General features: G+C 36.6%; 2 protein-coding genes, 1 long non-coding RNA gene and 1 pseudogene across 5 annotated transcripts; 2 read left to right on the top strand and 2 right to left on the bottom strand.

The window, feature by feature from the left end:
- Positions 1–5,720: 5,720 nt before the first annotated feature.
- Positions 5,721–6,974, bottom strand: LOC145001509 (ethylene-responsive transcription factor ERF014-like). Its single transcript, XM_078960884.1, has one exon. The coding sequence runs from the start codon at positions 6,910–6,912 to the stop codon at positions 6,325–6,327; it is 588 nt and encodes a 195-aa protein (XP_078817010.1). The 5' UTR covers positions 6,913–6,974; the 3' UTR covers positions 5,721–6,324.
- Positions 6,975–9,966: 2,992 nt separating this feature from the next.
- On the bottom strand, positions 9,967–12,560 carry LOC145002910 (uncharacterized; annotated as a pseudogene).
- Positions 12,561–17,340: 4,780 nt separating this feature from the next.
- On the top strand, positions 17,341–22,182 carry LOC145002053 (uncharacterized). Of its 3 annotated transcripts, none has more exons than XR_013661790.1 (3): positions 17,341–17,519; positions 17,582–17,723; positions 21,186–22,182. It is a non-coding gene; the product is annotated as an uncharacterized LOC145002053 (long non-coding RNA). The 3 variants fall into 3 exon arrangements; XR_013661789.1 differs by having other exon boundaries at positions 17,341–17,723; positions 21,186–21,255; positions 21,352–22,182; XR_013661788.1 differs by having other exon boundaries at positions 17,341–17,723.
- Positions 22,183–46,011: 23,829 nt separating this feature from the next.
- LOC145002909 (uncharacterized) lies at positions 46,012–56,109 on the top strand. The gene is given in 4 exon segments (XM_078962092.1): positions 46,012–46,108; positions 55,079–55,417; positions 55,509–55,978; positions 56,101–56,109. Coding segments are annotated over 4 exon segments (915 nt in total).
- The last annotated feature ends 15,980 nt before the right edge of the window (positions 56,110–72,089 follow it).

Genomic DNA, 72,089 nt, shown 5'->3' with positions numbered 1-72,089 from the left:
GGCTCACGCCCATAATCCTATGACTTAAGAGATATGGGCCCTCGCCCACACTTCTCTAACTGGTTACTAATGAAGTTGCGGCTATCCCGCAGTCTTACCACACTCTCCATACTGACTATACCACTATCTACTAATCCGAAAGCATCCTAAATTGCACTTACTCTCGCTCCCGACTTCTAGAATAGTTCTCCCCCACTTCGATTCTACTAAACGCCTACATTCCCCAACATAAGAAGGATTCCCAATCCTTTTCTCTATCAAAAGAGGTCAATCTGCTGACATCCAACCCTTACCACTGCTTAGCAACAACCAACACGATTACTAAACCACTCTAGAAAACTAATAAGGAACTTCCCGAACCCCACTCACACCTGCTACTACGATTGCATCTTAAAAACCGGCTAGAAAAGAGGGTACTACTATGAACTACCGACCGAAACCCATGGTATGCAGATGGCATATAATCCGAACACAACAAGAAAATCATTACATACATTCACTTAACATAATTATAGTACCATAACAATATATTCAAGAATAAAACTGACATGAAATCAAAAGATACTCACCTGCAACGCCCGGTGCTGCTCACGCCTCCACTGTAGACACCTGGAAAGCCCTGCTCCCCACCGCAGGCACCTCAGCTCGGCCCTGACGGCCATCCGTGATCCTCAAGGTTGCAGGGGAAGGTGCCATCACCTGTCCTGGCGAAAGAAAACTCGGGCATTGGGCCTTCTTGTGGCCCCTCTGACTGCAATGAAATCATATCAAGTATGATCCCTGAGTGGTGATAGCAGTACAATCCCTACTGAAATGACCAGTCCGACCGCACTTGAAGCAGCCAGAATCACCCCTACTGCCACCCCTGCACGTGCCCTCGTGCGTCCTGCCAGACTTGCCACAACGACTGCAGCCCTGATAATCCCTCGATCTCACATCCAACCCTTTGGGTATCTTGCCTGACCTACAGCTACCTACACCTCTTCCAGCTTCCTCTTCTTGATGTGCTCTAGATCGATCTCCCTTTCCATGGCCTGAGCAATCATATCTTCCAGCGTCTTGCAGCTGGACTTTGCTCACAAACTCCCTGATGTCACTCCTCAGCATCTAGTGATATCGGGCCTTCTTTATTTCCTCGTCCGCGACATATTACGGAACAAGAAGATCCCTCTCTCTGAACTTGGCGGCGATTTTCGCCACTATCTCAGTAGTCTGTTGGAGGTCTTGAAACTTCCTTGCTAACTGCTGCACCTCAATAACTGGTGCAAACTTGGCCCTGAACCTAGCCGATAAATCAGTCCATGACATTGCGTCCAACGCGGCATCATCTCCAATAGCATGACCAACCTCCTCTCACCAATCTTGTGCTTTGTCCTTCAGAATACACGAGGCAAGTCGTACCTTGTCCCCCTCGGGACACCGGCTCGTACGGAAAGCGTTGGCGACATCAGCCAACCGCCTGCTGCTAGCAATAGGGTCCCTGGCCCCATGGTAACCCGGAGCTCCACAAGCCCTGAACTCTCGGAATGTCAAGGTACGGGCCCCCACTAGAGCCATCATCTCAGCGCGAAAAGCCCCCAGTTTCTCATCCAGAAGCTCTAAAATACCCTCCTTGACCGAATCAAAGGTCACATGAGTCTGGTCTAGAATATCGCGCGTAATCTCAGCTAATATAAACTCCCTCATCCGCTCCTCGAGCTGCTCGACTCCTGATCCTGAGCCTAATCCCTCTTTGGGACCTGATCCGCCCACTGGTCTCTCACGCAACGCCACCATGCTTAAACATATCATAACAACCATCAGAATATTCCTTACTGACGAGGGACTCACTATAAGTTTCCTGGCCTCATCTTGGCCCTTCTTGAATCGAGTACGGATCCTCTGCTTTCAGTAGTATGGGTCTATACTACCTTCCACATCTATCCGTACTTTCCTCAAGAATTGCCTCAACTCCACTAAGTGCCTTCTACTCACACTGCTCCCAACACTAATCTCATCCTAGGCTTGCCCTAGGGTAACCTCCAACCCGCAGCCAGTCCTCAACTATTGAAGGTATCTTTATAATTCCAATTAGCCATTACCTGAATACCATCACATGTGACGAGGCTCAGATAATCCTTTAAGTAAAGGACTCATCCCTACACGGTTAGACTCAGACAAGAGCTGCGCAATATGGCCAAATCCAGCACTTTGAGATTATTCAACCCTGATCATATGTGACTTGACGTATTCACCTAATGGCTAACTCCCATCAGTCAGAGTCCCACAAAGCACAAAGCAAGTAGCATTCAGACAAAAGGGAAATCTAACCAGGACATAATCAAGCAATTCTACCCGCATAACAAGAATTTGTACTAGCATGCAATTCATAAAGCTCATACACATATAATAGGCACATAAGGCATCCTTCCTAGATCCTCAGTCCTAGTCTAGCATGCAGTTCTCATACTCATATCATAACATACACTTGTATGGGTAATTTGGGGTACTTACTTGAGCTCGATTGATTACATGCACCACACCCTTTCCTCTTTTCAAAGTTCTTCTTTTTATACTTTTCTAAAGTTGTTTTTCTTTGCTCAAAACCTTTTCACAAAATTGATTTTTCCTTTTTGAAAATGTCTATACGAATTCCTCAGTTTGATTCTAGACACACCCGAGGGTGTATCCGAATCCCTCAAACCAATGCTCTGATACTAACTTGTAACGACCCAAAAATCAATACCAAAAATTTCATTTTTAAACCACAAATTGTCAACCATTCATACAAAACATATCACGTCAGAGTATCATGACCAAAACATTATTTTATTTTATCAGAGTAAACATCCCAGGCTGAATAAACAATGGTGTGTGTCATGCGATCACCCCGAGCTCTTCCCTCCGCTACCGGAAATACCTAAAACCAAAACTGAAAACCATAAGCACGAAGCTTAGTGAGTTCCCCAACCTACCACATACCATGCATAATCACATACTGCAAGCACTGGGCCACGCTCGCTATTTCAGGCCCCGCCTGGCTTCGAGCCCCGCTCGGTATACAGATCTGTTTTACTTTAGGCCCCGCCTGTCTTTGGGCCCCACCCGCTAAATGCACGTAAACATATAACCATAGCACATAACACATATACTGAACATACCCTGCTGCATTACTGTCCTAAGGCCTCACCTGTCTTGGGCCTTGCCCCTGTCCTACTACTAGTGAGATATGGAACCCCGTCCACATTCTGCTAGTGGTGGGGTACGGGACCTCGCCCACACCCACCTCCATACCAGGTACATACAAATATCATACAAACAACAAGTATAAATTATCATGCAAACATTCCTCGGGCGCCCGCCCAACATCGGACCTTAATCCAGAATCACCTACTAGCATACAGTGCCTAGGGCTAACCCCCGGGTCTTAATTCATAAAGTCCTCTTCCATGTTTAAGTGCTTAATACTCCGATTTAAAGGCTACAAACTCAAATCCAAGTCCTCTTCCATGTCTTAATTCATAAAGTCACTAACTTGGTGACTTGCAATCCACCAAATAAGTCCAAACTCAAAATGTGACAACATACTTTCATTCCAAGGGCTAGATCTCAAGCATGAGCACAAATAAGTCCTAAAGGTTGGAACTTTACTGCTTATGGGACTCATATGACTCTAAGGGAGGCAACCCTGGTCTTAGAAACGTGCTTGAGTCCCAAAGATCCATTCTTGGGACCAAAAGGGTCCATAAACTTGCACTAAAAGAGATCTAAGAAATTAATCATCAGGTTCAAAACTTTATACCTTAAAAAGGTCCAAAATTAGGCAAATATCCCAGATCTATATCTCCTCCTTCAGTTCACCACCTTCCTTGATCTTCACTTGTTGAGAAAATGGCTTTACAACAATTGAATACTCTCCAAAAGCCTCCAAAGCTCCAAAAATACTCAAAGGAGGGTTAGGGTTTCGTAGCAGCTCTCTAGGGTGGAATGGAGGCTGAAACTTGAGGGTATAACATTCCTTATATAGTGGCATGCCCTGGAATTAGGGTTCCTAGACACTGAGCGTACGCTAGGCGTACGCCAAAAAGCTCCCGCGTCCACCACCTTTCATACGTTGGGCGTACCCACGCGCCTCCTACTTTCCATGCATGGCCCTTCTTTGCCAACTTTTCCATTGAGGGGCCATAAATAACAACAACTTCAAAATGTTATAACCCCTTCATCCTAAGTCTGTTTCCGATGAACTTTATATCCATGAAAAGGTGGCGAGAAGCCCTACGCTTCTAGCAACACACCCCAGCCCGAAACCTTCTCGAATAAAACTCAAAGCCCATAAACGACCAGAACGCCCCTAGCCTTGGCTTCTGAAATTCCTTAATGAATATTTTAGAACAGGACGTTACAACTCGCCTAGCCAGGTAAAATCACCGATTCTTCTAAAAATCATACCTCTCTCATACGGGCTCTATTTTTAAATTCTTTAAATCCATGTGTAGCTATCAACGATTAATACAACTATCATTTAGACTTCATCGGTTGATTCTCGTCCAATCTTAAATAATGCTAATAACCGTGCAAATTTCATAACTGCTTTATACGAATTCCATTCTTGATTGCCTTTATATCGACCGACTCCTATTTACGAGATCGTCAACTCTCGTTTAGATTATTTTAGCTAACAATCAAGCGATTTGAATTTCGAATTTTGTGTCTGCATTGCTACGCTGATACTTCAAAAAATTATAACTTCCTCTCACAAATTCATATTTGCAAGTTCTTTATATGCACGTTCTTAGGTTTACAAATACTATGACTTTCGTTTAAATTTCTTAGGCTAATAAACAACTTATCTAAAATTCACTTTTTTTTTGATACGTTGAGTCATGTCAGTTAAATCGTAAAACTTCGAATAAGCATAATTTCTTCATACGAAGTCGGATTTATGTGTTCTATAAATATATGGAAAAACTAGTATTGACGTTTTCTACATATTTATGATGATTATTTCGGCTCAAAAGTAATATATTTCTATTTCATATTTTATAATTATTACTTAATATTACAATCTACAGCTATAGTAAAAATGGAGTGTTACACCTGAGTCGTTACTTCTATTTGAATTTTTTATTTTGAGGTCGTTGCAAATGTCGTTGAATTCAATTATTTTTAACCTCATATCCCGTCATTTTGATGAAATCTCGTTGAGATGTCGATACATATTTTTGAATTTCGTTGTGGAAATGGTTTTGAATAGATTCCAATAAGTATTTCTTCATTAAAGGTCTACAGACACAGAAATCCAAGCATGAATATATAGTCATGGTTGTTGAATAGATTCCAATAAGTTATTTCTTATTTTTCCTCTCAAGGTTGTTGGGTTCGGAGATTTGGTTGTTGTGGAAATTGTTTCATAGGAGAGAGTAAGAAATTATTTATGAATGTATTGTCATGTGAATACTAGAGGAAGAAATAAATGATGTGAAAAAGTTGTAGTTAAATAATTAATATTTATAGGAAAAATAGAATGGTTTAATAGTTAATTTAAATTTCTAGCTGTTTTTCTTGCAAATCGCCTCCTTCAATGTGATTCTTCCGTTGCCTATCATCACAGAATTTTTTTTTGTTTGAACCACCAAAATTTTATTACCACTACCTAGCAAGATGCATGGACATGAAGAAAAAACAAACAAGCCAAGAAAGTTACAAACACAAGAAGAGATTACAACTCCATATAAGCCCAATTACATTTTTCTATTTTACCCTTATGTTTAACCCATCCACACCAAAGAAATGACATTGTTAGCTAGTAAACTTTGAATCAATTATTCTCCTTAAACAATCGACATAAAATACACCATCGGGGAAGTGATTAGACTTTAACTTATCAGACGTAAGGGGAAAAAGTCGGGTGTTTTATCATAGATACCACAAGAGACCACGAATATAACACTTCGGATGGTGTGCATGACCATGGCTACAAGCCACGTGGCCATTAAAGCCTCGCATGACAAACAAACCTCACGGCCTAAGGGCCAACATTAGTGTGACTACATCAACATGAATGTCACCAAATTTTAGAAGAAATAATAGTATTACAATAAATGTCAACTTTTTTTTTTGTGACAGGTCATCGACAAAAGTCAAAAGTTATGATAAAGATACAGAGAAATTTTTGAGAGAACAAGATACATAAATTTTCTTTGATTATTAAAAGCAGCAGAATTTGTCAAAATTAATTTAAATTAAACAGTGATCTTCAAGAAATTAATAGGAAGATCACCCAAAGAATAAAGAATTAATAATATTTAATAATTTGTTTCCACATGAAGCAGCAGCACCAAAAATTCAGCAGAAGCTCCAAAGAGGAATATCACCAACATCTTCATAAACATCTTCGATCAACAACGAACACATAGGATCCAACATTGACTCATCGAACATTACGTCATTATATATCGGTGCATCCAAGTTGCACCAAGACCATGGTTCATACACAGTCGTCTCAAAAAAATCACTTTCCAACATGATTTCATTACCAACGGGAGTCGTTGGTAAATGCAAAGACGATGAAGATGGGGAGGAGGGTAACGACGGCAATGATGAACTCGTGGTGGTGGGCTCAGCGGTCGCCGCCGCTACTGCTGCCACTTTTTGGATTGATTTGGGTGACATGGCGGTGGTTGAATGGTGGAGATGGTGGTAGTTATGGGGAGGGAAGTTGAGATTAGCCGATGGTCCTTTGAGACACAAAAGAGCAGCGTCGTAGGCTCTGGCTGCAGCCTCCGGTGTTGAATGTGAGCCTAACCATATTCTTGTTTTCTGATTAGGTGCTCGGATTTCAGAAACCCATGAACCCCAGCTTCTCATCCTCACTCCTCTATACTTCTTTTTGCTCAACGTGTCCAAATGGGTATCGTGGTCTTTTCTCTTCATCGGGTGCTTGAAACTTTTATGTTCGTTTTTAAGTTAGACTCGAACCTTGAAATAAGTGAAGGTGAAGAAGGTCGTATTGTGAATTTATAGTGTTTTGAGTGAGGAGAAGACAAGTGAAATGGATGACAGAAGATGTCTTTCTATTCAAATGTGGAAATGACTATTTTCTCCTTCCGTTCTAATGAGTGAAACTTTTTAAATGTAAACACCTTCAACTATTACTTATTTGTCATTTAAATCCATAAACTTGAGAATAACATGAAACCCATTTAAGCAATGCTACATTCTTCTTGAAAATAATCCGTATTGGATTTCAGAATTGTATAATTAAGTATATTAAAATTTTACTTAGTGTATTGAAAAACTAATAATATACTTAAATATAAGGGTATGCATCAAACAACATAAACTATACAAACCGCTTGCACCATACTAAACTTCATCACATTACGCGGTTTAGATTTTTTTAGTGCGGTTTGTGGCTCATAATTTTATTAAACTGTAATATGCAGTTTGGTTTGCGATTTTAAATACAAAATGATAGTTCAAACCGCACAACACTGTATGTATGTGTGTATATATATATATATATATATATATATATATATATATATATATATATATATATATATATATATATATATAAATTCGTATGACCCGTATCTATCGAATTTATTATGTATGAATATGAATATGTAAGTTAGAAGTTTTGTTGCATGATTTACACGTCATTATTGCATGCAATTCATTAATATTCATATTCATATGGATCTTGTTCATCATAATTTTGTTACAAGTAAAAAAGGCATAGCAACCATATGTTTAAAAAGCATGGTATATAAAAACTTTGTATAAGAGAAATTTGTTGCATGAGTTAAATATTATTAAAAAATTAAAAAGATAAAACATTTTAAATTTTGTAGTGCGGTTTGCGGTTTTGACTGTAAATTGCACAGAACCACATAAGGAACACCCTACATATGTGTATAAAAGTAGTGATACATTTCAGACCAAGAAATTAAAAAAAAAACATTTAAAAATTAAAACATTAAGTATTTATTAATTTTTAACATAATCACTATACCATCTTTATGTTCTTCATAATATAGCTAATATTCTCTTTCCCTCCAATGGAAAATATACAATTTTTAACTTGATGATGTATTAAAACCCTAATTTTGTAGAGAAAAGAACCAGAAAATATATATATATATATATATATATATATATATATATATATATATATATATATATATATATATATATATATATATATATATACATAACATAATAAAAATGATAGTTTGGACATGTGGGTATTCTACTATTCTTAACTCATAATATTTCATAAAATACAGATTATTCTTCGGAATATGCATGAGCATATATTGTGTGTTATGTAGGTCTGTTCGTGTTTTTATACAATACAAGCAAGAAATGGACTACTTAGAAGAAAAAAGAAGTTGGGGAAATTAATTGAAGTAAAATGTTACTTTAAAACATGAAGGTTACATATGCAAATACATTAAAAAAAGGGGTTGAAAAATAGTTATTCACAAAACAAAGAAGCAGGATTTGAGGAATCTTTGCAAAGAAAAAACGAAGCTATAGAGGATTTAGATATAACTCAGAAGTTTCCTAAGCCAGATAAGAGGGTAGCCTGAATAAATAACTATTCTTATAGGAGTGTGCTTCTAGTACATGTGAATCAAGGGCAAATCAGTAATTAACCATATTGACACATTGTTTGGTTTTTATTTTTAATAATAGAGATACAATAAATAAGATGATCGTTTAACATATTATGGATTTTAGTCCAAAAAAGAAAAAAAAGAATCGTGTGCTGTTGATGAATGTTGAATCTTTTTCGAAAAGATGAAATCTAATCTAAATGAGTCTGAAGGCATTATATGTATGTTTAATGCTACATCACCCTGACTGTTTGAATATAAGTCAAACTAAATGTTAAAATGTTGTATTTATACATTGTAACATTGGGCTTCGAGCAATTTATATTTATTAAAAAAAGTATACTACAGTTAGATAATTAGGATAATTAGATATTAAAAAATAAAGCAGGATCATTTTGATATATAGTTTTTTATCTTAATAAATAGATATTTTTAAAAAGATTATATAAAAAACACACATATATATTTCCATCTATCTCAAGTTTTAGGTTGTAAGTACTTCAAAACATTGTAGCCAATTACAACAAATTTACTTTAGAAAATATATTTCAGATATATTTTAACACCAAGGTTAGGTTTACGGCAATCTTTTAAATTACTAGTTTTATTTATCCGATTTCAATAAAACCACATTATGATATATTTTATATATATATATATATATATATATATATATATATATATATATATATATATATATATATATATATATATATATATATATATATATGACTAGTAATTATTGTGTAGTTTTAGGGATGTCCAGAGCCGCCTCAAGACGATTTGGGGCCTAGGATAGAAAAAAAAAATGGAACCCTTAGTGATAGATATATAAATATAATTTTTATTTTGGGTAAAGGAGGGTGTTACCTCTGAAAATTTTTATTAATTAAAAAAAGTTAATACAATTGCAGGCTGGGGCCTCCCCACCTATGGAAAGGAAAAAGCTTCGGGACAGGCCCCAAAAGCCAAACAATCTAATACTATGGGTATGTTTGGGTTAGCTTTTTTACGTCAAAAGTGATTTTTAAGAAAAGTGCTTATTAGCTTATAGCTTTTAGGAAAAGCTGGTTTTAAAAAGTGTTTGGATGCGAAAAGCTGCTTTTCCAGGAGTAAAATGGTTAAAAATCTAAAAAGCTAGGATTTTCCAGCTTTTTGAAAGCTTTAGTTTTTCTCATCCAAAAAGTTGTTTTAAAAAGCGCTTTTTAAATAGACAAACACTTTTTTAGCTTATTAGCTTTTTAAAAAGCTAATAAGCTTTTTTTAAAAGCTCTCTCAAACACCCACTATAAATACAAAGCAACAAAATAAAAAAGGCTATAACATGATTTGCACCTTATTACATAAACATAGCAAAGAAAAACTAAAAAAATTTACATTTACGAGCATTTTTGGAAGCAAAGTCATTATAAATAGTATCAAGGTCGATTTTATCCAACATATCTTTTTCGATACATAACATAGCCAAACCATTCAATCTTTCTTGTGACATAGATGATCTCAAATAACTTTTTAATAATTTTAATTTTGAGAAACTTCTTTCTGCTGATGCTACAGTAACAGGTATAGTTAATAATATTCGATATGCAATGAAAACATGTGGATAACAATCTTCATTTTTAACGAACTCTAGAATTTCAACAGCGAGCATAAAAACGTTTGGCAAAGTCATTTGTAACACTTGAAGTTCGGAAAACAAATAATTTGAATCTACATCACACAAGTTATTATGAGAAAATTGTTTTGTGAAATTAATACAACTTTTTTCAAGTTCAATGTCATCCAATGACTTTAACTTTTTTGAATTATATAAAAATCCAAAAATATTTTCAAAAATAGTTAATTGTTCGAATCTACTCTTTAATGAAACAATTGCCATATCAACAACAACCATAAAATATTCAATTCTAAACGATTCTTCGGCTGACTGTAATTCTTGTGCATTATCAATTTCATCAAATTGCCTTTTTCTAGTAACTTGACGTCTTATTCGAAATGTAGGTTCAACATCCATATCAATTGCTATGGATTTGGCATTATCTAAACTACGGGAAAATCCTTCATTTCTATATTTCTCAAAGAATGACATTATACTTTTTAATTGATTAATGGTGCCATCAATACACATAGATTTAGTTTGCAATTTTTTACTTACCATATTAATAGCAAATAAAATATCATACCAAATTACCATACCAAGTAAAAATTCATAACTTTCTATGGCACCAACTAAACTTTCTGCTTCACTTTTTGATTTAGCATCATTGCATGATTTACCTAATTCAATTAAAGCTTGCCTTATTTGAGGAGCTTGAAACCTAAAAGCTTTAACACTTTTAATTCTACTTTCCCAACGTGTATTAGATAAACATTTTACAGTTAAATTGTGAACATTTTCAAGTAGTATGTTCCATCTTTTAGTAGAACTCGAAAATAGTACAAATATGCGTTGCACAACTCCAAAAAAAGAAATAGCTTTTTCACATGAATGGGCCATATCACTAACTGTAAGATTAAGACTATGGCAAGCACATGGCATATACAACGCTCTTGGATTAATTTCAAGTAATCGTTTTTGAACCCCTTAGTGTTTCCCTTTCATGTTAGAACCATTATCATAACCTTGCCCTCTTATGTCATCAATATTAAGACCGATTGATTTAATTGCATATAATAATTCATTAAATAGTCCTAAACCAGACGTATCATCTACCTTCAAAAATTCTAAAAAGTATTCTTCAACTTTTATTTTGTTACTAGATATGTTCACACATCAAATAACTAGAGTCATTTGTTCTTGATGACTTACATCGGGGGTACAATCAAGAATCACAGAAAAATATTTTGCTTCTTTAATAATTTTAATTATAGAATTTCTAACATTGTGAGCTAAAATAGAAATTAGTTCATTTTGGATATTGTGCCCTAAATAATGATTATGGGTTTCATGATTTTCTATCCGTTTAACATGATCTTGCATTACACTGTCAAATTCTGTCATCATTTGAATTCCTCCTAAAAAATTACTGTTGTTATCTTGATTAAGCTTCTCGTTAGATCCTCGAAAAGCTAAATTATATTTGGATAAATATTTCACGGCAGCAATTATTCTTATTAAAACTTGTCTCCAACGTTCTTTTTCTTTTATATATATATTTGTTGTAAGTCCTTATCAATTATTTCATTCTTACCCAATCTTACTCTTAGCTCATTCCAAGATCGCACACATAAAATATGTTGAGCACTATTTTCATGTTCATCAAGTCTTTCATAAAGGTGTTTCCAATTATTAAATCCATTATTTGCCAAAGAAATTTGATTATTATTATTAATAGGTTTAAACAATTTACAACAAAAACAATAAATTTTATCTACTTGTTTAGAATAAATTAACCATTTTCGATCGCTTGTTTCACCATTACCTAGCTTTCTAGTATAAGCACCATAAGAAAAATGTCTAGATAAACTATCTTTAGGAAATACAAGATTTGATTCTCTAATTGGTTCCTTTTCAACTAAAATTTCTCTTAATTTATTGTCAATATTTTCCCAATTACTTGGATCATAAATGTTTAAAGGAGGAACAAATTGATGACCATTTTCATTCATATCATTTTTACTACTAACATTATTTTTATTACTAATTTCATTCTCATTAGTGTTATTTTCATCTTCATTAACGGCATTACTTTCATTGGGAATTTTATTCTCATTAATGTTATTTTCATCTTCATTAGCGGCATTACTTTCATTATTATTATTTTCATCTTTATTAGTAACGTTGTTTTCATTATCAAATTCATTCTCATTAGTGTTAATTTCATTCTCATTAGTGTTAATTTCATTCTCATTAGTGTTAATTTCATTATCATTGTGGCTATTTTCATTATCACTTCTTATATTTTCATGTTGAATTGAAGCATTGAGATTATCTATTTTTTTTATAAATTTATCCATGGATCCCTTTTGAGCCTGTTCATCTTGTTCTATTTTTTTGTTTCATTTTCCTTTTTTGACTTCCGGATAGATGTTTTCTAGGAATCATTATTATCTTATAGTTATTATATGAGGATTTTTATTTAAACAAATCAATGGAAGAAGATGATAATATAAGATTATTAGATAGAGCAATGGAAAAAGAACACCTGATTCATCAATTTGTAGGTTCACTAGGCTGTTGCTAAGTTGCTATTTGCTTCCAAAAAGATTTATATTTCTTATTCAATTATCTACACTCAATATATATGAGACAAAGTTAAATTCGTATATATAAAAAAATAGAAACATAAACTCAATATATATGAGACAAAGTTAAATTCGTATATATAAAAAAACAGAAACATAAAATTGAAAAGTTCAAGTTAATTAAATGGGACGGTGGGACTGATAACAGAACAGAAATCAGAATTCAGAAGTCAACAAAATTGATTTTGGGTATCATGTAAATCATGATTCAGAAATCGGCTCAAGAATTCTGAAAATTGAAAATTGATTTTGGGTATCATCTAAAACACGAAATCTAGAAAAATTGATAAATCTCTAATTCTCTATCACTCTAAGAAATCTGAAAATCTATAAAAAAAAAAAGTAAAAATCAATTGTTTATCTTACCTGATCAGATTTCAGATGTTATTGCTTCCTAAATCCTAATTGCTCAATTGATTATTGGATGTCTGGATGGAATCGATATCAGAAATCAGTTGTTCTCGTTAAGTCGTTTTCCTTCAATATCGGGAGCGGGAGTGCGACTGTGCGACTGCAAGAGCGAGACTGTGGAAGAGAGTCAAGAGACGAGGGGTCGAGGATAGGGACGAATCGACGATAGCAGTTGGCACTTGGCATTGAAAACTGAAGAGTCCCGCACTCCCGCTTTAGGCTTGACGCTTGAACGAATCAACGTGCGAAAGAGAAGCTCCTGAGAAATCAGGCACCCTTTTTTCTTTTTTTCTTTTTCTGATTACCTAATCTAACTTTATATCATCATATGGGCCTCAAAAATTCTGAAAACAAATACTTCTATTTGCTAGAACAGGCTTCTAAAAATGGGCCCTATACAAATTTTGGGGCCCTGGGCCATTGCCCAGCCTGCCCCCCTATTGGGCCGGGACTGGGGATGTCAAACAACCTCGTTGGACCCCGTTTCCGGTACAATGGCTATTTTTACAATGTTTTCAGGTTCAAGGGCAGTAGCGGGGGAGGGTTTTACCCCGTTTAATTTTCGGGGGCAGGAGCGAGGGTAGGGAGTTTCGTCCTAAATACCCCATGAGTTCTCCGCAATAATTGTCCTATATTTAATTATTTTATTTATAATAATAAATATTGAACTTAAAGTATCCATTATGTAATGTATGTTTTGTATTTGAATAACTAGTATAATAAGTAAGGTTAAAAAAAAATAAACAAGTGAAAAAATAAGGTAAATAAGGTTAAACAGAAGATTTCGTACCAAATGAGATTAACGGGGGATTCGGGGTAAACGAGGGCGATCTTAAAATTTTGGGACGAAATCGGTACCAAGGAAACCAAGGAATTCAGGGTTAGGAAAAACAGACGAAATCATGGGTGGGGGCGGGGGATGCTATTTCCACCCCATGTTTGGTTTTGTTGACATCTCTATGTGCTTATAGGAACCAATGAGAATTCAGGAAAAAATCAATTATTAATTTATTAAATAGGGGTAGATTTGGAATTATGAATATGATTAGTTTTATAAATAAATTAAAATTTGATATGTTATAAACATCATTTAAATCAAGCATCAGTTACACGGATCTCCCATTCATCAACACAACACAACCCTAACCTATGTTGCCACCATCTTCATTACCATCCACCTTCTACCATGTCAAACTCATCATATCTTCACGTCACATCTTACACCACCATTATCATAATCTCTAAACCTTAACATGTGAACCGAGCTTAAATAAAGAAGAAATTCAAGTTCGAGACGTTGAAAGAAAAAAAAAAGCAACGATAGATCATCATCATCTCCACACCATCGTCCTCATCATTCGATTTTTATTGAATGCACCAACAATTCGAGTTAAAGTAAAGCAGCTATATCCTTTAAATTGTTTTTACACAAACATATTCTTCATTGTTCAAATCTATGTGAAAGAAAGAAGCATATCCTCTGAACCAATGAATTCAAAATAAAGGAAAGCAACCATAAACCAAAGTATTTTTCTTTCATACTCTTTGTTTTTCATACCCTATCCTTGTGGTCTTCAAGTCACATTCTTTCAAATTTATAGAAAAATACTAATATTCATACTCACAAAATGTATAAAAACAACAATGCTCTTTCAGAATTTCATGACTCACCATACAAAAATAGCAACATTCTTTTAAAATTTTAGGAAAGAATCAGTAGAATGCATTCTTAATTTTGATATTGGTTGTATACTTCATTATGATATAATGTACTTTGTAATTTAAGTTTTTTTTTTTTTTTTTTTTTTTTTTTTTTTTTTTTTTTTTAGTTTTAGTAAAAAAAAAAAAACACAAACATTCTTAAAGGAATGTCATTCTCATTTCTTCTACATTTTACATGATTCCCAAGAGAATATATCAATGTTGTAATAAAAATTAATATTGAGTTGATAAAAATGTTATTCATGATAATATGCAATAATATTCTTTAAAAAGGAAATCCATTTTCATATAAATTCTTGATTCTCAAAGCATAAGATCACTTTATGTAACATTGTTTAAAAGAAATATAATTAAAGAAGAATCGGGGATTAATAACTGAAATTGAAATGTATTAATTGTTTTATTTTAATTAATTTAATAAATTGCATAAATTAATGGTTTTAATTATGCATTTTCCTAAAATATGACCATGCCTTAAATAAATTATATGTAATTTGACTCTGATACTTTTGCAAAAAAGATTAATATGATTATATAGTACATGTTATTTTATTAACATATACTTTAATATCATAATTATTCATTCTTTTTTCATCCAATGGTCCATATTAATCCATACGGTCACACAAAATGTTAACCATGATAATTGATCATTTATATTATTAAACTGTGAATATTGTATGGGCTAGAAATATAATATTAAATAACATACATATAGTTTAGACAATTTGATGTGGTTAACTAAGTCTGTAAAAGATAAGGTATTCAAATGATGATCATGTAGTTTTCAAACACTCCAAAATAAACATGTGTGTAGATTCAAATCCCACATTATTCAAAAAAAAGAAATGGACTGTAGTATTTTACCTTCTTTTTGTTATGTTATGGAATTTGGTGTTTATATAAACCCCACTGGCAACTACTTTCAGAGACGTCATGAATGTTTTAAGGTGTTCAAAATGGTTGGAATATATGATATACATGGATCATTCACAATTTGAAGGCAATTCAATCCATATCTTTCCGATGATGTATCACACACCTCAAAATTCCTTATAGATCAAAAGTTACACTCGTTTTAAGTTTAGATTCTATTGGCCTCATTTTCCTTTCTTCCATATTTGCTTATAAATGCTTCAATATGCTCTACATCACAAAGATAAATGGAAATGTTTTACCTAACTGCTTAGTGAGGAGTAGATATATGTTCTTTCATTGTTGTATTTCACATGATGTTATTTACATCCTTGTGAATTAGGGACTAACTAAGGCGTCAAAGGAAGTCCTGTTTTTGAGCATAAATAGTGTGTAATCGATATTTATGTCAACTTTAAAAAACATACAATGGAGTGCACTCATATTTTCCAATTATTTTCAAAAATTATACTTGTTCTTCAAATTTAAATGTCGCTTATAAACACACATATACATTGTAATAATCAGTAGACAATAGATAGGAAATGATGGCTCCATTTAAAATAATTGCAATCCTTCGGAGACGAATCATGTACATAAAGGAAACAACATAGTTCAAAATCAAAATTTATGTTTCAAAAGTATACGAAACACAACATATTACCTCATAATTAGGGCATTCAATAAATCTTATATTCTTATACTCGAAAATTTAACTTGAGCTGATTATCCACAAACACAAGTGTTACCTCATAAACTCAAAAAATGACGTCGATTGAAAAAACAAAAATCAAAGACTTGTTGTATAAATCAGAGTTGCCAAAACCGGCTATTACCAATCAAAATAATAGATTATAAACAACTCATATCAGTTCAGTGGGAAAACATGTAAAAAATAACTAAATGTATATATTATTTATAGACTCATAGTTTATTATCATATCAAGTAATTATCCTCTAACAAATTTAAATCCGATTTTTAAGTAGAGAAATTAAATTGATTCCTACTTTTTATACCTACAAATGTTCCTACCCAATAAAATTATGACAAGTATCATCTTTCCATATTTTTTAAACTAAATTATTAAGACTATATTAGGAATATATCAAATACAATTAAATTGAATGGTGATTTGTCATAATTTTAGTGGGTAGGAATAATTGTAGGAATAAAAGGTAGGAGGCAATTTAATTTCTCTTAAGTAAAAACTTAATTAACACAATAAACTTTTTTATTTGGTAATTGAATCCATTGATCACAAACCATATATCATATATCCATACATATTTATTTTAGAATAATAACGTACCTAAAATAAAAAAATTCTCAAAATATCTAATTTTACATATAATATATTCGTTATAATACAAAGTAGAAACATATAACTAAATATATATAAAGTTAAATAAGACTTTATAGTGGGTATTTAAAGTGACGCGGTATAGAACAGTAGCTTCATGCTCTGATAAATAACATCCAGGCCAGCTGTTGCTCTTCTGGCTTTCAGGTGTATGGACCAAGTCATCGGTCTTTACCTATCGTTTTCATATCCTGACGCCATGGCTAAAATGTCACTTTATAGGAAACCATCTTTATTTCTATTTTCAACCTCACTCTTTCAGGTAATTTACTTTCACCTCTTAACATTTTGGCTCTTGTAAAAACTAATCTCCCTTGTTAACAGGAGGATGTAGATGAATTCGATATGAAATTATGATATATATTTGCTTTTTGTTGATGAATTGAAACGCATTTCAATGGTATAGAGGGAATACAAGTCGGTTTAATGTCATACAGTGCCTTAGTCTTTATCGTCTTCGAATCAAGTAAGCTTTTTTATATTCTGAAGATTTGGTTTCGATATTGAGGTTTTGTTATCTTCGAAATTCAATTGCTTGGATTGAAATTCCGATTGCTTTTCTTCAAATATTCGTATTAGTATTTGGTTGTGTTGCTTTTGGGTTCTTCAAACTCGTTCGATTGATCTGCTATTGTGGAATTCATCTGTAATTAATGCATAAATTTGAAATTTGGATTTGGCTAAGGATCTGTAGAGAAATCTGTAGAATCCAATTTTTCTCAGATTTTGTAAGATTCGAGTGTAGATTTCTTGATTAATTCAATTCATATTTAACTGCTTCTCTTCCTGCTTTCAATTTTTTTTTTCAAGATTTTGTTGTTTTTCGGGTCTTCAACTTGTTGGGATGATCTGATTTTTTAGGATTCGTGTAGATCTGATATTGATGCGAATATGACTTTTGAATCATGTCAAGGATCTGTGTAGAAATCTATAGATTTTTTTTTTTTTTTTCTTTTTTTCACTTCGATTTGGTTGGATTCATATGTAGATTTGTCAATTGCTTCAAATCAAATTCCAACTTGCTTCTGTTCGGACATCTGGTTTTTTAAAGATTTTGTTGATTTCCAGTTTTTCAATGGTTCGAGTTATCGAGTGATATGTTATTTGTATGATTCAAGTGTAGATCGATGCAAACAAGTGAATTAGAATTATGCTAAGGATATATGATGAAATTAAAATGATGCAACTTTTGTAAAAAAAAAAAAGAAAAGAAAACAATTTGTTATTATAAAACCTCTTTTAAAAAAACTTTGGCTGCATATCCTGGGTTGGCCATTGAGTTCACGGACTTTATGCCACTTATAGTATGGGCTGAAGAAAGCTTATTGGGTGTAGTCTCCTCTACAGGTGGACATTTACCGGTTTAAACCAAAACGGTTTTTATCTTAAAGAGATTTGGGTTTTAATCGGTTTTTGTTAAAATTAGTGTAACATCTCAAAAATTATAACTAAAAATTTTATTTTTAAATCATTAAATAAACCATAGTTACCAAAAATCATTTATCAGAATAGAAACCATATTATCTCGAAACATCAAAATCAGTATATCCATATCAAAACACATGTCAAATATATATATATATATATATATATATATATATATATATATATATATATATATATATATATATATATATCTTTACTATCTTATAAAAGAAATCTAACTATTTCTAAAAATAGATTGATTATAATAATAATATTTTTTTAAGACGTCCAAATGATGAAGCTGATAGTACAAGTAACCATTAATAAAATAATATTAAATTTTAACCACATTTTGAATTCAAATAATTATCATCAAATCTCCTTATATTTCTCAACAATTTGATATGGTTTCTTCAAATCCCGGATTCATTCAAATTTTGAATCATTTTAGATATCCTTAAATTTAACATGTTGATTCAAATATATCTCCAATCGCATATACCTCTTTGTTCCCTTCTCTGCTATAAAGTCCACCGTCTAGGAATAAAAAATGACTTCATCTCCCAAATAACACCATAGTTTGATTATTTTGTCTTCGACATGTACTTTCATTTGTAACATAACATTTTTGTAGAGGAAACATATCACCGAAAGAATTTACATGCCCCGCCGCTTTGCGCGGGTACGCTGCTAGTATATATATATATATATATATATATATATATATATATATATATATATATATATGAACAAATTACACGAATGATCCTTTAAATTTGTAATTTTTTTTCTGAAGTAGTCCCTACGAAAGTTTTTTTTCTCAGATGGTACCTACGGGCATAACCTTGAACGCAAACGGTCCTTGGGTTGGATGTCCGTCTAAAACAACGTTAACATGCCCCATGTGCCTTGCACATGAGGGTATTTTAGTCATTTCACCTAAAATGCACACAAGAACATGAATCTCAAAATCAATGGTTTTTTATTGATTTCAAGAACAAGAACACATTCAGGAACCCAGAAAATGTATTTTTTCTTGATATTTCCAGAACACATTTACGAACCCAAAAATCATTGTTTCGGATCTGATGAACTGCCCTTCACCACGACTTGAATGGATTTCTGTTATGAAACATAATCCTAAATTTGACCTAAATCGATTTCTTATTTGAAACCGGTGCCTAAACTTGATCTCAATCAATTTCTGATCTGCAAATTCATTTTGGAAGGGAAGAGGAATAAAAAATATAACGAAGAACATCTTCATAAACTCAAGAACATCTCTGTATATATGTGTCACTCGAATTTGCCTTCAATCCCTCAATAAATCTTGTAAAATTCTCAGATGTTAGACTGTGTAGTAGTGTTGCCATTGTGGCAGTCTCAGAAGAAAACTTGCAAAAAATACATCTGATGGAGAAGAAGATGACTCAAAAGAAAAAAAATAACCCGTAAAAGAGCTCCATCAAGAAGAAAAAAAAAAAACAAGATGTTCTAGAAGAAAACTCCATACCAGAAACTATTATTAGTAACACACACAAATTGATTTTGTTTATGGGTTTAGAGTTGGTTCATCTAAGAACCCAGAAGTTCTTCCTTAAATCCTCTAGTTTTGTTTCCCATCATTACAATAATCTGGAAGACACCCTTTTAGGGGAAACATCGACGACACCCTTTGCAGAATCGGCGCGGCTGAGGTGTTTTTATTCAGGCTCTGTGCACCTGCCACTCAATTATCACGACCCTCATTGCTCCCGAAACTCTGGGTCATGACTTCATCTCCCACCACCCCTCAGTTGCCTGAAAGTCCAACGCCGGTTGAAGCAAAAATGATTGAAGCATCATGTATGATCGAAATATTTTGCATCAGGTTTGATTTGAAGTTTGATTTCATTAGATTCTTTGTAGATTTGGTTTGATCACTGAAGATTTGTGACTTTTTTGTTGGCATCAGAATCGAAATGGGTTTGGGGGTAGAACTAATCAAGGGAACCCTAGCTTCATTGGTTCTCAAATCTCTCTGAAGATGTAAAAACGGGATGAAAATTAAAAGGGGAAGAATAGGATGTGAGGTGGGGTCTAGGAGAGAGAGACCTCTTTATTTGTTTTTACTTTTTAAAAATTTAAATAAAAAGGAAATATATTTAAGAAAATAAAAGAGTAAATTACACAAACAATCCTTTTAGGTGAAATGACTAAAATACCCTTATGTGCAAGGCACATGGGGGTATGTTAACGTTGCTACAGACGGACATCCAACCCAAGGACCGTTTGCGTTCAAGGTTATGCCCGTAGTTACCATCTGAGGGAAAAAACTTTCGTAGGGACTACTTCAGGCAGAAATTACAAACTTAAAGGACCATTCGTGCAATTTGTTCATATATATATATATATATATATATATATATATATATATATATATATATATATATATATATATATATATATATATATATATATCAGAGTAACATCCCAGACTAACATCATGGTGTGTGGAATTTAGTCATCGCGAGCTCTTCTGTCACACCCCAAAACCAAGAACGGCGGAAACGTTCTGGGGCGGAGGATGTCATGTAAGTATCACAACATAGTAAATGTAAATAAGCAAACAACATCATCCATTGCATTAAATATATAATTTTAATACAAGCGTGTTCTGTACATTATAGACACCAAAAATAACGTATATCAAAATAATAAGATGAGTCTTGAATGCGCTCCATCTTCTCAAAAGCTGGCCTCGGTACCTGTCTACTGATGACCTGAGAATACAAGTTATTTTGAAAGAGTTTATCAGCATTAAGCTGGTGAGTTCATAAGTATTTTTGTGTCGGTATTTGTCATCCAAATGTTTGAACATGTATAAAGTATAAGTTTGTAAAATGTACGTAAAGATTTGCAATTATTTGTAAAAGTTTGAATCTCTCAGAAAAACCTATATTTTCTATTAAAGTAGCCTTCTACCAAGGCTTAACTGTTTTGTATGCTCATTTGATGTAAAAGTGGGTAATTTCCCAAATGTAACTATCATTTAACAAAATATAGTTTGTACATAAACGTTTAAGTGAGATTATCACTAAAAATATGTAATGGGTAAATTATTGTAGTACTGTAGCCTTGTATTATAAGAACTACTGCGGTACTAACTACCTTAAACCGGATTTATATTAAGGCATTACGTGATAAATTGCACCATGCTATCGACTAGTAACAACGACAAATGAATGGTCGTAATAACAGAATGACGTTTAGCACCCGCAGACCTGCAGGTCCGGCTGTAGCTAGCAGCAAGGTGTAGGATTGTCAATCCAATATAGATCTATACGCAAACTCACGCTCTCCCTTCAAGAGAATTCTGGCTACAACTCGAGCCATGACAGTTAAGTCATGCTCCGATTTAAATCACAATAATAAAGTATTCATGTATATGTACTGTTTCTTGTTCTAGTATGTGTATATGTATTGTTTCTAGCATCATTGTATATGTATTGTTTCTAGTATATGTATATGTATTGTTTCTAGCATCATTGTATATGTATTGTTTCTAGTATATGTATATATTGTTTCTAGCATCATTGTATATGTATTGTTTCTAGTATATGTATATGTATTGTTTCTAGCATCATTGTATATGTATTGTTTCTAGTATATGTATATGTATTGTTTCTAGTAGATGTATATGTATTGTTTCTAGCATCATTGTACATGTATTGTTTCTAGTATATGTATATGTATTGTGTTACCCCGATGGTAACTAACTATTGATGTACTGATAAATATGAATATGGAAGTACTTTTATGTCTATACATGTATATATGATATATAACTAATGTTGAAACGACCTTCGGATGGTCACCCGAAGTCCCACCAGACCACATCTCAGTGCGCGAAAAGGAAATAGGGCGGATGGCCTTCCTAAGCCCTTTAAACATTACTTATATATATATATATATATATATATATATATATATATATATATACATATATGGGCATTCAATTTATAAGAAGTAAAAAAAAAGTTATATAAAAGCATTTGATTAAGTAAAAAGAGTTTGTAAAACATTTGAAGTGAAACAGTTTGATAAACAGTTTGAACATTGGTAAAAATCGTTGTTTTCCTAGTTATTAATCACATGTGATTAAATGCAATCACATGTGATTGAAGCAATAACTATAAGTGTTTGACTTGTATTCCCCCCATAAAGTATTTAAAACATTTAAAATCATTTCAAAGGTTGATTCAAGGGGTATGAACTCACTTGTGGTGAGTCGTTTGAATTGTAGTGTCGGGTACCGTGCTAGGTGGCAAACGGAGACTTGTTTACTCGCACGAGCCTAGTTATCATATAATAAGCATATATATAACTAATTAGACAAATAATAACTTAAATAAATAAGTTAAGACACTTAGGAAACATGTAAACACTTTTATGAGTGTTTAGGGTTCAAATGGTTGCATCTAAGTGGCTACGGGACAAGGCAAAAGGGTTTGATACATCAAATGGCCTTGCATAGGAGTTCACCACCCAACAAACCCCACGCCTTGGAGTTTACGGCCGTAAACTCATGGGTTTATGGCCGTGAACTCCTCAAAGGGTGGTCTTGGGTGTTTTATGGTGCTATCTTGATCCTAGATCACTCCTAGCTTTGTTGGAATAACATATGAAGTAGTTTAAGGCTCTAGAATACTCCTTAGTGGAGTTTTCGGCCTAAAGTCCTCTCACCCTAGAGTTTACGGCCGTAAACTCCTATGGGGTGATGGCTTTTAATTGTTTGGAGGCTCTTAAACATCAAGGATGGCTTCCATGAATTTATCTAAGGCTAATGGGGACAAGAGGCACACTTTTGGGGCATCACTTGGAGTTTACGGCCCAAGATATGTTCCTTGGCCGTAAACTCCTTTCAAGGAGTGGTTTTTATGTGTTCTACTCTCCATTCTAGTCCCAAGTATGCAAGGTAAATTGTCTTAAGGCCTATGGTGTGCTTGGAATGATTTTTACCCTACAAAAAGGGGTTTACGGCCCAAGATCCTTCCTTGGCCGTAAACTCCTATAATCCTATCATTTTGAAGTGTTTTGAAGTCCAAACTAAGCACAAGTAGTAGTAGTTAAAGTCCTTAGGCTCAAGGAGGCAAGTTAGGGCATGTTTGTCCCTTAAAAAGGGGTTTACGGCCCAAGAAAGTTCCTTGGCCGTAAACTCCAATAACTTGTGTTTCTTGGCTGCTTTTTGGTCCATAAAGATCATACCCTAACCCCTAAACAAGTTGTCTAACAAGGAATCGGGACTAGGAAGCCATTTGGCTCCGTTTTGGAGTTTACTCCCCAAGAACGTTCTTGGGCGGTAAACTCACGGATCTTGTGTTTTGGACATATAAATGATGTTATAAAGCATATAACAAGTATTAAAACACGTTTAGGAAAGTAGACTCACAATCCGGGATGAAAACCTGAAGATCCGTCAGAGAGAATTGGCTTTTCTCTAGTTGGAATTGTGAATAATGAATTAATTTAGTTCAGAAAACTATTTATAGTCCTGGAATATTTTGGCAGAAAATATTTTTATTCCGGAAGTCGGACTATAACATTGTGAAACTTACAATGTTCAAGTTTCATAATTACAGGAGAATCCATTCTCTGGATACGTCCAGAAATGTAAACCCTAATGTACACAAACTTGTTCGGACAAGTCTGAAATTTACAGAAATTGGACTAGCTTCTATTGAATAGATGATGTTCGTACAAATGAAAATTTCGGGTTGTCACATCTTCCCCTTGCTACCGGAAGTACTTGAAACCAAAACTGAAAATTGTAAACACGAAACTTAGTGAGTCTCCCCAAACTACCACATAGCATACACACAATCATATAATCTCATATAAACATATAGTGGGCTCCGCCCCTTTAGCGGGCCTTGTCTGGCATCGTACACTATCCAGCATCGGACATAGTCCATCATCGGGCCCCGCCCGGCATCGAGTAAAGCTCGGTATACATATAACATATCAATAAATACACCTAAATAATCACATAACATAAACATATAAACATACATTGGGCCCCGCCCGACGTCAGACCGAAATCTGAAAACATAAAAACATTCCTCAGGCATTGCCCGACATCAGACCATAATCTGGAAACGTACAATATAGACACATACAAGAATTACGAAGACATGAAGCATACAAACATTCCTCAGGCACCGCCCGACATCGGATTGAAATCCGAAAACATATAAACCTATATAGGGCACTGTTTGGCATCGGAACTTAGTCCGGAACATACTAACATACATATACAACCCGACATTGGTGCCTTCGACCTGTTCATATAAGAGGAAACTCACCTCAAATTTCGGATGCTAGCCGAAACGTCTCTGCTCGGGAATCATCTCTACTCACTCCCTGAATCAAAATAACCCCTTAGATACCATTTCATACCTATAAACCCTTAGGGTTAACTATGGTCAAAGTCAAGTCCAGGTCAAAGTCAAAGTCAACGCTCCCAGTTGACTCAACTCGTTGAGTTTTCCCTTGAACTCGCCGAGTTCCCATGAATCACAGAATTGTGATTTCGCGAGCCTACTCGTCGAGTTCTTATATAAACTCATCGTGTTCTTCCCTATCACAGAATCGAGACTGTTCGACCCAACTCGTCGAGTTCCTCTATGAACTTGTCGCGTTCCTCATAGTTCTAATCTATTAAGCTCTTTCCTCAGATCCAAGGTTCCAGAATATAGATCTACATTGTTTCAATGACATACATCTATAAAGTCGACAACTTGATGGTTTTGCATGCCTCAAATGGACCCAATCTCGAGATATAGCAACCTATTTATATGGATATGGTGTTTTCTTAGGCATGAATGGGTTTAGGACACTTTTTATGAATCTAAGGACCAAATAACACCGAGAATGGAAGTTTTTAGCATCAGGACTATGAAGGTTTTTCATGATCCAACAATGGGGTCAAAAAGATCCATAAAACAAGACTAAGAGAGATCTAAGCCATTAAGCATCAATTTTGAGACTTTTTACCTCAGAAAGTTGCCAAAGACGGGCAAGATCCCAGATCTAATGCTTCTCCTCAAGCTTAATGACCTTCTAGTTCTTCCAAGTCCTTCACCAAGCACAAGAACACACAAAAATCCACTCAAAACCTCTACTTTCTCAACAAGGAGCTCACAATATGATTTAGGGTTTAGGGAGGATGATGAGGGGCTGGTGAGGGAAGATTAAGTCCTTTAAATACAATACAAAACCTTGGAAATTAGGGTTTCATCCCAGTCGGTCTACTCGTCGAGTTGAGGCCTCTCAACTCGTCGAGTAGGTCACTTATTTACGCGGCCCTTATAATATCTAATCGATGAGTTTGGAGCTTCCAACACGTCGAGTTGCTAATAAATAATAAATTAAATACATACTAGTATCCAGGCGTTACAGTCTAACTGCTTTTGATCGGTCTTTTGGTCGTCAAAGGGATAATCTGTCTAACCAATTTCAGTTGTGGATTAACCGGTCTTTTAAAAAATCAGTTTAGGTTAAACTAGAAAAAAATCTATTTTTCTTTATTCAAAATTTACTCCAACCAAATAAATACATTTATTATATCATGTTTTAAAATACAAAATAAGAAGAAACATAGTTTGAACTTTGAATTACATAAAAAAACATAGAAATTGAAAATTCTAGCTATTATAGTCTTGAAATTGGTCATCTTCGTGAAATCAAACATTTATAATCTAACTCTTCAAATTCACCGTCATCTATTTTGGTACTTTTATAATTGGAGTTGATATCCCTTGTATAAACTCATCAAGTTCACTCTCATCTACCTCTGTCATTGGTATGTGGATAATATATAATTTAAGCAAACCGATGTTCGACACGTGTACAAAAGAATGTAAATATTTCCATAAAATGCCCAGGTAAAAAAACAAAACGAAAACAACAACTAAATGATAATCAGGGGACCATTTGTGACAAACACTTGCCAAGTTCACTATTCCTAAAGATGGTCATCTTTAATATATATAAGAATGTACTCCTCTATTTCAACATTAGCCAATATTTAGGGTGAAACCGATGTGCGAACGACAGGATTTGGCATTTCCATGGGAGGCGGTCCAAATGTCACAAGTAAAAAACAATGAATTATTATAGTTTGCAAAACCTACTATTTTGGATTTTGCTTGGACCGAAAGTCCATAATTGCATCACATCCAAAAGTAGTATGACTTAAAGTGTTATATTGAGGTTGCAAGTTCATTTTGATTATTTTTGTAAGCCGAGTGTTGTCAAAGTGATCAAATGGAAGTGTTTCTTGGATAACAAACTTGGCAAATGCTTCACATACCTGATCGTTTTCATAAATAAATAAACCACCATTTATTCTGATAGTAGTTTCCACAAGATTGGTATTGCCTTGTTGGACCACTTTGCTTGAACAATATTTATGAGTCTTGAAGTAGAACTGCTACTAGATAGAAGTTTCATGTGATTGTTTTGTATATAAAAGCTTCATTGAAAGTTGAAGCTTGTTTTTTAGTAAAGTTTCTTGTGAAAGTTAAGATTAAGCATTGTGTTTTATAATTTAATGCTTAAAATTTGAAATATGTAAGAGTTTATCATACATTCTTTTGAAATATTAGGCCATCGAAATATCATTTCAAATTCTATTACATGTAGAGTCTAAAACTCATATAGCTCATAAGACATTCCTCTTATATATAGTTTGTTTTAAATGTCATGTGTCTCATGAATTCAAAAGGTAGGAACTTAGAATTATGGATTACTTGAAGAATGTTGGAAGATAAACGGAGTGGAGTTTTCATATAGACTCCTAATTATGATCATTTGTAATTCTTATTTGCTTGTTGTTTTGTATGATATAACTTTGGTAAGTGGTAACACCCATCTTCTAAATATGTTTACAATGGTTTGTGTTAGACCACTTCTTGGTAAGTTATGACTTAATGTCATGACACATTTTATAGGCTTAGCACTAAGAAACGTTGTAAATTGGGAATTTACATATCCCTCATAAAGTCAACATACACGGAGCTAAAATTAGCGGAAGAAGCAACAAAATTCAACCTGAGCTATATTATTAACCCTGAAATATCATGGCATCAACACAACATGTGTTCTCTTCGGCGTGTCACGAAAAAAGCAAAGAAATGATCAAATTACGTGTAGAGAAGTAAATGTGAAGCATAGATGGACCACATGGTTTTCTATACAAATGCTTGAGAGTTCTTTTCACTAATAGCAACATGATCAGATACAAAAATATTATGAATTTATAAATCTTGACTAGAGTCTAAAAAGAAGAACATGATTCACAAGCTTGACATCGAGAAAACTAGATGCACAGTCTTCATATACACATGAACTGATATAGAAAGATAATTATACAATAATCAAAATCACAATGATAGAATATGTTTAGTTAACCTAAGAGCTAATTACATCATCAATAAACTACTAGCTTTCTAATCCCAAGTAGACACTTTTGTAACCACTTTGTAACATTCCAAAAATACCGAGTAAAAATTTCATTTTAAATAAGTCAAAACCATTCATACATTATCTTAAAACACGATTAGAGTAAAAGTATTCTCAAAACATTATAATAAAATCATAAATAATCATTGCTGAATAAATCTTCAGGGAATGCAGTGCGAGCAAACCAGACTATTCTTTTTAAAATTGGAAGCACCTGAAAATGTTTAAACCACAAAACCATAAGCATAAAGCTTAGTGAGTTTCCCAAAATACCAAATACCATACATATACATCAACTCAAGGTTGTATCGGATCTATTTCACCTCCAAGTGTATTTCAACTCATATGTCAGCACAAGGCTGTACCGGGTCTATTTTACCCATGAGTCTATTTCAACTCATATGTCAACACAAGGTTGTACCAGGTCTATTTCACCTCCAAGTCTATTTCAACTAATATGTCAGCACAAGGCTGTACTAGGTCTATTTTACCCCTGATCTATTTCACCCTATATACATATAGCAAATAGGCACACATGTATACAACACATACAACAGGAGTCACAAAGACTACAAACATATATAATCCTAGTGTCCTATAGTATAGTGAGCAAACTCACATGAACTACCCATTAAAAGCTTAACTGCCACCTTAACAAGATAACAACCAACCTAAGCTTCCTAAAGCCAAACCGAATCAATCCTTAGCTAAATGCTCAATTCTACTCAAGTTTGACCAAAAGTCAAACTGGTCAAAAAGTGAACAGTCAACAACCAAAGTCAAACAGTCATCATGCAGACCATTACCACGTTGTGGCATTCCTTGGCCACGGTGTGGCCATGCCAGGACAAAACAATCTAGGTTTCAAACTCTGCTACATCGTAGTCACCTTCGCCACACCGTAGGAAACCACCTGAAGTGCCATCTCTTCACTAAGAACTTAATCCTTACATATCTAAATCCAAAACTTCAGATCTACTCCTTCTCATTGACTTAATGGATAAAGTTTCCAACTTTATCCATTAGGACCTCATCCAAAGGTAAAATCATTAGCCTTAAGTCCAATAAGCATTTAATATGACCAAAACTCAAACATGGAATCAAGAACAATCAAGTTAAGACCTTTTTCTCAGTAACTCAAAAGTTTAAGACTACGCGAAAACCATATCAAGCTCTGGAGTTCATCAAACTCCAAGAGCATCCAAGAATGGGACCAAAACATCCAAAAATGGCTCAAACATTGAACAAAAAACACAAATGTCAAGAGACGAACTTTATACCTCCAATATCTCAGAAATATGGAGAAGATGTTGGGTCCAAGCTTGTTCCTTGATTCCTTGCACCAAGATGAACTTCTTTCTTCTTCAAGTTTCACCAAAAGAAGACATTAACCTCATGATCAAGCCACCAAGCTCAGTTCAATGGAAGAGAGGCTATGGTTTCTAAATGAAGGGATGGAGGTTGAAGAAGATGACCTAGAATGGGGGTTAAGATGCTTAAATATTGGAACAAGTCTAAAAATATGTGGGCTTGGGCTTGAACAGCTGTCACGTCGTGGCGGCCTTAGGCCATGCCATGGTGGCTCCATAAAACGCATGTTCCTTTCTAGTATGGCCACGTTGTAGGCATCCTTGCACCACGTCGTGTCATAGATTTTTCTTCAAAACTCCATATTTAGTCATTGACGACAAAAGGCTTAACCAATCTGGAACGCGGGTGTTACACACTCAAGCACATGACATATCTATTTTTCCATACACTGACCCTTGGTCAGCCACCTCTTTAAGAAATGAATGCCCACCAAAATAATCTTTTAACAAAATACAAGTCGTAAAACAGATAATAAAGGTGAGACGACAACTAGTGTATCAGAAAATGGGTGCCTTGAATAATTTATAAGCGTGTTTAAAGCTCTCCCAAGTACTTTATTAGCTTCTTGCTCCATCAGTAGTTCATATCCCCATTATATACTTATGTTCATATCAGTCCATACAATAATAATCCATGAAACTTCCAACATTTTGAATTAGTAAACTAGAAAGATGACCACCTTCCTTCAAAAATCATGTATCGATTACTCAAGACAATTTACACGATTCTTGCTTTTCATAAACATATAGATGATGAAAAGGTTCGATATTATTAACCCTATAGCTTCAAAGAAATACATTCAAGCAAAGCCACACATATAACAACTCAAGAAGCTTTTACAAGGATACAAAACCACTCCTTAACTATCAAAAGCCAACATCGATGTAACGTCCCAAAATTTTAAACTAAAAATTTCGTTTTCATAATAATAAAACCATCAACCAAACATGTTCATAAAACCATAAAGGAAAATCAGAGTATGTCAATCAGTCATCCCAATACATCTAAAATCAAATAAGGTGGAAATCATGCTGTGTGCGATTTGATCACCCCGAGCTCTTCCCTTTTGATCCGGAAGTGCCTAAACCATAAACTGAAAACCAAAAGGTCGAAGCTTAGTGAGTTTCCCAAAATACCTCATACCATACATATCACATATACAATGGGCCATGCCTAGCAAGCAACGGGCCCTGCTCGAAACATATATGTTTGTATCATGTAATGGGCCCCGCCCAACTCCCTCATCAGGCCCCGTCTGACATAAATATATATATATATATATATATATATATGTATATCTATATATATATATACACACACACACACATGCAAGGTCACACAGACAACTAGCATACATATAACCATAATATATGGGTTGACATTGGTGCCTTCGACCCGCTAAGCATTGGGAGGAAACTCACCTCAAACTGTTGAAAAGTCAGATAAAAGCTCGGACTGGTGATCCGGGAAGTCTCTTGACTAAATATCATCAAACAATACCTTGATTAATAATTAGGTTATAAGCCATAATCGGGGTCCCAACTCATCATCCTCAACCTCTAAGGTAAAGACTACTTTACATTTTTCCTTTTTGGGCCCAACTAGCTTAGCTCACTACTCTATAGTGGCCCAAGGCCTAAAAATGGCCCAACCCATAAACCTAAGGTCCAACTATGGCCCAACAGATATAAAGCCGAAAATCCATTTAAGGCCCAAAGCCCAAAAGAAATCCAAGTTCGAAAAGGACCCAAAAAAAATAAAGGCCCATTGCTTGGCGTACGCCCCGTGTATCCCACACGTATGCCCCTCATATGCATGTTTGAGCCGGAAGCGGACTGCTGACCTAGTACGCCCAATGTACTAAGGAGTACGCCCGAGGTATTGACCATATTCTCAAAAGACAACATATGGTCTTAATCCCTTAAGTCCTTTATGTCCAAACTTCAGATATACTGCAAACTACGGTCTTAACACATAAAGTTGGCAAATTTACAGTTTTACATGACTTAATGGGACTCAATGCTCATTTTTGACCATGAAGACCCATAATAAAAGCCCTAACTCATGCATAGTCCAATATAACACATTAAGATAGAATTTTTAAGCACAAGGAACATCAAAGAGGCTAATATATAGCATTCCTAGCTCTTAGAGTGGCTCAAACCTGCAAGGAGAACTCGTGGGACCATAAAATGCACAAAATCATGCCCTAGACTAGATCTATCATAAAGAGCCATCTAGTTAATAGTTGTATACCTCCAAAAGCTTTCCAAGTTACTGATGGTTTTGGATCCACAAACTTCAACTACACCAATGCAACTTCTAAGAGCTCTTCTTCCTTCAAGATCACCAAAAACACCCTCAAAGGCCACTTTCAGGCTCAAAACACTCAAATGGAAATTCAGGTTTTGTTCTTAGGGTTTGGAGAGGTGGAGGTTGGTCATAAGATGGTCCAAGAGCAACATAAGGTGTTTAAATAGGGCTCAAACCCTAAAAAAGTAGGGCTTGTCCTTGGTGGCCGTACGCTCAGCATATGTAGATGCCTTTGCGACCAACTTCTCGACCCAATACGCCCAACGTACTGGCTAGGGACCCAAATGAAAAAGATTTTAAAGGCAAGAAGGGAAATACCTAAAATGCAAACGTTACAATTCTCCCCCACTTGAATCAGACTTCATCCTCGAAGTCTGTCGCTACAAATAACTTCGGATAATGCTCCCTCATATGACCTCAGGCTCCCACATCCATTCTGAACCCTTGCAGTACTGCCATTGCATCTTTACCAGATCCACCATCTTGTTCCGTAAAGTCTTCATCTTCCTGTCAAGGTCAACAATTGGAATCTCAATATAGTTTAGGTGACCATCCACCTGAATATCCTACAATGGGATCACCATGGAATCATCAACCAAACATTTCCACTTCTGAGAGACATGAAACGTGCTATGGATATTACTGAGCCCCTCGGGTAGATCCATGCGATAAGCAACCTTGCCCACCCGGGCCAAAACCCTGAAAGGACCGATATACCTGGGACCAATTTGCCCCTCTTCCTGAATCGGATGACACCTTTCCAAGGGGACACCTTCAGTAGCACCATGTCCCCAAAATGGAGTATTAACTTTGTCGTCTTGAGTACCACCTCAGTACTCCTCATTACTTGCTGACCAACCTCACCACAATATATCAGGGTCCTACACTTCCTCCCATAAAGCATCTCAAAAGGAGGTCAATCAATGCTGACATGATTACTATTGTTACACAAAAATTGTGCCAAAGGGAGATACGTATCCCAACTCCCACAAAAATCCAATACACATGCCCGAATCATATCTCCCAAGGTTTGGATAGTCTGCTCACTTTATCAATCAGTGTACAGGTGGAAAGCCATGCTGAAATACAGACAAGTACCTAGCTCCTCGTGAAACCTCTTCTAGAACTTGGAGGTAAACCGTACATCCCTGTTTGTAGCCACCGAAACCAGGACCCCATGTCATGTAACAACCTCTTTGATGTAAATGTCAGCCACACTCTTTGTCAGAGATACTCTCCTGAATTTGGATGAAATGCACGCTCTGGGTCCATCCATCATAATGAACCATATCGTATCCACTCCGCGCGCTGTATGTGGCAACTTTGTGATGAAATCCATAGTGATCTCCTCCCATTTCCAAATGAGAATGTCTAATGGCTGCAACTTGCCATGAGGTCGCCGATGCTCGGCCTTGACTTTCCTGCAAGTCAAGCACCTCTCCACATACTAGGCCACATCCCGCTTCATGTAGGGCCACCAATAATCAAGTTAGAGATCACTATACATCTTTATTACTCTGGATGACTAAAAAACCTTGACTTGTGCACCTCCTGCATCAAAACCTAATGCGCACCACCCAAATATGGAACCTACACCCTTCGATGAAGGGTATATAACCCTTGACTATCATAATCAAAGGAAGCCACCTGACCCACTCTGTGCTCACTCTTCCGGTGCTCTTCCTCTATAGCGTCGACCTGAGCCTCACGAATCGGCTCCAATAGCGGAGTAGTCACTACCATCCTCAAGCATAAATCCCTGATTAGAGCACTAGCTGTCTTGCTATTTAGTGCGTCGGCCACCATATTGTCCTTTCCCGGGTGATAAAGGATCACACAAACATAATCCTTCACCTAGGGATGAGCAAAAACCGAGCCGAAAACCGAAAAACCGATATAGCCGAAACCGAAAAACCGAAACCAAAGCAATAACTGACGGTTTAGGTTTGAATTTTACAAAAACCGAAAAATAACGGTTTGGTTTGGTTTTGACGTATAAAACCGCCCATAAAAACCGAACCGACCCACATATATATTATTTATAGTATGATTTAAACTTTTAGTTTTAGACTTTAGACTTTCTCTCTTTAATACTTTATGTTTATTTTCAACAAAATGTTAATGGTGTTAAACTTTGATCTTTTAAACACTTTTATGCTTTTATAATACTAGAATTTGTACTCTTTATTTTATTATATTTAAAGTGATACAATACTATTTATCGCAACGTATTTTCACTAGGTTTGAACCCAAAAACTAGAAAAAAAACAGGAGCTCATAAATCCACGGTTTAAAACGGATAACCCATAAACCCAACCTGGAAAACCGAAAAACCGACTAATGCAAAAACCGAACCTATATGGTTTTAAAAACTGAAAAGCCGACTTTCTATGGTTTGTTTTGGTTTTAGCCAACAACCGACCCAAACTGACCCATGCTCATCCATACCTTCACCACATAAACTAAAAACCGTAAGCATGAAGCATAGTAAGTTCCCCAAAACACCACATGCCACACATATCAAACATATAATGGGTCCCGCCCGACATCAGGCCTCGCCCGACATTGAGCCCCACTCGGAACAGATCTATCAAAAATATGAGATGGGCCCCACTTCATCACATTTATCAGGCCTCGCCTAGTATACATATAAGCACATAAACACATGCAAGAATCAAAAAGACAAATAATATACAATATACTTATCAGGCCCCACCTAGCATCAGGCCCCGCCCGATATACATATCAAATATCATACATGCAAGAGTCACACAGACAACTAGAATCCTAATCATAATAAACCATGGGCCGACATTAGTAGCTTCGACCCGCCAAGCCCAGTTAGGAAACTCACCTCGCTAGTATCATCAAATAATACCCAGATAAAGCTCGAATTGCCGATCTGGAAAAATCCCCGCGCTAGCATCGTCAAATAATACCCAATTAATAATTAGTCCACTTCCCATAGCTGGAATCCTAGTCTGATTGTCCAACCCTCAGGGTAAAAGTCCATTTTACGTTTTCCTTACTTGGCCCAAAATCCTAGGCCCAATCCTATAGCACTAAAAAGCCCAATATGGCCCAACTTCCTAATTGGGCTCAAAACCCATCATGGGCCTAATTCCAAGAAGGCCCAAGGTATAGCAAAGACCGAAAAATCAGAAGTCTAATGGCCCAATAGGGGCCAAAAATCTTTTAGACCAAAATAGCCCAAACTAAGAAAGTCAACCATAGTCAAGGCTGCTGATTACGCTGGTGTACTTAGGCTTTCGCCCTGATTCTACCTCGGTGGCCAGTACCCGCAACGTACGAGCTATGTACGCCTAACAAACAACGTGATCCACCACATTCACCATTAAGTGCTTTATACAATTAAACCATCATGTCGAAGTCTCAGATCTGGTCCCTAATGATCTCTTAACACGTAAAGTTGGCGACTTTACTCCCATGCATGAATTAATGGGACCTAAAACTCAAAGAGAAACATAATACACATCCTAACACATGCATGTAACAATATAACTCATAAAGATTGCATTTTTATGGACAACGAACCTCAATGGGGCTAAGATCTACCATCCATGGCTTCTAGAGTAGACCATACTCTCAAATATGGCTTATAAGACCCAAAAATGCACAAATAAAACCCTAAATTGGATCTAGCATGAGGAACCATCAAGTTGAGAGCTTTATACCTCAAATAGCTTGTGATGTTGATGATGATTTTAGATCTACAAGTTCAAGCCACACCACAACAACCTCCAATTGTTATTTCTCCTTCAAATCACCAAAAAACCACCAAAACTCATTTGCAAGCTCAAATCTCACAACTAGCAATTAAGGTTTCATTATTAGGGTTTAGAGAAGTGGAGGGTGGTCATAAGGAAGTCCAAGGTGTCATAAGTTGTTTAAATAGGACACAAAACCTAAAAATTAGGGTTTGCCCATGCATAACGTACGCCCAACGTACATGGGTGCCTCTGCGTTAAACCCTCGAGCAAGTACGCCCAACTTCTTGGCTAGGGACCAAATTGAAAATATTTCTAAAATGAAGGGATTAAATGGAAAAACCTAAAATACAATGATACACGCATAATCGTTGCCTCAGAGCCTCAAATGTTGCATGTTGCATAGGCACCAAATGAAACATGGCAGTCTTCTTCGTCAACCGAGTCAAGGGAACCGCTATCTTGGAGAAATCTTGAATGAATCTCTGATAGTAACTCGCATATCCAAGGAAACTCTGAGTCTCAGATGGAGACCTCGGAACCTCCCACCTCATTACCGCTTCGACCTTGGCCGGATTGACCAGAATACCACTTTACTTAACAAGGTGCCTCAAAAATTGTATCTCGTGAAACTGGAACTCACACTTGGAGAACTTCGCATAGAATCTCTCCCTCCTCAGAGTCTCCAATACCTCCTTCGGTTGTTACTCATGTTTCTCATGGGTCTTGGAATCGACCAGGATGTCATCAATAAAAACAATCACAAACCGATCCAAAATAGGCATGCATATGCGATTCATGAGATCCATGAATGTGGCTGGATTTTTGAGCCCGAAGGGCATCACCACAAACTTGTAATGACCATAACGATTCCGGAAGGCCATCTTGTATGTATCCTCCTCTCTAACCCCATCTGATGATAACCCGAACGCAAATCAATCTTAGAAAACCAAGATGCACCATGAAGCTGGTCAAATAATTGGTCAATCCTTGGGAGTGGGTAACAATTCTTCACTGTTAACTTATTCAACTCCCGATAATCGATACACGTGCGACGTGACCCATCCTTCTTCTTTAGAAACAAGATCGGTGCTCCCCATGGCGAACTATTAGGCCGAATAAATCCCTTGTCTAACAGCTCCTGCAGCTGTGTAGACAACTCCTGCATCTCTGGAGGTGCTAATCAATAAGGTGTTTTGACTATCTGTACCGCACCAGGAATTAAGTCAATCCGAAACTCCACCTGCCTCTCTGGAGACACTCAAGGAAAATCCTTCTGAAATACACCCGGGTACTTCCCGAACAATCGGAACATCGTCCACAGTCTCCTTACCCTTCTACCGGGTATCCATTGATGGGTTTTAGCCATAAGAACTTTCCTATGTGCGCATGCAAAACCCTAATGCTCGGATCTAGGCTTTCTAATTAAACATGCTTTGAATCCAAGACTTCTAATGCCTAATTAGGTTAAATAACAACATTGAAATAGATCTAGAACCATACCTTTGAATTCCTTGTTGATCTTGTTGTCTTGGAGCTTCTAGAGTCACAAATGTCACTCCTCTAATGGCTTACAAACACCAATAGCAAGAAAGATGATTTAGGAGAGAGGAGAGGGGAGGAATTTGGCCAGAGTGTCTCTACTTTAGATGGTGTGTCGAATTCCCTCACCCCTAGGGTCTATTTATACTTGTAGACTCCTTAAGGATTACAACTTTAACCCTAATTGGATAACTTAGACTTTAAGTTAATCCATATCCTTTCCTTGATAAACCTATGGACGATTTTTGGCTTATCCAAGCCCTAGAAATCGTCCATCCTATCTTGGATAAGGATTTATAGTCTAAAGTGTAACTATCAAACAATTGACAGTTTATACCCTCTTATTTAATTAATCTCTTTAAGTCACCAAGTTAATTCCAATTAATCTATGACTTATATTAATCAAATAACCATATATTATTCCTTATAATATTTACTCTCTCTTAACAAATCATCCATCAAGTTGCTATGGTGAAGGCAACCCAAAAGGACCATGCACAACCGGGTCAAATACTTGCCTAATATAGTTGCAGCCTTAGACACTATTCCAACAGTCTCCCACTTGGATAAGTCTAGTAACTATACAAGTACAATTTGGTTTGCAATCGTAGCTCTCAAAGACGCTGTCAAACTCTGATCTAATCAATCTTGTCCTTTAGATAAGGGATCGTACAGTCCTCTGTTAGATATCATGCTGACAATCCTATGGAATGGTTAGTTTAGCATTTGATTTCTCGATCTCCGATTTATTCGACATAGAACTTAATCAAACACATCAATTCAGTTCTGACCGGGCCCGGCACATAAGTAAAATCAAATCATCGAGCGGCCGAGATATCGCTTTTACCTTTTTGATAAAAGTTACAGATAAACTTCGACTTATATGCATTTACTTATTCATTAACCAACTATACACAACAATGCGTTTTATAACACCGAGTTACTGATGCGTTTTCGCATTATCAATGTACAATCAATTAACAAATAATAAACCATATATCTAGGTTTTAAGACTATATGATATTATCGTCTTGCGATCACCTTTTATATCGTATTCCATAAAGTGATTCCAGCAAGCGCGGGTTTGTTCCAATGCTCAAAACCAGTTCATAAGCACTCAGGAACGTTGCAGCAACCCTTTGCTATGTCTAACACCATTTAGACAATCTACACACCAATTCATGACAATCTTCATTCATATCTACTTCCAACATATGAACGATTGTGGACAATTTGAACAATTCGATTATTCCTAATAAATTCAATTATTCTGGAAGTCAAAACATGGAAAGTGAAACAATAGTTAAACGATTAACATAAGACAGTAACATTACTCATAAATAAAACTCCTTTATTTAATCGCCAAATGTTAATTACATTTATCTATTATACGTTTCTAATACTAATATCATCCTTCAGCCCAATACTCCTAGCATGCTGCAAGTGCTTAACCCTACTCAGTCCCTGCGTAAGTGGATCTGCTGGGTTATCTTCTGATGATATCCTGTTAACTATGAGTTGTCCTTCTTCTACACGATGTCTAATGAAGTGATATTTTCTGTCGATATGTCTTGATCTACCATGATCCCTCGGTTCCTTGGTCAAGGCAACCACACCTTCGTTATCACAGAAAATATCCATGGGCTTCTTTATGGCAGGCACAACTCCAAGATCACCTATGAAGTTCTTTAGCCATATTACCTCCTTCGACGGTTCGCTCGCTGTGATGTACTCTGATTCGCACGTTGAATCAGCTACGGTTTCTTGCTTGGAACTCTTCCAAGTTACTGCTCCTCCATTTAGGGTAAAGACCCAACCCGACTGCGAACGGTAGTTGTCCCTATCGGTCTGAAAACTGGCATCACTATACCCTCGCACCTTCAAGTCATCACTCCCTCCAAGGACTAAGAACCATTCCTTCGTCCACCGAAGGTACTTAAGGATGTTCTTTACCGCAATCCAATGTGCTTTGCCAGGGTTCCCTTGATATCTGCTAACCATGCTCAAAGCGAAGGCTACATCAGGGCGAGTACAAGTCATAGCGTACATGATTGAGCCAACTGCGGAAGCGTATGGTACTCGGCTCATTTATGCTATTTCAGCTTCGGTACTCGGACTTTGAGTCTTACTCAACTTGGCATTTCCTTGTATCGGTGGTTCTCCCTTCTTTGAGTTTTCCATACTAAAACATTTTAGTACCTTCTCTAAGTAAGTATTCTGACTAAGTCCAATTAGTCTCTTACTTCTTTCTCTTACTATCCTTATTCCCAAAATGTAAGAAGCCTCTCCAAGGTCCTTCATAGCGAAACACTTCCCGAGCCAGGACTTGACTTCCTGCAGAGTCGGGATGTGGTTTCCTATGAGTAATATGTCATCGACATATAGAACGAGGAAGCTTGCTATACTCCCACTGGCTTTGACATATACACAAGATTCGTCTTCGCTTCGTACAAATCCAAACTCTTTGACTTTCTCATCGAAGCAAAGATTCCATCTGCGAGACGCTTTCTTAAGTCCATAAATGGACTTCTCAAGCTTACACACTCTATTTGGATGCTTCGGATCCACAAACCCCTCTGGCTGAGCCATGTAAACATCCTCAGCCAACTTTCCGTTAAGGAGGGCGGTCTTGACATCCATTTTCCAAATTTCATAATCGTGAAATGCGGCAATTGTTAGCATCACTCTAATAGATTTAATCTTCGCAACTGGTGAGAAGGTCTCATCATAGTCAACTCCTGGAGTTTGAGTAAAGCCCTTCGCAACCAATCGCGGTTTATACGTGTGTACGTTCCCATCCACGTCGGTCTTCTTCTTGAAGATCCATTTGCACCCAACGGTCTTACGTCCGGGCACATAATCAACCAAATTCCAAACTTGGTTATCGTACATGGATTGGATTTCGCTATCCATTGCCTCTTTCCATTTCGCAGACTCCGGGCCTGCCATGGATTCCTTATAGCTATTAGGTTCATCAAGATTTACTAGTGTACCATCACTAATATACGTGTCCCCTTCGGTAGTAATATGAAAACCATAAAACTGGGGATGAACTCTATCTCTATCTGAACGTCTAAGAGGTAAGGACTCGTTAATCGGTTCAACCGGAGTTTCCTCCTCAGGTTGAGTGCCAGCGGTAGAGGTTCCTTCATCTATCGACTCTTGAATCTCTTCAAGTTCGATTTGCCTCCCACTGTCTCCTTGGCTTATGAGTTCTCGCTCTCGGAAAGCTCCTCTCCTCGCAACAAAGACAACGTTGTCCTTCGGTCTATAGAAGAGATATCCAAAGGATGTCTGCGGGTAGCCGATGAAAATACATCGCTCACTTCGAGGTTCAAGCTTGTCGTGAGTATCTTGTCTTACGAAAGCCTCGCAACCCCAAACCTTGATGTGTGCCAACAAGGGAGCTTTCCCTGTCCACATCTCGTGAGGTGTTTTGGCAACCTTCTTAGTAGGGACTCGGTTAAGGATATGGGCGGCAGTCTCTAAGGCATAAGCCCATAAGAAGATAGGTAGTAAAGCACGACTCATCATAGAGCGAACCATATCCAATAAGGTTCGATTTCGCCTTTCTGCCACACCATTCAACTGCGGTGTCCTAGGAGGCGTCAATTGTGAAACTATTCCACACTCCTTGAGATAATCGTGGAATTCAAGACTTAGGTACTCTCCTCCTCGATCAGATCGAAGCATCTTGATTTTCCTGCCCAATTGATTCTCCACTTCATTCTTGAACTCTTTGAACTTTTCAAAGGTTTCTGACTTTTGCTTGATTAAATAGATATACCCATATCTACTATAATCATCGGTAAAAGTCACATAGAAGCGGTTCCCATCCTTCGTGGTTGATCTAAAGGGTCCACATACATCGGTATGTATTAGGTCCAATAGCCCCTCACCCCTTTCACAAGTACTCGTGAAGGGTGACTTAGTCATCTTTCCAAGTAAACAAGACTCGCATGTGTCATCTTCCCTAAGGTCGAATGACTCCAACACTCCATCCTTTTGGAGTTGGGCTATGCGTTTCTTGTTGACATGTCCAAGATGACAATGCCACAAGGATGCTTTATCCATACTAGTGGAAGAATCAATATTCAAAACATCATTTCCTAAGTTATCAACAATCATAACAGTTTCATATATTCCATTACATGGTATAGCTTCAAAGTAAAAGACACTATTTAGATAAGCCAAAATAGAACCATTCTCATTATTAAAAGAAAATCTAATTCCTTGTCTATATAAACCATGAAATGAAATGACGTTTCTAGCCATTTCTGGCGAATAGCAACAATTGTTCAAATCTAAACATAAATTATTCCTAAGCACTAAAGAATACACTCCAATCTTGGTCACAGGCGACAATCTTCTGTTCCCCATGATTAGATTGATCCTTCCTTGCTCCACATCCCTACTTCTTCTTAGTCCCTGCACATTTGAACAAATGTGATAACCACAACCGGTGTCAAGAACCCAAGAAATAGCATGATTAGAATCGTTAGATTTAATTGTGTATATACCTGCGAAAGATGGCTTGATCTTTCCTTCTTTGATTGCTTGCAGGTATTCTGGGCAGCTTCTCTTCCAATGTCCTATCTTGTGGCAGTGGTGGCACTCTGCCTCCTTCGGGTTAGGACAGGGCTTAGTGGGATCAACTTTGGTCCCACTAGAAGAGGCACCATCTTGGGCTTTAACCTTGCGATAGTTCTTCGATGAAGCCTTCCTCTTCTTTCCCTTTCCTTGACCAATTGCCAAGATAGGAGCATCAGACGGATTGGGAGTAGGTGCAACAGACTTGTCTTTGAAGTTGCTCTCAGCGACCCTCAAAAGACCTTGGAGTTTGCTTAGGGTGACCTCTTCTTTGTTCATGTGGTAGGTCATCTAAATTGGTTGTACATCGGAGGCAAATAGTGAAGCACCATGTCAATCGCCAAGTCTTCCCCAAAGTCAACATTTAACTTGCGAAGGCGGTCGACATACCTTTGCATCTTTTGCAGGTGCACGGTAAGAGATTCTCCATGACCCATCTTAGCGGAAATCATGTTAGTGAAAATCTCATAACGCTCTTGTCTCGCGTTTTGGTGGTATCTCTTCAATAAGTCTTGATGCATCTCGTATGGGTACATGTCCTCGTAGGACTTTTGGAATTCAGAGTTCATGGTGGCAATCATGATGCAATGTACCTTCGTTGCATCTCACTCATGAGTCTCAAAAGCGGTGATTTCGGCCGGAGTAGCGATTACGGGGTTGATCTTCTCAAGCTTTTCATCGAGGACACACTCCTTATCCTCATAGCGAGCAATGGTGCGAATGTATCTTATCCATTCGCTAAAGTTTGTTCCTTCGAAGGTGACCTTTTGGCAAAGGCTCATCAACGTGAAAGAACTAGCAGCAGCGTTGTTTGCGTTCGACATCTATAGAAAGGACAAAGATAGATTAGAATAAGAATCCCTAATTATCACCCAATAAGAAAAATTAGGGTTAGGATTCAACAATAACATTTACATGCTAGAAAAGGGATGCCGTAATCCAACATGCAAATAAATTGAAGGTAAGTGAATGACGATTCACTAATTCTCCATCACAAGACCTAAACTATTAGTCCTAAGTGTATTGAGAATTCCTAGGTTCGGATGAGATTCATTGAAACTATTCAATGGCATGTTTAAATCTTGATATGCCCCTCTTGTTTGTGACTGGGATACCGAGGATCACAAAGCGGATGTGAATTACCATGCAAATTCACATGGTGCCTTCATTGTAACGATCACCTATTCGATGTGCCGGTAAACCACACACGCTCCATCGAACTATGATAAACAATGAATCACCCTTTGCCACCTTTGCTTAGAACCAATTAGTGTGCCGGTAAACCACACACGCTCCACTAACTTCTTAGCAATGGTGCAAAGTGTAATTTCATGGGATTGCATCAATTCACTTTTCCTAAAGTAACTAAGATTGGGAAATTTTAAAAACGTGTAGTTACTTTGTATTACTTATTATACTTTTAATGAGAGGATGAGGTTGCCCTATCCTACCCGTTTGGCTAACGACCCTCCACCAATCAAGCAAGCGGTGAGTGTGAGTGTACACCCATTAAGCGCCATTTTATAGGCCGCAACCTTATACCCACCTTATAGATCGGCTTCGTGAATGAGGCCTACTAACGGTAAGACTAGCATTTAGTTATATATATATATATATATATATATATATATATATATATATATATATATTATTCTAGTAATATCATATTAGTATAAGGTTGTGTTTTAAACCTTTTAAAACGTAGGGTTTGAAATTTAAGTTGTCTAAATTAAAACTTTTAATCACAAATATAAATTTCAAAAGTGAGGGCAAGTTTTAAACATTTAAAACATGGAGGATCAAATAACAAATAATTCCAATTAACAATTAATATCCTAATTATCTATATTTGATTTATCCAAGATTTCTTTTAAGATAATTACCAAAATAATCAAAATAATTAATTAATCATCATATAAGGAAATTAAATATTTTATTAGATGATAAATATCTTTAATTAGATCAAGATTATAGTCATATATATCAAAAAACTGGATTAGGGTTGATGTATTATGATTAAGGTAAGTTTCCATAAGATAAACATGAAAAAATCCCGGTTTTAGCTAATCCTGACGCCCGGACTCGCCGAGTACACAAAGGGACTCGCCGAGTCAGGCCTACTCGCCTAGTCCACTTTGGAACTCGCCGAGTCCATGACTCAGAACCCAAAAAAAACGAATTTTGCAGGTTTGTTTCAGTTAATCAAGCAACAATTTAAAGAAAACCAAACCAGTCTCTGATACCACTGATGGGTCTTAGCCATAAAAACTTTCCTATGTGCGCATGCAAAACCCTAATGCTCGGATCTAGGCTTTCTAATTAAACTTGCTTTGAATCCAAGACTTCTAATGCCTAATTAGGTTAAATAACAACATTGAAATAGATCTAGAACCATACCTTTGAATTCCTTGTTGATCTTGTTGTCTTGGAGCTTCTAGAGTCACAAATGTCACTCCTCTAATGGCTTACAAACACCAATAGCAAGAAAGATGATTTAGGAGAGAGGAGAGGGGAGGAATTCGGCCAGATTGTCTCTACTTTAGATGGTGTGTCGAATTCCCTCACCCCTAGGGTCTATTTATACTTGTAGACTCCTTAAGGATTACAGCTTTAACCCTAATTGGATAACTTAGACTTTAAGTTAATCCATATCCTTTCCTTGATAACCCTATGGACGATTTTTGGCTTATCCAAGCCCTAGAAATCGTCCATCCTATCTTGGATAAGGATTTATAGTATCAAGTGTAACTATCAAACAATTGACAGTTTATACCCTCTTATTTAATTAATTTTTTTAAGTCACCAAATTAATTCCAATTAATCTATGACTTATATTAATCAAATAACCATATATTATTCCTTATAATATTTACTCTCTCTTAACAAATCATCCATCAAGTTGCTATGGTGAAGGCAACCCAAAAGGACCATGCACAACCGGGTCAAATACTTGCCTAATATAGTTGCAGCCTTAGACACGATTCCAACATCATAACATAGACAACAAATCTAGAACATCCCTGAAGAAGATATCATCTGGCCCTAACTGTTGAACATCGAACCGACCCATGCTAAACACCCTCTCCTTGAATCACCAACTCTCCCCTACTTGTGATCCAAATACACACCAAATGTTTCTCGCAATCAATCACTGTCCCATTAGGGCTCAACCAATCCATCCTTACAATAACCTTGTTCTCAAATAGGGGAATAAGAACCAAATCAATCGAGTATTGCTCACTGAACAACTCCAAAACATAACCCCGATGAACCCTCGATACTCAGACAGGAAGATCATCAACAATCTCAATCTCTATTGCATATTCGAACTCTCCCGGAGCATCGACAAATATCTTGTTGAGCGCAAGAGATACAAAGGATCGGGCAACCCTCGAATCAAACAAAACCAGAGCAGAGACATGGAAGGACCTGAAAAGAAAACATAAAATATAAATAGGAAAATTAACATAAATAAAGAGATAAGGAGAAGATACATACCCATCACAACATCTGGTGTTGCATGAGCCTCCTCGACTATCGGCTGGATGGCCCTGCTCCTCACTATAAGCGCCTCCTCCTTGCCTTTTCATCCATCTGTAATCCGTAAAGTCGTCAGAGCGGGTGCTACAACTAGTCCACCTATTGCTAAACTTGGGTAATCAACCTTCTTATGGCCCCTCTGATTATAATAAAAGCAAATCAGATCAGATACTTGGGTGGTAGTGGTGGTAGTGCAATCTCTGCTGAAGTGATGCATCCTACTGCACTTGAAGCATCCAGAACCATCCACCCTACACGCCCCATCGTGCGCCATTCCGCACTTGTTGCAGTGACCCCAACCTTACTGGCCCATCGACCTCGAGTAAAAAACCTTGGGCCTCTTTCCTGAATCCTCTAAACTCTGAACCTAATCTAACTTCCTCTTCCTCTCCATCTCCAAGTTAATCTCTCTCTCTCTCTCTCTCTCTCTCTCTCTCTGGCTTGTGCTATCATATCAACTAGTGTCTTGCAACTGGATCTAGTCACAAACTATTTTATATTGTTCCTCAACATCTCATGATATCTCTCCTTCTTCATCTCCTCGTCCACCACTCACTATGGAACCAGTAACGCCCTCTCTCAGAACATAGTACTAATCTCTGTCACTGTCTTAGCAGTCTGGCAAAGGTCCTGAAACTCCCTTGCCAACTGTTGGACTTCAATCATTGGTGCAAACTCAGCCCGAAACCTCGTCACGAAATCCTCCCAAGTCATCGACTCAACCGCCTCGCCTCCTAAGGCATGTCCAATCTTCTCCCACCAGTCTCGAGCTCTGTTGTTCAGAATACAGGATGCAAGTTGGACCTTCATGTCCCCGGGATAGAGGCTAGATCAGAAGGTATTCCGAATGCATGCTCGTAATTGGGTCCTTCTTCCTGAAAAACTTCGGGGCTCCACGTGCCCAGAGCTCAAGTAAGGTCAAAGTGCGAGCTCCCATCACCGCCACCATCTCAGAACAAAAAGTTCCCTAGCGCTCATCCAGAATGTCCATGATACCCTCCTTCACCATACCGAAGATCACATGAGTCTGCTTAAGAATATTGTGGGTAATCTTTAATGAAATAAACTCCCCTATCTGATCATCCATATGTCTGGCCCCAGTTCCCGAACATGAACTATCACCAACACCAACATCGACACCCCCATATGCATTACAACCTCTTCGAGTGACCACCATACTGAAAATTAACCATATAAACCATGAGAACATACTCGAAGAATCCCATACTATACATGCTTCCTGGTGTAATCGTGACTCTCCTTGACACGAGTACGGATCCTTTGCTTCTAGTAGTAGTGGCCCATACTATCTTCCACATCTATCCATACTTTCCTCAAGGATCACCCCGAGTCCTCCAAGTCACCCCATATCAATCCAAACAATCCTAAATAAGACCAGGTTCTCAGCGCTGAATAACGTCCTTGGTTTCCCTAGGGCAACCACCACTCACTCTTCGCCATCAGCTGCATAAGGAAATCCCTATGACACCCTCTAAATAGCTCACAGATACTATTACATATCACCGAGACCAGATAATTCTTTGAATGAAAGGTCTCACACTACAATGGTTGGACTCAAACAAGAGCTACCCAATAGATTTAAAACCTAACCTTCTAAAATTATCTAGTCTCAATAATATGTAACTTAATATATTCTCTTACTAGTTAGCTAATGTTTATGGGAGCTCCTAAAAGCACAAAGCAAGCAGCATTCGAGTGTCGATTAATCATAATCAATGCATAACCTAAACAAGCCATCCTATTACTGACTGATCAGTACTAGCATGCAAGCCTACAAGTAGGGATGACAAAAGAAACTGAACCCGATTGTGAAAACCAAAAACCGACATATTAGGGTCGGGTTTGGGGTCGGTTAATCGGGGCCGGGATCGAGTTTGGTATGCTTTTAGAAAATTTTCGTGGGTTTGGTTATGGGGATGGTAAACAAAATACCCGTCCCGATTACCCAAAACCAAAACCGAAATCGAAACCCGTTACCTGAAACCATTCATATGATATATATATATATATATATATATATATATATATATATATATATATATATATATATATATATATATATATATATATATATATATATATATCCTTGAGTTATCTTCTTTGGTGTGAACGATTTAAAGATAATTTCTCGAGATACCTTCTTGTTTATTTGTAGTGCTAGTGTTTTGATATTTTTTTTATTCATGGTACTTAGAGTAATAGTGATATTATGGTTTATGAATGCTAGTGTCTTTATTTTATTTTTTCCACTAGTAAACACTTATGTATCAGAAGAAATATGTCTACTCTTAATGGTTTTGTAAATTATCAAAATTATTTGGGATATGAATTTATGTTTGCATCACTAAGTATAATGGTTTTGTATTCTCATTGCATCAAAATTATTCTTAATTTGAATGTTAAACGGGAATCCCCGTTATCCCATTGGGATATCCGCGGGCCAGATAATGTTTGGTAAACGGGTACCCGTTGAGAATCGGGTCGGTGATGGGATCGATTTTCATATTCGGGGACGGGGGCGGGATTACCAAAAACCATCCTAAATCTGCCCCGTTGCCATCCCTACCTACAAGCTCATACAGTAGGGACATAAAAGCATCTCTCCTAGCATTCTATCATGCAACCTTGATAAGATCCTTAGCCCTAATATAGCATGCGATTCAGAGATTCACTATTCAGAGCATAACATAAAACATATATGGATATTTTCGGAAAACTTACTTGAGCTAGATCGATTGCATGCACCACACCCCTTTCTTTTATTATAAAAACTTTTTTTTTCTAAACATTTATTTTATGAAAACTCTACCAAATCTTTAGTTTGAGTTCAGACACACCGGAGAGTTTATCCGAATCCCTCAAACCAATGCTCTAATACCAACTTGTAACGTTCCAGAATTTAAAACCAAAAATTTCATTTTCATAATAACAAAACCATCAGCCACACATGTTCATAAAACCATAAAGGTAAATCAGAGTATGTCAATCAGTCATCCCCATACATCCAAAATCAAATAAGGCAGAAAATCATGGTGTGTGCGATGTGATCGCTCGAGCTCTTCCCCTTTGATCCGGAAGTACTTGAAACATAAACTAAAAACCATAAGCATGAAGCTTAGTGAGTTCCCCAAAATACCTCGTACCATACATATCAAACATAGAATGGGCCACGCCCACAAAAAATGGACCCGCCCAACATCGAGCCCTGCTTGAAATAGATTTGTGTTTATTATGTGATGGTCCCCGCCTAACTCACTCATCAGGCCCCACCTGGCATACATACAATATATATACGCACATGAAAGGTCACACAGGTAACTAGCGTACATATAACCATAATCCATAGGTCGACATTCGTACCTTTGACCCGTTAAGGACTAAGAGGAAACTCACCTCAAACTGCTGAAAAATCAAATAAGAGTTCGGACTGCTGACTCGGGAAATCTCCGCACAAAATATCGTTAAACAATGCTGTAACATTCAAGTTTGGGAAAGTTCCTCTTTTAGTCCTTAATGATAAATTTTTTTCAATATGGCCCTTTGCTAGTACCTAGGGCATAAACTATGTGTATGCTTAGCGTACTAGCCTTCTGATGGTCGCAGATTCCACCCACGTACACTGGGCGTACGTGGAGTACACATGGCATACGCAGGTGTGTGATAAACCTTAATTTTTAGGGTTCGTGCCCAATTTAAGCATTTTAAACTCATCTCTTGGCCATTTTAGAGTAGGCTCCATGTGTTCTAAACCCTAATTTTGCCCCTTAGCCATTGTTTTGGTGCTTTTGAGCTCTTCTAAATAATTATGGTGTGTTCTTATGAATTTTGAAGTGGTAGAAGGAGTTCGAAGACTCGTTCCTTGGAGTGGAGCTTAGAGATCCAGAGTTAGCATTATCATTTCGAGCCATTTGAGGTATAAAGTTCTTAGCTTGACAACTCCTTGTGTAGATCTAGTTTGAATTTGTTTATGGCTTATTTTGGTCCCTTTTACTTGGTCCTTGTGGGTAAAGGTTGTTTTAGAAGCTTAGCCCTTAGATCTGGACATTTTAGGGGTCCTTTATGCATAAAAATGCAAATTTTGTGGTGTATCTTGACCCATGCATGTATTAAGACCTTCATTAAGGTCTTTTTGAGCTTTTGAGCCCCATTAAGCCATGCATGCTTGTATAGTTGCCAACTTTATATGGTAAGTCACCTTTAAGGACCATATCTGAGAGTTTGGATAAACGGCTTAGTGAATTAAGTGCTTAATGGAGTAAGTTGGTACACTGGGGAGTACACAGGTGTACCCAGCTGGTACGCTATGCGTACCAGCCCCATATGGAATACGCTAAACATACAAGCTGAGTGCGCCCCACGTACTCAGCATATGGGCCTTTGGGCTTAAGGTCATCAGTATTGGGCTATTGTGTGTATTTGGAAGTTTGGGACTTGTTGGGCTATTAGATCTCTGTTTTGAGCTTTAGGCTTGCAATGTGGGCTTCCTTGGATTTTAGGCCCATGATGGGATTGGGCCTAATTTTGAATGTTGGGCCATATATTGGGCTTTAGGATTTGAGCCTTTAATTGTTGAGTTAGGGCTTGGTTTTGGGACAAGTTAGATAAAGGGTAAATTGGTCTTTTTGCTTGGTTACGGGCCAAATTTCTTAGACTTTTGGTTATGAGTCGGAATCCAACTAATAATTGGATGTTATTGATTTTGATAGCGCAAGGATTTTCCAGGCCAGCAGTCGGAGGTTCATTCGGGTGATTCAGCAGCTTGAGGTGAGTTTCGTCACTGTGTTTAGCGGGTCGAAGGCAAAAATTCCGGCCCATGGTTTTTTGTGTTAGTATTCTAGATGTATATCTAAATCTTGCATGTGTTATGTGTTGGTATGCTTATCAGGCATGGCCCGATGCCGGGTGGGGCCTGATGATTGTATAGTATGCTATTGTCTTTGTGATTATCACATGTGTTTTTATGATTATATATTTATATGTATATATGTATACCGGGCAGGGCTCGATGCCAGGTGGGGCGTAATGATAGACAAATTTGTATTCCAATTGGATTTGATGTCAGGCGGGGTCCCATGACGGGCGGGGCCCAATATGTGTTTATAATGTATGGTAAGTTATATTTTGGGGAACTAACTAAGCTTTGTGCTTACGGTTTTTAGTTTATGTTTCAGGTACTTGTAGTTTGATAGGGAAGAACTCGGCTTGATTGCAGAGCACACACTATCTTATTTCGCATTTTGTGATTTACTCTCATGTTTTATGATGTAATGATATACTTTGTTCCACCTTGGTTTTCATGATGATGTTTTGGATTACAGTTCTATTAATTTAAAAATGAAAATTTTTGGTCTTATTTTTGGGACGTTACAAATACCTTAATTAATAATTAGGTCATAATCCATAACCAGGGTCCCAACTCATCATCCTCAACCTCTAAGGTAACTATTTTACCCTTTTCCTTACTGGGCCCAACTAGCTTGACCCACTACTCTATAGTGGCCCAAGGCCTTAAAATGGCGCAACACATAAATCTATGCTCCAACTATGGCCCAAGATATACAAATACTAAAATCCAACTAAGCCCAAATCCTAAAAGATATCTATATCCAAAAGGGCCCAAAACTAATAAAGGCCCACTGCTTAGCGTTCCCTATTTGTATGCCATGTGTACACATGTTTGACCTAGAAGCGGGTTGTTGACCCAGTGCCCGCAACATACTAAGTAGTACGTCCGACGTACTAGCCAGGTTCCCAAAATCCACTTGGGTCGTAATCCCTTAAGATCTTTACGTCCAAACTTTAGATCTACAACAAAATAAGGTCTTAACATGTAAAGTTGGCAACTTTAGAATTTTGCTTGACTTAATTGGACTCAATACTCATTTTTTACCATTAAGACCCATAATAAGAGCCCTAACTCATGCATGGTCCAATTTAACACATCTGATAGCATTTTTATGCACAAGGAACATCAGAGAGGCTAAGATCTAATATTCCTAGATCCTAGAGTGGCTCAAACCCACAAAGAGAACACATGGGACAAATGCACAAAATCATGGCCTATACTAGATCTATCATAAAGATCCATCAAGTTAAGAGCTTTTTACCTCAAAAAGCTTTTCCAAGTTGGTGATGGTTCTCGATCCACAAGCTTCAACTACACCAATGCAACTTCCAAGATCTCTTCTTCCTTCAAGATCACCAAAAACACCCTCAAAGGTCACATCCAAGCTCAAAACACTCAAATGGAAATTAGGGTTTTGTTCTCAGGGTTTGGAGAGGTGGAGGCTGGTAATAAGAAGCTCCAAGAGCAAATTATAGTGTTTAAATAGGGCTTAAACCCTAAAAATTAGGGTTTGTCCTAAGTGTCCATTCGCCTAGCGCACTCCACGTACGCCGAACGTACGTGGATGCTTCCGCGACCAGCTTTTCGATCCAGTACGCCCAACATAATCCTAGAGTATGCCCAACATACTGGCCAAGGACCTAAATAAAAAATGTTTTAAGTTTGAGGGCAAAAAGGGAAATACCTAAAATACAAACGTTACAATCAAACAAGACAAATCCTTTACTTATCCTTGAAGATGCATTCTAAAAGACGTTAGGCACTTGTTTTCATTCACAAAAGCTACCACAACCTATCCCTACCTAATGCCTTAATTTAAGGGAAAAAATTCAACAATTTAACTATATAAGACATTCGAGTGGAAGTACCTCTCAAGTTCTTAAACCCATGATCCAATATAGGACTTCTACGTACACCAACTTTGCACTCCTACAACATCTTGAGAAACAAGGGAAACACTATTCACATGGAAATATGGTAACATGTAATTTACATCGACATATATACAAGTCTATAATATGCAATAACACTTCCTACATTACCAACCAATAGTTGATAAAAGGTACAAAACAACAAAGGAAATTCAAAAGAAAAAAAATGTTTACATCGGTCCTAAACTCATCACCCATGATCAAAAACTTACAAAATTTTCTTGTTGTACTACCGAAATATGGATACTACGCAAAATAATTAAAGTAAAATCTTTATGCGGTAAGTGGTACATCTGGCATTCGAACCCACATGAAAATCTTTATTTACCGACCGACACATTATACATCTAGATATCCATAAGAAAATATTTATGCAAAGAGCGGCACGCCAGGCATCCAGATACCAATATGAAAATCTTTCTTCACTGAGTGGTATGCCGTACATCCATATAACCATACGAAAAACCGGTATGCAATGACTGGCAAATGAGGCATCCGTATACCCACACAAAATATATATTCACTAAGTATCACACTAAGCATCCAGATATCGACATGACAATCTGTATGCAATAACTCGTGAAGCATCCAGATAACCACACAAAGTTTTTTTATTCAATAAGAGGCATTATTGTTCTACGTTTAGTCAACTATTAACCAAAAGCGAAAAATTGTCAATGATGAGACAACGATGAGAATATGAAGTTGTGACTTCACTAAAATGGCCAATAAGAGCTTAAGTCACTAAGATTATATTAAATAAGTAAGTTTAAGATAAAGAATACACGAGAAGATGCATTTTTATTCAAAATCGTAAAATAGGAATTTTATGCTTGTTGGGCCAACTTTGTGACTTAATAGATTAAGACCCATTTTAGTTCAGTGAGACGTGACTTAATAGAATTTTAGATCATGTTCACACCTTCACATGGATATAAATAACATCAAAAACATGTAAGAAACAAACAATTCATATGTGTTAGAAGTTGAGGCAAAGTTATCCCAAAGTGAAAATGGAATCAGCCAAGGGGCTGTTGTCTAGCAGATAGCGTGACATAATGGGTAGATTACAATGACACCGCGGGAATCATCCTAAGAGAAATGTCATTGTACTTTTCCCTACAACATGGATATAGATTAAATAATTAATGAGTTAAATACTAGAAGCGTAGTTGAAGATCTCTTGATGAGATAAAGAGATAGATTTCCATAAGGACATGTGTTATGTGATGAGTCACATAACAAAGATAGACATGTAGTGATAGAGGTTCCTTCGGGGACGAGAGATAGAGGTTCCTTTGGGGACAAGAGAAAGAGATTCCTTTTGGAATAAGAATATGGTTCCTATAGGGACAAGAATATAATTCCTGTAGGAATAAGGTTATGTACCTACGAGGAAAGAGATGATGATTCCCTTTGTGAATGCATATAGATGATTCTTGTGGGATTCCAGATTATGTATGCTTAGAAAATATATAGAAATGTTCCCTGAGAGGAACAAGATAAGAGAGTTCTTTAAAAGAACTTAGGGGGTACTTGGTACAAGAAAATAAAATCAGAGAAAAGGAATTAATTCATTTCCCCTTGTTTGGTTAATAAAAAAAATAAGGAATTGAGAAATAAATCAATTCCTTTTCCATCAAAACAATTCTCTATTTTTAAAAGAGAAAATGGAGAAAAGGAAGTCGTGTGTTGGTCGAGAATAAAAAAAGCGGAAAATTCATAACGCCCCCATTCTATCCCTAATACGTTTAATTTCTGAGTTTTATCAAACAATCGCTACCGAATATCATGGGATCGGCTCACGATCACAAGAAATTATTGTTTGCCCTACATATGCCTTACTCCTTTATGTTGTTCATAACTTGGAAGTCACGACTTCACTTTTCTTTGTAGCAGCATCTTGGTTGATTTTGACATCAACAATCTGCTTCCAGTTAAAGGTATGACTTCATGTATATTTCTGATTCTCCTTGCTGGTTGATTATATGCTAAATTTCTATGAATTTTGTTTTTGATTTCCAATTCAAGAATATGATAATCTTGCTATGAATTGCTTCTTTTTTCATGTTTGAATCTTTCTATGTTGAAATCGATCTTGGTGGTTGAATCATGTAGATAAGTGTTCGTTGATGATCAATTGCTATTTGTTCATTGTTTATGCTTGAGTTGAATGAACAAAAGCAATTTTTTTATTACAATTTCATATTTTTTTTCTCCAATTTGAACAATCATAAAAGCTTCATACAAGCTTGGAACAATGTGATTTTTGTTTTCAAACTGTACTCGTCTGTCTTGTCTACATTTTAGAATAAAAAAACAGCTTAATTGGTTAAGTTTTGGTTGAGTTATACAGCCACAAACAGGAGCTGTTATGATTGTTGCATAATATTTCATCACTTTTTATAAATTTTTTCCAACTTTGAACCATCATAAAAGCTTCATACAAACTCATAATAATGTGAGTTTTTTTCAAACTGTACTTCTCTGTCTTGTCTACGTTTTAGAATAAAAAACCGTCTTAATTGGTTAAGTTTTGGTTGAGTTATACAACCAGAAACATGAGCTATTATGATTGATGCAAAATATTTCAACACTTCTTATAAATTTTGTCCAACTTTGAATCATCATAAAAGCTTCATACAAGCTCGTAATGATGCAATTTTTTTTTCAAACTGTACTCCTCTGTCTCTATGTTTTAGAATAAAAAAAAGCTTTATTGGTTAAGTTTTGGTTGAGTTATAGATCCGCGAACAGGAGCTGTTATAATTTTTTCATAATATTTTAGCACTTTTTTAGATTTTGTCCAACTTCTAACCATCATAAAAGCTTCATAAAAGCTCGGAATGGTGCGATTTTTTTTTAAAACTAGACTCATTTGTCTTGTATATGTTTTATAAAAAAAATATCTTAATTGGTTAAGTTTTGGTTGAGTTGTAAAGCGACAAACATGAGTTGTTATGATTGTTGTATGATATTTCAAGCATCTATTATGTAAATGTTTTTGTAGGCATGACAGGGCGAAACAAACACACATGGACTACTGAAGAGGATGAAAAGTTAATTGAGGCATTGTTGGAGTTACATGTATCCGAAAAGTATGGTGGTGGCGACAACGGATTCAAACCCAGTTATTTGAAGGTAGTTCAACAATAACTAGATGTAAGTCTTCCAAACTAGGGTTTGAAAGCAGAGCCTCATATTAAATCTAGGATGAACACATGGAAAAACCATTTCAACATCATGCACGACATGGTATATGGAACAAATACGAGTGGATTTGGCTGGGATATAGATAAATGTAATGTTATTGGCGATGCTGAAGTTTGGGATGAGTACATAAAGGTACTATAATGATTATGTTTGTAGTATTTTTAGCATCATGAAAACATATTATTTATGAATAGTAACAAATTAATTTTGTGCCATTCTAGTAGAATATAAAGGTGCTGCATGTTTTCGCAATAAAACATTTCCCCAATTTGTTAACCTTTGTAAAATCTTCGGGAATGATAGAGCTACTTGTCATGGAGCTACTGGTCTTGGTGAATATATGACTGAAGAGATACAAAGAAACTCACATGTTGATGTGGAAGGGTTGGAAGAGATTGTTGAAGAGACACAAAAAAAAGCTTGTGTCAATAGTAAACGCAAAAGGCCTCTAACGGATGACACAGAAAGATATTATAAGGAAGCAACGAAAGAAATGAAAGAGACTTTCAAGGAGGTTGGTGAAAAACTTAATGAAACAATATACAATATAGGAATACAAGAAAATAAGGAAGCATGTGATATGATAGATAAAGTTATTAAAAATGTACAATGCATGCCAAATATCAATGTTAAAGAACAAATTAAGGCGATTGACATGTATAGCAAAGATCAATTTCGTGTCGGGTCATTTTTTAAGGTGACAAAAAAAGAAAAGATTTATTACATGAAAATGATTGGGGATGGCTTAATATCATGATTAGGTTATTTTAAGTTATGTTTTTTTTTTTTTTTTTTTTTTTTTTTTTTTTTTTTTTTTAGTTTTTATGAATATTGAAGTTGACTCTTTGCACATTATGTATTAGACATAGTTATGTTTTTTAGTTGTTAGGAATATTGAATTATACTTTTTGCATATATCATCCATTGGACATAGTTTTTGAATAGTATGATTTGCATATTTCTTTAAAATCTCTTTGTAAGTTATTCTTTTATATTTGAAATATGTTTTCAAATACAAGATGTAGAAATAAATATATTAATTGATTAGCAAATAAATTATTTAGTAACAATTAATATTAAAATAAAAAATTATAAACATAAAAGATGCATATTTTGACTAATTAAGATGTACATCATAATGCATTTTTATAAAAAATGTTGTTTGAAAATGAATAAACAAGGTAAAAAACTCATTTCCATTTGATTGATTAATACAACCAAACAAGAGAAATGATTCTCAAAAGCATTTCACAAGTGGATTCTCAGTTCTACCAAACATGGGAGTCAATTCTCTTTCTCCAGCTTAATTCTCTTTCTCTGCATTTCCATTCTATGCAGAAACTCCATTTCTCTGTACCAAAAGCACCCTTAGATGTAATCCAAGAGGGATTAAGAATAAGGAATTTGTGAGGGATTCAAGAGAAGAAGAAAGATTAGGGATCCATGATGGATCATAGGATAGAGAGTAAGACTGGATGAGAATACTCGATAATATAGTGGGACATTGTTCTCTTAGAAGATAGAGAAAATTAGAGTATGATTTGTGACCATTGTGTCTAAATAAGAACAAAATTGATGAGGCATTAGAGATGAAAATAGAGAGGAGAAAGACCAAAGTAAAGAAAGGGTAGAGTAGAGAAAAGCAGAGAAGAGACAAAGTGAAAAAGAGATAAAGTTAGAAATAGAGATAGAGTATCTACAAAGTATGACAAGAGATGGAAAGAAAAGAGATGAGAAAGAGTAGAAAAAAGATTAGAGAAGAATAGAACTGGCAGGAGGAAGAAGAAACAATAGAAATGTATGTCATTAGAGTAAGAGTTAGGTCATAGAGTATGAGAGAGAGAAAGAAAGGAAACATAAGAAAATATAGAAGAATAACTCACCATATACATTGTGTCTGATAGTGTAATGTTTTGCAGGTTCAGGTAGTAGTAGTTATGGCAAGACAAAAAATTATAGGAGTACGAGGACAAGACTTAGATAGTAGGACACTATTTATTGTAATTCCTTGTTGTTCATTTTTATGTAAGATTTTCAAACATCCCAAAAATGGTGATAAAATATTTTTATTTTAAAAATCAGTAATTCCATACATCAGATGTCTCAAAGTCAACCACGATATAAAATATCAAGTCATCAGAGTAAAATAATCATAAGTGCAGAATCATGAGGGGGATGTTGTGCTATCATGTTGCCCCCCCCCTTTGGTACCGGAAGTACCTAAAACATAAACATAAACTTGAAAGAACAAAGTATAGTGAGTTCCCCAAAGTACCGTATTCCATACTAGTCAGTGGGGGCAACTTAGGGTATATTCCAACTCAACATACAATCATGGGCCCAACGCTGGGGTATGTTTCAACCCAAACATGCAACAATGGGCCCAACCCTGGGTTTACTTCATCTCAAATATAGAACTATGGGCCTAGCCCTAGGGTTTATTTCAACCCAAATATTCTAATATGAAAGAGTCACAAAGAGAGCTACCAACCTACATAACATAGTTAAGTGGGCCCGCATTTTAGACTTTGATCTGCGTGTATAGTGAGAAGACTCACGTCAATCGATATCCGAATAAAACTCACACTCGGTTAGCAGCTGCAAAAGCTCCTCCAAAACATATCCAAAACTATCCTAATTATAAATTAAGGTGAAATTCCATAATAAAGGGTCATTTTCATATTTTCTCACACTTTCTAGTGGTCAAACGGCGTGGAATATGTTACTGAGTAGATGATGAAGAGGTGATGATAAATATCCTTTGCAACTCCACCACTAGAACACTTATTTTCCTTTCTTTTTTTCTTATTCAAGCAAATAAATGCACCAAAAACGGCTAAGGATCTATAAGAAAGTTGTGATTACGGTTTTTGGAGGCTAGAGGGTGACGGAGGCTGAGGATGGGCAACCCCAACCCTCTCATTCCATTAAATACCCAAAAAATTAAAGTTTTGTCAGTATACTATGCTCGCATCGTGACTAATAATGGTTCATGTCGTGAATGTCAACTCATGATTTGACTAGGCATAGCTCACACCGTGACAACTTTCAAAAGGGTAAAAATTGTTGAAATTAGATACCTTAAACATCTGAGTGTTACAACTCTCCCCCACTTGAATCAGGCTTCGTACTTGAAGTCCTATAACCTGAACAAATTGGGGGTAATTCTCCCTCATCTTGACCTCAGGTTCCCAACTCCATTCGAAACCTTTATGATGCTGCCATTCTACCTTCACTAGTTTTACTTCCTTATTGCGTGAGGTCTTCATCTTCTTGTTGAGAATCACAATTAGTCTCTTTACATAGTTTAGAAGCTCATCAACTTGAATGTCATCCAAAGGAATCACTATAGAATCATCGGCTAAGAACTTCCATAACCGAGATACATGGAAAGTGTTGTGGATCTGACTAGGGTCATCAAGAAAATCCGGCTAGTATGCCACCTTGCCCATCCGAGTGATAATCCTGAAGGGACCAATAAACCAGGGGCCTAACTTGCTCCGCTTCCAAAACTGGATGACAGCTTTCCAAGGTGACACCTTCAGAAGGATATAATCCCCTACATGGAACTCGGGGTCTGATCGTCACCGGTCAGCATAACTCTTCTGTCAACTTTGCGCGATCTGTAGCCTATCACGCACCTACTGTATCAACTCAGTGGTCTTCAGCACTACTTCTGTACTCCCCATGACCTGATGTTCGATCTCGCCCCAACAAATCGAGGTCCTACACCTCCTTTCGTACAACATCTAAAAAGTTGTTCGATCAATACTTGTATGATAACTATTGTTGTAGGAGAACTCGACCAGTGGAAGATAAATATCCCATCTCTTACAAAAATCTACCACACACTCCCTGAGAATATCTTCGTAACTCTGAATTGTCTGCTCGTTATATCCATCAATCTTGGGGTGGTATGTTGTATTGAAATGCAACTGAGTACTCAACTCCTCATGAAGCTTCCTTCAAAACCTAGAGGTGAAGCGAACATCTCAGTCTGAAAATACCGAAACAAACACTCCGTGATGAACGACCGCCTCCCAAATGTAAATCTTAGCCAATTTCTCAGCGAAATTGCTCTCGACAATAGGTATGAAATGAGTGCTCTTGGTCAAGCTATCCACAATGACCCAAATAGAATAAAACCTGTGTGCCTTCCTCGAAAAAGTTGTGATAAAATCCATGGTGATCTCCTCCAATTTACACATGGGAATGGATAACGACTACATCTTGTTGTGTGGTATTTGAGGTTCGACCTTGAGTTTCTGGCATGTCAAGCATCGCCCCACAAACCATGCTATCTCACTATTCATACAGGGTCACCAATAACTCAACTGCAGATCCCCATACATCTTTGTGGCCCTGGGTGGATCAAAAACTTCGACTTATGAGCCTCCTCTAGCACTGTCTATCTAACCTCACTGGTAGTCGGGACCTAAACCCTACCACACTATGACAACAAGCCCTAACTATCTCGAAAGAACAATGGTATAGGTCCCCTTATTAGCCGTGACTTCCAATTTTCCTTCTTCATTCCTTCCACTTGAGCCGTCTTAATTATACATAAAAGAAGAGAAACAATAACCATCCTTAGACATATATCTCCAATAGGTGTACACACTGCCTTACAACTCAAGGAATCGACCATAACATTGGCCTTCCCAAAGTGATACAAAATCTCACAATTATAATCTTTCACCATACCCAACCACCTCCGTTGCCTCATATTCAGATTCGATTGGTTCATCAAATACCTTAAGCTCTCGTGGTCAGTGTAAATAGTGCACCTAATCCAATATTAATAATGTCTCTATATCTTTAGGGCAAAAATCATATCCCCCAACTCCAAAATTATATGTAGGGTAATTTGCCTGATGAGGCTTCAATTACCTTGAGGCGTAAGCAATCACATGTCCTCTCTGCATGAGTACAACTCCCAAAACCGAGATAGACGCATCAAAATAAACAACAAAATTATCCATGAGCTCGGGAAGGTTGAGAAATGAGGCTCGCATAATCTTTATCTCAATGTCTCAAAAGCTGTCTGCTGATCGCCACATCCCACTAAAAACTAACATTCTTCTTCATCAAGTGGGTCAATAGCACATCAATCTAAGAGAAATCCTAGACAATCTCTGATAATAACCTGCGAGACCTAAGAGACTCTGAATCTCTGAATCTCTGATGACTTCCTCAGAACCTTCCACCTCATCACCGACTCAATCATGGCCTAATCGACCAATATACGCTTCTGGTTGATGATGTGCCCTAAGAACTGCACCTCACGCAACCAAAACTCACATTCGGAGAATTTGGCATACACCATCTCCTTCTTTAGAATCTCTAATACCTCCCATAAATGATCATTATGCTGCTCCTTTGTCTTGGAGTAGACCATAATATCATTAAAAAACACAATCACCAGTATATCCAACATCGGCCGCATACACGATTCATGATATCCACGAATGCTGCTGGTGCTTTAGTGAGACCGAATGATATTGCTACAAACTCATATTGACCATAACGAGTCTTAAAGGCATTCTTCTGCACATCTTCATATTTGACCCTTATGAAGTGGTAACCTAACTAAAAATGAATCCGGGAGAACTAAGATGCACCCTGATGCTAGTCAAATAAACCGTCGATCCTCAGAAGTGGGAAATGGTTTTTCACCATTAACTTACTCAACTCCTTGTATTCAATGCACATCATGTATGAACCGTCCTTCTTTTTCACTAACAGAATTGATGCACCCCATAGTAGCTCCTGGCATTGCATAGACAACTCCTGTATCTCCGACGGTGCTAATCGATATGGTGCCTTGGCCATCGGGGCCACACCGAGAACTAAATCCATTCGGAACTTGATCTCACTCTCAGGAGGCACTCCGGGAAAATCCTCAGGAAATACATTTGGAAAATACCGAACAACGGGCACATCACTCACGATCACCATGCCCCTAACTTGAGTATCTGCCCCCCAACATAAGCCAAAAACCCAGAACAACCCTATTAAAGATATATCTTAGCCTTCATAGGTGAACAAAGGGTTGGTCCATGCGGAGCTCCCTCGCAGTGAATAACTAGTTCTTCCTTACTTAGGGTTCAAAATCTCACTAGCTAATGCGCACAGTCAATCATGGCCCTATTAGGACCCAACCAATCCATCCTTATGATAACCTTTAACCCTTGCAGAGGGATCAGAACCAAGCCAATAGAATATTTATCGCTAAAAAGGTTCAGAATACACTCTTGATGAACCCTCGAAACAGTCACTGAACGCTCTTCAACAATCTCTACCTCCAAAGGATAATCCAAAACCCAGGGAGCATCACTAAAATTCATGCTAAGCATAAGGGATAGAAAAGATCATGTAGCACCCAAATCAAATAGGAGATAAGCTATCATACCGTTCAATAAGAAAGTCCCTGTACATGATCAGATAAAACATAAAAAAAACACAAAACAATAAGGGATAAGATAAGAAAACATACCGGTGACCACGTCTGGTGCTGTTCTTTCCTACTTAGGTATCAGTTGAAATGCCATGCTCTTCACAACAGGTGCCTCCACCTTGTCCTGGAGGCCATCGGTAATCCTCAAAGTGGTTGTTGTAGGCACAGACATGATTCCTCCCGTCAACCTCGGACAATAAACCTTTATATGGCCAATCTGATATCAATGAAAGAAAATCAATGCACCCTGAGAGCAGTCCCCACTTATAAGAGTAGACTGTCCACATCTAAACAACTTGACCATGTCGCTCGATATGCCCCACTATGTGCCTTGCTGTACTTGTCGCAACGATTTTGGTCCTGCTGGCCTCTATAGTGTGAATCAGAAGTCTTGGTTTCATAGCCTGGCCCACAAGTGTCTGTACCTGCTCTGGCTTGTGCTTCGTCTGAAGCTGCAGCTCAATCTCCTATTCCCAGGCTCTTGTAATCATCTCACTTAGGGTGTTGCATTCCTAAAAGCCCACAAAATCTCTGATATCACCCCTCAAAATATCATGATATCATGTCTTCTTCATCGCCCTGTCCGCAACATACTGTGGAACCAAAAGAGCCATCTCATCACTTGGCGGTGATCTCCGCCACAATCTTAGTAGTCTAGTAAAGGTGCTAAAACTCCCTTACCAGATTTTACACCTCAATTGCTGGTGTAAAATCCTAATGAATCTCATAACAAACTGCTCCCAAGTCATGGCCACCATTGTCTCAGATCCCAATTCACGATCGACCTTCTGCCACCAGTCACAGGTTCGGTCTCTTAGAAAGCAGGAGGCAAACCCCACCTTCTCCTTATCAAGGGAAAATCTAGTTCATTGCGCATTCTTCATACCGGAGATCCATCGGCAGCTGGTAATGGGGTCCTTAGCCCCAAATAACTCCGAAGCTCCACATGTCATGAACTCTCGAAATAAGGGAGTCTGTGCTCCTATCTGACCCGCAAGGATCTCCGCCCGAAGGGCCCCAAGTCACTCATCCGGAAGCTCCATAATCCCCTCCTTTATGTTACTAAAAATCATAGGGGTAGCCTCCATGATACCAAGAGTGATGTCTGATGTGATAAACCCATGCAATCGCTCATCCATTGGTTTGGCACCAACGCCAGAACTAGATCTATAAGCTCCTCCTCGAGTGGTCACCATACTCAACTAAAATACAAACATACAAATGATCAACATAATCTCAAGGGAACTTCCAATTTTTAGGCCCCTTAGAATTTTCGAGATCATCCTTGACTCCAATACATATCTTGTGCTTTTAGTAGTCTAGGCCCCATACTACCTTTCACACTTATCTGTACTTTCCTCAAGAACCATCCCAAATCCTCTAAGTCACTCTAATAAATCTATAGATACCATCCCTATGCTAAACATTATACATAATGCATTATGGAATTTCCTAGGCTCTCCCAGGAATTGTTAACCAAACCGCCCTGCAATACAGAGAATCTCAACCAACACTTCTCGTTGCCTTATGCATGCAAGTTGTACATAAAATAGGATCACATAGACTATTGAATAATGATTCTATCCTAGTTCCACAACCAAACAAGGAACATGAAATGAGGTTAGTATGATCGTTCTTGGGCTATATGATCCTTATCGTATACAACTCTTAAAGCATACACTAAGCATTTAAATGAGTTGATATCAACTCCAAGTAACACATAAAATCCCATCCTCCGAGGCTATAAGTAATAAGACAAATCGGACAATTCTATCATATGATTCCTGAAGGTATCTATATCCCTACTCTAGCATGTAATTCACATATTAGGCATAGTAATCATAACACATGGGTATGGGTATTTTGCAAACTACTTACTTGAGCTCGGCTAATTGTATGCATCACACCCTTTTTCTTCGTATAAATCTTTTTAGTGAATTTCATTTTTTTGAAAGATTACCAATTCCTTAGATTGAGTTCTGGCATACCCAAAAGTGTGCCCGAATCCCTCAAAGCATGGCTTTGATACCAACCTGTAACATCCCAAAAATGGTGATAAAATTTTTAATGCTAAAAATCATTAATTCCATACAACATATGTCTTAAATTCAACCATGATAAAAAATATCAAGTCATTAGAATAAAAATAATCATAAGTGTGGAATCATGAGGGGATAGAGTGCAATCATGTCGGGGGCTTCCCTTTCGTATTGGAAATACCTGAAACCATAAACATAAACTTGTAAGCACAAAGCTTAGTGATTTCCCCAAAGTACCACATACCATACTAATCAGTGGGCCCAACCCTAGGGTATATTCCAACCTAACATACAATTATAGGCCTAACTGTATGGTATGTTTCAACCCAAACATGCAATAATGGCCCCAACCATGCAGTTTATTTTAACCTAAACATACACCTATGGGCCTTAACCTGGGGTTTATTTCAACCCAAACACTCAAACATGCAAGAGGTCACAAAGAAAACTAGTATCTTACATAATATAGTCTAATAGGCCGGCATTGATGCCTTCGACTTGCATGTATAGTGAGAAAACTCACCTCAATCGCTAGCCGAATAAAACCCACACTAGGGCTACTACCACAAAAGATCCTTACAATGAACATATCCAAAACAACCCTAACTAGAAATTATGGTAAAACTCCATAATTGAGGGTCCTTCTCATACATTCTCCCTCTTTCTAGGGTAAATGACTATTTTACCCCTTCATGGTTCTCTTGACCCATAATTCAAAATGACCAAAGTCAAAATAGATCAATGAGTCAACCAACAAAGTAAAGGTTAATGGTCCAAAAATCCTAAGATTGAGTCTCGCGTTGTGACCAACCTTTGGTCACGTCATGAATGTTCACCTGGTGCAATTCCAGAAAATGGTTCCCAACTCAGCCAACTTAGTCACATATTCCTCATTGACCGACCTCACAATGTGAGCATTACTATGTCACTTCATGAGTCTCAAAAAGTCAACAATAAAAGATCCTTTTTAATGTTACATCGTGAGACCCTATCTCCGACATCGTAACCACAGTCTAAAGCCAAAACGAAGGTTTTAAGTCCTTAATCCAATAAGCTTTCAAACCTAACTCTTCCAAAATCTTAAGCGGACCCTAAAGGCCTATAAAAATGTTTACTTTATGGACATGCGTGCATCATGCATGTCGCCAATCCATTCACTAGTCATTTGAAAAGCATGTGTACTCGTGACCATGCCTCTTTCTTCATTTTTCTTCACATCCTTCGGTCCTCCTCTAATGTTCCGCCCAACATTTCTCGGCACCTCAGTTTTCGCCTTAGTACAATTTGCATAAAAATGACCACTATCTCCGTAGTTAAAACATAATGGTCTAGTTACCGAAAAATTTCTTGTGTCGTGCCCCATCTTTCTGCCCTGGAAGCATTTTAAAGGGTTTGAACTGCTGTCGCAATTTCGCGCATGCTTTTTGCGGCACCTCTCACTCCATTTGTCATCATATCTTCACGACTCGGTAGGATATGATTTTCTTGTCATTTTCGCTCTTTTTGAAGATTCTTTAATTCTGCTTTCCTATTGACGTTTTTGTCCTTTTACTTCTCTATCTCTACACCTTTCCCTTTCTTGAACTTGTTGTCTGAGTTCTATTTCACAATCTCTTGCAGCATCTACTACTTGATGAAAATTAGTATACTTGGAATCCCGTATGAATTCAAGTATCTGAGTCCTTAATCCCCATCAACATTTGTCGATCTTTCTCTCTTTAGTATCAACCAAATGTCTTGATAATTGAGCTTTATCTTTAAATTATACTGTGTATTCTTGAACTGATTTTGTTCCTTGCATAAACTGGTAAAATTCATGTTCTAATTGTCGCATTGTAGTTTGAGAACAATTTTCTTCACATAATTTTACCTTGAATTGATCTTAGGTTAACATAGTCGCGACCTCTTCTCCTAAGGCACTACTGATCATTTCCCACCAAAAATGGGTTGCGTCAATCAGCAAGTTCGTGGCATAATCCACTTTATCTTTCTCTACGTATTTATTAGTATGGAACTTTTTCTCGGTGTGGGGTCAACCATGTTATAGCAGCTATCGGGTCATCTCGTACTGAAATTCCATGGGCTTACAATCCATGAATGCATTAGTTAAGCATACCAATGATCACAAAATCTGTATATGAAAAAATCATAGTTTACTCACCCTTTCATGTTTCTTCACTTCAAATACTTAATTCATTAAGTCGTATTTCTTCACTCATGAAACCTAATCCCAATTAATCAAATTTAACATACAAGGTTCGATAACATGGTATTAAACTGGAATTAAGTCATAATATAGCATATAAGGTCCTAATTTTATGAATTGAACTCAAACACTTTATCTAGGGTTTTAACTTAAGCATAAGATAGATTATGTCTAAACTTTCATGCACTAAAACTCATTCTTAAGCACTTAGACATAACATATCTCTACCTAAGCATAACTTAGCTTAAGGTATTACAAGTTATCCGTTCCTTCAAAAAAATTTGTGCCTAAAATCTATTATCGAACAATTAAAAGATATAGGTATTTTCCTCTAAACTCAGCCTCAGGTTCCTAAGTTACATCAGAACCTCTATGGGGGTGTCATTGTACTTTCACCAATACAATTTCCTTTGTTTCTTAATTTATCTATTTTATGATATAGAATCTTTTCGGGTTGCTTGGGATATCTCAAATTTTCATCCACTTCAATTTCCATCATTGGTACCGTTTGTGCCTTATTGAACAAAGTTTTTCTCAAATAAGAGATATGGAAAACAATATGGATATATTGTAATTCTTGTAGTAAATCTGATTGATATGGAACTTTTTCGACTCCCTGTAATATCGGGAAAGAGCCAATATATCGATGATTCAACTTTCCTTGTTTATTAAAACGAATCATACCTTTCCATTGTGAAACTTTCAACATCACAATGTGACTCACTTTAAATTCCAATGATTTTCATCTCTTGTTCGCATATTGTTTTTGAAGAAGTTGAGCAACTCTTGTGTGTTCCCTAATCTCTTTGATCTTAGTTTCAGTTTCCTCCATAATCTCTAGTTTTGCAAGTTGTCTTTCTCCAGCCTCTGTCCAACATGTAGGAGTCCTACATGGTCTTCCATATAGTGATTCAAATGCTTCCATTTGAATATTGGAATGATAACTATTATTATATGTGAATTCGACCAATGGTACGTGTTCACCCCAGTTACCACCAAAATCAAATATGCAAGCTCGTAGCATATCTTCAAGTGTCTGAATCATTGTCTTGCTTTGCCCATCAGTTTGAGGGTGAGATGCCATGATCATCAATATCTTCGAACCCATACGTTTTTGGAAACTCTACCAAAATTGAGATGTAAATCGAATATCTCGATCTGACACGATAGAAATCCGTATACCGTAAAATTTGACCACTTCTTTGATGTATATATCAACTAAATAATAAAACGAGAAGTTTTCCATTATTGTTATAAATTGAGCAGACTTTGTTAAACCGTCGACCACAACCATAATGGTGTCATGTCCTCTTGAGGTTCGTGGTAATTTTGTTACAAAATCCATAGTGATCTCATCCCACTTTCGAATAGGAATAGGTAACGATCCGACTTCTCCTCCTGATTTTTGGTGATTTATTTTCAAATGTAAACAAGTTAGACAATTTTCGACATATCCTCTAACATCTCTTATCATCCCAGTCCACCAATACATATTCTTCAAATTCTGGTACATGTTTGTACGATCGGGATGTACTATATAACGCGTAGAACGAGCATCATCAAGTATTAACTTCCGTGCCTTGCCATATATGGAACCCATATATGCTTCGTAAATGTCTTTATGCCTTGTGAGTTCTCAGGTAATTGGTTAATATAATTAACCTTATCTTCTTGTTTCAAATTCTTTGATCTTGTAGCTACTTTTTGATATTTTCTAATATGATCTGGTAGTTGACTAACAATTCCCATTCATGCTGAGGTGATTTGGATCAATTTTTCTTTTTGACTTAATGCATCGGCCACCAAATTAGGTTTTCGAGGATGATAGTAAATGTCACAATCATAATCTTTAAGTAAATACATCTTCTATGTCACATATTCATCTCCTTTTGATCGAATAAATATTTCAAATTCTTATGATTGGTAAAAATATGAAACTTCACTCCGTAAAGGTTGTGTCGCCAAGTATTAAAAAAAAGAAAAAAAACTATCACATCAATTTCTAGATCATGAACAGAGTACAATTTTTATACTAGTTTTAAATACCTCGAAGCATAGGCAATTACTCGACCTCTTTGCACTAAGACACATCCAAGGCCAATTGTAAAAGTATCAGTGCAAACAACAAAATCTTCTTCACCTCGTGGTAAGGCTAATACCGGTGCTTAACACAATATTTCCTTTAATTGCCGAAATGCCTTCTGTTGGGCATCTGTCCAATTAAAATTTTCATATTTTCTCCTTAACTTTGTCAATGGAGCTGCAATTGAAGAGAAATTATCTACAAACCGTCGATAATAACATGCTAGTCTGAGGAAGCTACAAAATTCTGATGGAGTCTTTGGAGGATCCCACTTAATTACTACTTCGATCTTTGCTGGGCCAACTTGTACGGCATATTCACTAATAATGTGACTGAAATTGGACTTCTTAAAACCAAAGCTCACATTTAGAAAATTTAGCATGTAACTTCTCTTAACGTAACATCTCTAAAATCTGTCGCAAATAGTCTTGATGCTCGTCTTGACTTTTCGCTAAATCTAAATATCATCTATAAACATGATTATGAATTTATCTAAAAATGGACGACAAATTCTATTATGAAGTCCATTAACGTTTTGGTGCATGCATTAATTCGAACGACATTACCAAAAATTCATAGTGACTGTCTTGAGTTTGAAAAGTGGTTTTCGAGATGTCTGACTCTTTCACTTTCAGTTGGTGGTATCCCGATCTCAAATATATTTTCGAAAATAATGAAGCACCTTGTAGTTGATCGAATAAGTCATCAATATGCGGTAATTTATACTGATTCTTTATTGCGATCTTATTTAAAACGTGATAATCGATACACATATGCATAGTACCATCTTTCTTCTTAATAAATACAATATGTGTACCCCATGCCAATGAACTAGGATGTATAAAACCTCGATCTATTAACCTTGATCTATTAACTCTTGTAACGTTTTACGAAGCTTTTCCATCTTTGAAGGTGCTAGTCGATAAGGAATGCACGCTACAGGGTAGGATTAGGGTATTATATCAATATCAAACTCAATTTGCAATCGCGAGGTAATCCTAGTAGTTCATCTGGAAACACATCGGGGTAATCCTTTGCAATCCTGATATTTTCTAATTTTCGTTCTTTTAGCTTTGCTTGTGATAAATAGACAACATATGGTTACAATCCTTATCAAAACCTTGCAAATTGTCTCTCTCATCGTATGGTTATGTTAGGCTCACCGGCAGGCTAAATAATAAGTAATTTCTCATCACAAATAATATGAGCCTTATTTTTGATAACCAATCCATCCCCACAACCATCTCAAATTACATGGTAGTTATACGCTTCAAATTGATAGGGTAGGCATTCCCGTTAATTTCAAACCGATAATCTAAATACTCATGTGTAACAAGAATTTGATTCCCATCAATCATTTCTACTATTATTTCACCATCTAACAGGACTAATGGTATTTTAATCTTCTTATCAAATCAACTTGATAAAAACAAAAAGGTTCCACTAGAATTAAATGGAACACATACAGGAAGTGAGTTTAAAGTAAAAGTACCTAAAACAACATGAAGTTTGTCTGTAGCTTCTTCAATAGTCATTTGAAAAGCCTGTGCTCGTGTAACCATGCATATTTATTTATTTTTCTTCACATTCTTTGGTCCTCCTGTATCATTCCGCCCAACATTTCTCAGCACCTCAGTTTTCGCTTTTGGACAATTTGCATAAAAGTGACCACTCTATCCGACATCAAAACAAAATAGTTTAGTTGCCAAACAACTTCTTACAAATTGCTCTGTCTTTCCATACTGGAAGCATTTTAATGGGACCGAACAGTTGGCGCAATTTCACATATACTTTTTGTGACACCTCTCACACCATTTTCCATCATATCTTATCGACTCGGTAGGATATGATTTTCTTGACATTTTCCCTCTTTTTAAGGATTCTTCACTTCTACTTTCTCATTGGTGCTTTTCTCCTTTTACTTCTCTATCTCCACCCATTTCCTTTTCTTGATCTTCACGTCTCAATTCTATTTCATGATCTCTTGCATCATCTACTACTTGACGAAAATTAGTATACTTGGAATCCCATATGAATTCATGTATCCGAGTCCTTAATCCCGATCATTATTCGCTAATCTTCTGTCTTCAGTATCAACCAAATGTCTTGCAAATCAAGTTTTATGGTTAAACTCAAATGTGTATTCTTGAACTGATTTTGTCCCTTGCACAAATTGGGAAATTTCTTGTTCTAATTGTGGCACTATAATTTGAGAACTATATTCTGCACATAACTTTACCTTCAAATTCTCCAAGGTTAACATAGCCGCCAACTCTTCTCCTGAAGGTACTATTGATCATTTCCCACCAAAAATGCGCTGCTTCAATCAACAAGTTAGTGGCATAATCCACTTTATCTGCCTCTGCACATTTTCTAGTACAAAACTTTTTCTCGGTGTGGATCAACCACATCATAGTAGATATTGGGTTTATAATACATTAATGCTTTAAAAGTGTGTCCTATATTATTCGAATTCTCCTTTTTCTAACCCCGCCATCTGTTTCACCTTGTTTCTCTTTATTAACATCTTCAGAGTTCTTCTCTTTTTTTTGTTTCTATTATGACTCTTCCTTAGAATTAAGAAGAGTTGGCAACACATATTGGATAGCTTTCATTACTTCTTCCACGATTGTTGCTGTAAGTTCTGGGGCTTGTTAGAGTGGTCTATCATGTCCTCCTTTGCGTACTGAGGCTTGTGATCGTTCTTGCCTAGCATGTAAACCACCCCATCCATATAACCCACCTATTCTATAAGTATCCACTATCTTGTATAAAAAAACTTTAACAATTTAGCTAAACATTTCTATATATGTATACATGTATCTCATTATCATATATCATCAATATCATATTCTCTAAATATAACTCATTACAAGCACACATATAATATGAAGTAGCCATCTTTAACTCATTCATTTTGGTTTATGTTTTAGGTCTAAAGTCATTTAAAAACCCAAATCTCACTTAAACCTCGGCTCTGATACCAACTTGTAACACCCGTCTAAAATAAAGTAGAATATATATATATATATATATACATATATATATATATATATATATATATATATATATATATATATATATATATATATATATAATATGTACGTCATACGTATTGATGGGTTTTGAGCAAAACATCAATCCTATGGTGTACATGCAAACCCTAAAGCTTTGGATCTAGTTTGTCTAATGTACATGCAATAATCATCCAAAGCTCATAAACCCTTGATCTAGCATACAATAATCGAATTCACATATGAATTAGGGTTTAGATATTACCTTGATTGTTATGTTGCACTAACAGTCACAAATCTCCTTGATCTTGACTCTTGAAAGCTTAGTGCCTCAAATGTTGCACCTCTAATGGAGTCACAAACACCATGAGCAACAAGATGACTTAGAAAAAGGAAGAGGAGGCACAAAGAAGTCCAAGAACCTTTAGGGATCACTTAGCCACGTTTTTGGGGCCTTAGGGGTTTCTTACATAGTGAGGCTATTAGGGTTATCAAACAAGCAAACCCTAATTTGACTGCTTAAGCGCTAAGCAACCCATGGATTCCCTCCTTAGAGTCGTTGGACTAATTTTTATGGGTTTCCCCATAGATTTCGTCCACTCCAAATTCTATGGAGTCCATTAGCCCATTTTTGCAACTATCTTATAATTACAATATCAGTCCCCTTTATTTAATTAGTCTCTTTAAGTCACAAAACTAATTCTTAATTAATTCTTGACTAATATTAATTAACCAATATGATTTCTCCTTTCATATATTATTCTTATAATATATTAATAAATCATAATTAATCCTCTTTCTCCTTAATTCATCCTATCAGTTGCTATGGTGAAGGCAACCCAAAAGGACCATGCTTGTAATCGGGTCAAGTACATACCAAAATAGTTATGGGCTTAGACACCTAATCCTACAGTCTCCTACTTGGATAAGTCTAATAACTATTTTCAAGTACGACTTCAAAACCTTACCAGCGATAGTAGCTTTCAAAAGCTGCTATCAACTCTGATCT

Source organism: Lactuca saligna, chromosome 6, assembly GCF_052625555.1.
Source record: "Lactuca saligna cultivar CGN05327 chromosome 6, ASM5262555v1, whole genome shotgun sequence".
Taxonomy (NCBI): Eukaryota; Viridiplantae; Streptophyta; class Magnoliopsida; order Asterales; family Asteraceae; genus Lactuca; species Lactuca saligna.
The sequence above is the reverse complement of the archived record's forward strand: the minus strand, read 5'-3'. Positions and strand labels throughout refer to the sequence as shown.

Bases quoted from the DNA above. Each gene is read 5' to 3' on its own strand.
- LOC145001509 (XM_078960884.1), bottom strand. From the start codon at position 6,912: ATGAAGAGAAAAGACCACGATACCCATTTGGACACGTTGAGCAAAAAG.